The following is a 72,089-nucleotide window of genomic DNA, read 5'->3' as shown; positions in this document are numbered from 1 at the left end:
ACACTCCACCAGCACCTTATTCGCATGCCAATGCATGAACACCCACCTACACCCCCCTTCTAGCGAAACCCTAGCCTCTCCGGAGAGGTTGGGAAGCATGGGGCCCCGGCAGCCATCGAAGGCGTCGTTGGCCCACAAGAAGGGAGCGCCGCCGGAGAGAAGGTGGGGCTGGGGGTGCGGAGGCCGCAACCACACATGGCATCGAGGACGCGGATGCCGCGGCCGACGGCCCCCCGGTGGAAGACGGCGCCGAGGACGCCGAGGTTGCGGCTGTACGGCACTTTCGCGGCGAAAGAAGTCGCCTGTCCCCGCTCCACCTCCTTGGAGCCAGATAGGGTCAGGGGCTCTCGCCGGGGGCGGTCCTGGTTGTAGGGTTAGGGTTTCGGACATGGGGGAAGAGAGGGAGAAGGGGCAGCGTTTGGGGAGGAAAGAGGGCGGCCATGGCGTACCTGAAACAATTTCCTTTTTTTCTTTGGGCGAATCTTTTGGTGGGGCGGGGGGGGCGCGTTGGGGTGGAGAACGCAACGCAGGGGGAGGAGGTGAGATGCGATGCAGGCGGTGCAAATGGCCAAGAGGCAGCGCGGGGGGCCGCGGGAGACCGAGGGGGTGGGTAAGGGCGGCGGCGTGGGCGGATGGAGGCGACTGCAGAGGGTGCGAGATGCGGATTCGTCGGGGGACTAGGGGCCGATGCAGGGAGTGGCACGGACGATCAAGGGGTCGGGGACGGTGCTGAAGACACGACGGCCGGCAGGCCAGGGGCGAACGGCCGGGGGTTGGGGGTTGTGGCGTGCGGGGGAAGGAGAAGAAAGGAAAAAAAAATAAAAAATTATTTTTTAAAAAAAATTAATAATTTATTAATAAAAATATTAAAAATATTAAAATATTAAAAATAATAATAAGTATAAAAAATAATAATGATAAATAAAATAAATTATTTAAAAATAAATTATTTTTTAATGAAAATAATAAGATTTTTAAAATAATGATAAAATATTATTTTTAAAAAAATAATTTTGAAAAATACGACGGGGGATTGAGGAATCCTTCTTTGTCTCAACCTTATTAATATTTTTAATAATAAAATATTATTATTTAAAATCGATCTATTATTATTTTACGTCCAATTCTCATTTCTTCTTTCCGTCATTTAGAAAAAAAAAATTTTATCCTAGGTAGAGCAGTTCCATCATAGGACGACTTATATAGTCATCTTATTATAGGATGATTTTTTTTCTCATTCGATAAATATTTTAAAAATTACTATCAAGATTCAATATTAACATTACTAGAGTTTGCTGGATGCTGCTTTCATTTTCAAGCTCCTTCATGGCAATCTTGAGTTTTTTTTTTTTGTCCTCATCCTCATTAAGCACTGCGCAGCTTGTTGCGCCTTAGTGATGTCAGAATGACAGACCACTTGTTGAATAAATTATTTATAGTAAATTACCTTTTGAAAGTAAGATTTTTTGAATAAATAATTATTTCTAAAAATAATTTTAAAAATAATTTTAAAAAATAGTTCTTTCTAAAAATAATTTTAGAAAATAATTTTTAAAAAAATAATTCTTTCAAAAATAATTTTTAAAATATTTTCAAAATTATTTTTTAAAATAATATTTTATATTAAAAATAGTATTTATTTTCAAAATAATATTTTAAAAAATTTCTAAGTGATGGGCGGGGTGTTTGGGTTTTTTTTCTAAGTGATGGAAAGAGGGATCCTAAGTCATCTTACGATTATAATGATTATAATAAAATATTTTGATTATAATGATTATTATTTTAATTTATATGATAATGATTATAATAAAATATAAAAATATAAATTAAAGATATAAACTAATTAGCTAAATAAAAAATCATTCTATTATAGGACGACTTATAGAGTCACGATATGATAGGACGACTTATGGTATTTTTTTTCAATATTATTTTTTAAAAATAATATTTTATCATTATTTTAAAATTTTATTTTTATTATAAAAAATATTTTAATTTTAAATATTTTTTAAATTTATTATTATTATTATTATTTTTAAATACTTATTATTATTATTATTTATTTTTTTAAATAATAATATATTATTAATTTTTAAAAATATTTTTTTAAAAATAATTCTTATTTGAAAATAATTTTTAAAATATTTTTCAAATTATTTTTTAGAAATAATATTTAAACAATAGAAATAATATATATTTTCAAAATAATATATTATTATTATTATTTAATATTTATTATTATATTTTTTTTCTTTCTTTCTTTCTCCATCCCTGCACGCCATAACCCTCCCAACCCTTGGCTGTCCGCCCCCGGCCCGTTGACTGTCCTGTCTCCGACACCATCTCCGATGTTCGCACCGCCCTCTAATCCTCCGACGAACCCACACCCCGCGCCCTCGCACACCCCACCCCCTCCCGCCCCCCCCACAATGCTCCCCCCTGCCCCTGCCAATTCGCCCAAAAAAAAAAAAATTTTGAAATTGCCACTTCAAGTGGTGTTTCCATGAAATCGTCGCTCGAAGATTTCAATTTTGTCCACCTCATCTGACTAAAAATGAATGATAATTTCGAGATAAATTAAAAAAAAATACTTTTAAAAATAAATAATAATAAAATAATAATAATAATAAACCATCTCATTTGGGACCGTTTTATATTTTAATTCAAAAAAATTCAATCTCAGAGTATCGCAACTATACTTATTTGGAAAGGAGACCTATATGCAGGACGAAATGCATCAACTAAGGGCTGATGGTTCCAACTGTAAGAGAACGTTCTTTGACATAACACAGCTTTTCCAATAATTACATGAAATCCATCACCGTTCACCTACTTTCTGGTTTTCTAGTGGACCATCTGAACCGTCCATTCTGTAATCAAACAGCAACAGCTAACGTACATCAAAACATAGTAAAAATGTACCACATAATTTACCATATTTTTTAATCATAGTTGAGAGATTTAAGAAGGCCTGAAGTTAACAATGTTTACAAATTTTAAAATGAAGTGTCCATGCAAATCACCTGATAGAAGGCTTGATTTCAAATCAGAAGCAATACAAATCTAAGTGAAGCACAACTCTTATTAGATCACAACCTCAAATTACAATTTTATCTACTCTGAATACCTTTTAAGCAGGACCTTGACAGGACTTCCTCTGAATATTAGTTTACTTTTTAATCCTCAGCTAAAATATTAGTTTACCTTGGCCGGATAAGCAATATCTTCTCTTCGATACATTTTACCTAATTGTTCTTCCCTTGATTGCATTTCTTTACAGAGAACATGATTGATGAAATGAAAATCAATAGAAGTCTTTGACCTTCCAATCTGCATGCTTGAAACTTTGTTAGCAACTCAACATGGGCATCAACTTATGGTAAAAAAATGTTGTTCAAAATATCTTGTCTGATACACGGTCAACCTATGACGAAAATACTTATGCAAAAAAAGAACCTATGACTAAAATAGAGGTGATCATGGCTTTGTTTGACAATGGCTGTATCACTTTTCTGATTGTCCAGTCCTCAAGCTCTGCAATGTGATTCCAGGCATCCGACTACGTTATCAATTTAGCATTTCTACTGACCCAGGGTACAAATCACATTGTTCTTCAGAAAAAATCTTCTGTTTATACATGGTTGATCTTCCAAAATTACTACAACAATAAAGGCGATCATGGCATTTTTTGACCATGGCTGTATTACAATCCTAATGGTCCAGTCCTCTAAGTTCTGCAACGTTATTCCAGGCATTCGACAATCAGAAGGATTCAAAAAGAAACGATTGTTCAACCTCTTTTGCTAAAAAAAACAGAAGATTATTCAACCTTCGCCACTCCTCCATGGATGCTGCTTTCTGCAACAGTCTCTCTCACAAACCTGGAAAAACGTTTACCATTTTAGAACATGTATACTTTTTCTGGAAATAGAAGAATTCTAGTTAATATCAGCAAGGCCTGGACAATCTACAGTTAAGTGCAGTATCAATGAAATTCAACCATAGCTCTTCAAAGATGTACAAGGAGAACATGTCTAACTCATTGGCTCGAAGATGAACTTAACTGAAAAAAAACAATACCTTGCAAGCTTGTCTTGAGATGATTGCAAGACATAAATTGCAAGAATAAAGGAAAGAGCGAGACCTGCTTTCAAAATGCACAAAGAAATCAAACAAAAACGGTTAGAACACAAATAGCCACATTTCATATGATATAATGAAATGCATCCAAATTTTTTCTATGAATTTAACAATACCGATGAATAGTTCATGAATCATGATTAATCCTGCCATGTTTTCCCACTCCCTCTCTATTATCGGTACTGATGAATATTTTGGTCAACCCTTACAAGAATGTAGATGTTATAGGAAATGCAAAATATTTATATACATTGAGAATTTCTTACAGAAACAAAATTTTTTGCTGAAGAAGACCAAAGCATTTGGTCAACTTCTCCAAAAAATAACAGCCATATCTTTGAATAAACCTAATATCACCCGAGCCACCCAAATATTTGAACACATAATTTGGACTGTAGTTTGAACGAACAATGAAACTAATGTGCTTTATACTTTGAGAATTGCTTCCCATCTATGAATTGTCATCTGGAGCATGCATTCAGTTTTATAATTAATTTTTATAAACTGATAAGGCAAGTCTAAACTATGCAGGTCTAGTTAAATCTTAGATGAAAGCTGGACTTTGCAAAATCTGCACCAACATAGCATGCCTCAAATATGATGGATCTAGTCAAGTAGATCTTCACTCAGACTCAGGTTACGATTAGAGAATCGAGGTCCAAAATCGATGGTTTGAGCTATTAGATATGATCTACCATCTATAAACTGCTACCTGGAAACTGCTCACGCACCAAAAATTATATGATCTGGAGTCCCCTAGCCTATGCATCAAATGGTCAAAAAATATTTATGCATGCATGTTTGTGTATGAATGATGTATGTACTCGATACAGAATCAATGATTGGTATTCTAGGTTAAGGTCCACATGACTGCAAAAATTATATGTTCTGGGAGTCTTTTACCCATATTTCAGGTTGGAAAAACAAAAGGAGGGTACCGATGAAATTAGTGCTAAGGTATATATATATCATGCCATATAACTTTTGAATCCACAACATTGATCACAATCACGCATCTTAAAAACATATGCAAACCAGATCACCTGAAATTTGGATGTTTCTAAAGCATAAACTACACAAAATGATGTAGCATGCCATTGAACTTGCTTATTTTGGAGGACATCTGATGCATAGAAAACAATAAAACATTTCTTTTTGGTCTCTAAGCATTTTAGATGATGAAAATCATGTTTAAACAGTGCGAATTTTCAACTTTGGTCTTTCCTCATTGATTTTGCACCGATGGGATAAGGCTTCAATCCTATTGGTAAGAAACCTCCACACACCCACCGCCCCGCACCCCCCCAACCCCCGCCACCACCCCACCCCAAAGTGGGGAAGAAAAAACCTTCTCCCCCATATATAAGTATACAGATGTGTATGCATACACATTATATAGATACAAAATACATATGTGCACATACTATGGTTGCAACATAGAAAATCACTCACTAGGAGGTAAAAATGAGAAAACATTAGAATACATATTACCTGATCCAAACATTACATAAAATCCCCCTGGGACATCTATCTCTGACCGCTCCTCCCTGTCATCAAATGTGTACCTTGATGTCAATCCATATCCAGATATATTCTACCTGTAGATACATTTCCAGAGATTGCATACACACCATATTTTGAATTTTGAATATAACCTACTGGATTTCACACATACATAGATCAGTGCAACAAAACAGCTGTGCAATAACAATTTTATAGAATGATATCTAAATGCAGAGTCATGAGCATTATTTTAAAAAATGGCCCCTACAGATGCGATAGCAGTTCGGCCCCGAACCATGGTGCTAAACTTCACTGCAGCACCATGTGGTGCCTGTATATATCGCATCAATGCCACAGGCTCAAGGCGAGCACTTTATTCCATAGAAGGCTCGACCCATTTCCAAATGGATCAGTCCAGCAATTATACATTAAATCAGCCAATCCAGTGGTTTGTTTAAAACAAGGTCAGTCTACTTCTTTTGCGCTCTAGTTAAATGGAAAGAATAAGGGCATGAGCGAGGACGAGGAGGAAGGTGTCCTCCTCCCCATAGAAAAAAAAGAGCCAACATTCCACCGCCAGTGTGCCACCATGGACAACTTCATGGTTGATGTTATGCTGTTGTTGACTTTTTAATCTGTTTAAGTGATGTAATTATGTTTGGTGATTGATGATATTATATCACTAGAATATGGACATTTGAATTATGTGAATATTGGCATGATGCAGGGGCAATAGTGTTAGGTGGATGATCATTTAAAGCTTTGTCCTCGATTTTTTTTTAAACTAATATTCTTTTGCATTAAGTTGATGTAAAATATTGATTTTTGATACTTCAGTAACGAAAAAATATGGAAATATTTTAACAACTTGCCTTGAGTTCACAGAATCCACTATAACGCCCACTATTTGCTATCTAGCATGAAACCACCTAGAAGCTACATGCCTGTTACCCACTTTTCAATATATTGGTCATAAGAATTTAGAGGCTCAATAAAAGCAAGATTTTTTCAAAAAATAGTCCTCAAGAGTGTTAGGACAGGAGTAACAGGGGAAAACTTTTTTAACCACAAAAACTTCAGAGCAGTAATAAAGGAATTGGCACAGTAGTCATGAAATTATGCCAACGGTACTATTGTACTAGTGCTGACTGCTGACGACCAAGTGAAACATTGATGTCTGTCATAGGAAGCATTGGAGTACTACAGAGATAGCAAGACAGCCAGCAACAGGCCAAGATTGAGCAGTAAAACAAATGAGAACATGGATATGCAACTGTGAAATAAAAATAGGAGGCAGGCCACCTACATAAAGCCATAAACAATGAAAATAGTAAATATGATTAGCTGCAATGATCACGCGATGATAGGTCCGTTGTGGAGATAAAACAATAGAGAAAATTTTCTCAGAAACAAAACTGCCTGGTGTTAAAGTTATGCAATTCTCAAAGCAATAGAGAAAGAACCTAAAATTATAGGATATTGAAGATAGAGTGAAGGTATGATGATTAAATAAATTGCAAAGCTCTAGTACTTACATAACTCTTGAGTGAGGTAAGAGGAATCCATTGCCGTTAAGTCCCTTAAATATTAAAATTACAACAATGACCAATCATGAAGAAAATACATTCAACAAAAAGACCCATATATGCACCCTAAGAGGCAGATTAAATGGAACAGAAAAAAGATTCACCAATCCACCAAGGCAGAAATAGAACCAGAAAATTAAGGGCAAGAAATATAATACAAAGCGATCCTAGAACAGATAAAAGTTCTAGCATCCACCAACTGGATCAGCAAATGATCCTTGTTAAGATGTGTCTCAAGAGAATAATATAAGAAACATGAGAGGGAAGTGAATGACGAACTATTGGTATCAAGAAACAAGAATATGAAATCCCTAAATAGAGAAAAAGAATGAGAAGCATAAGCATGCAAAAACCTGTTTGAGAAATAAAACAGGAAATATACATAAAGGTTCGCCGTCTCAATACTGGACCCTATACCAATACCATGCTATTACAGTATTGGTATGCAGTATGGTATGGTAAGATTCGGTGCACCGAGTGTTGATATGGATATCCTATACCAATTCGATATTCGTATGGTACGGTACCAACCAATTCAGCAAACCTTAATGCACAAACGATGAGCAAATTGAAATGATCCCAATATCCTATCAAAACCTGGTCAAGGCAAGGAACCAGTGAGAACAACATAAGGCAGGGACTTGAAAGAGAAACTATGTGTCAGGAAGTTGGATTTGAGTTTCTTTATGGAAGATAAAAGCCAACTAAAGATGGGTAAAAATGATAGAAAAATCGAATAAAAAATAATTTGAGCTTACAAAAAACCAAAAATTTCCACCATCACCCAAAAAAAATGTAGGTTTTGAAATATGAGGCAGAAACTATTGAGCAAATAAACACCTAAAAGCAGCCCCACATGCATGAGAAGGAAGACAACCAGCAAAAAGGCCTAAAACTAATTAACAAGCGTTGCTCAATATTATGGGCTAAAAATATTATTCATAGAAAAAAAACACTGGTTGAATATTAAAGCAAACTCTAGTGAAAAAATTTAAGACTTTTCAATATCTAAAGAACAAACAAGAGGGAGAAAAAGTGCATGAATAGAGTGCAAAAATATCCTTTTTAAACTAAAAGATCGACTTGAATCTAAATGCGTCATAATTGTGAGGATTAGATAGTATAAACAACCAAAACAAAATTTAAAGCTAAACTTAACCAACCTAATATCATTAAAGCAACTGCTAAACCATATCAAATTTTGGGGATGTAGGTTGATGCTAAAACAAAACAACCTCCAACTATGGGGAAGCAGGGAAAGAGCAAAGATGATGATCGATCTTCACAAACAGTTTGAGGCAATGGATCTTTTCAAATGAAGGCATATAATCTTGCCAAGGTAATGGCAGAATCATTAAAATGTAACTTTTAGTCACCATTGAAAGCAGATAGAATACCAATTCAAATGAATCAAATTGGCAGATTCCAATTGTGATCAATAACTTCATCGATGGATTGCCCTCAACTGAAGCTTCAAAAGGAATACTAATAACCCGGTCAAAATTCAACAAGATTATTCTGATTGGACAATTGTTTGTCAGATTTGAGACAGTTGATAATGACACTGGAACAAGCTTGAGGGCACACCAGAGTTCTGCATGTAATGATATCTCTGAAATCTGTCATACAACTGAGGTTACAAATGCGCTGCTTATTTTGAGGTCAAAGTCAGAAAAAATCTTCCAGCTCTGAAATTAATACATTTTTTGGTGAAAAGATGAAATGAGTAACTAGTATTTGGAAATTTGAGGCAGATATATAACAATTATGACAGAGTCACACCTTAAGTGCAACTGAACAATGACGGACGGAACTTGTATAAGCTCCACATAATATAATTCATATACAAACTGATTAATGAAAGAAAAGAGATGAAACACAGTGAATCACATATATAAACAGTTTATGACATTAGATCGACTCGCTAACACCTACTAACATCAAACTAACTCTGCAATAACCTCAATTAAAAATATTTTGCGATTTTATATCAATAGTTATATTGACCTCCGCAAACAGCATAATTATGATAAATCTCCATTGACAAGCTCATCATACTAACCATGTATATCTCACAAGTACATGCTTTGGCCAATGATTTGGATCCCAAAAGTTCTTGCCTATGTCTTGGTGAACTTCAACATCTGATAAGAGCAACAAGGAATGCTTTTAAATACTAAAGGCAACCTTAGCCATATAAACATAAATTATAAACACCTTTTTAGGAAACATATTTTAGTCTTCAAAAGGTTCAGCTGAAATAATTAGATTATCAAAGAAAAAAATTATTCATCTTGTGGTTAAAAAAATTCACAATACTAAACAGAATTAACCTTTGTTTCTCAAGCTGACATGTGTAAAAAACAATCGAAAGAACAACTAATTGAATGAGCTCAATGATCAACACCTTTAAAATGAGGAAGAAGATCTTAACTAAAAGAATGAGTCCCTTATATGAGTTGTCAACTGTGTCTATATGCATTTGACAAAAGACTTGTAAAAGAATGGATGCGATGTTACACAAATCTTCTTGTATCAATTATCTTGCTTAATTTTTTCTCATACAGAAGCCTTGAGAATGGATAATCCTTCAATGTCCAATACCAAAATCTTCTCCCAAACACCTACCTAATAAAAAATCCATCAGCATAACACCCAAAAACAATACTTGAAGATCCAAAATCCTTCACAAAAACCATCAAGAAGTACAATAGTCACTTCAAGGCACTTACTCCAAGATCCAAAATCCTTAATGAGAAGCCACAAGAACTACAACAATCTCATAACAGAATCAACTACCTACCCAATCAGGTCGGTGAGCAGAGACATGACATGCAAAACTTCAGCCAGAAATTAACCCAAACAAATCACTTTTTGCAACTCTCATGTTTCTTAATCTTCATTATTGGTACTCTAACATGACTTCCTGATATGCAGCGACATCTGCATCATGAAGTTAGAGACATACATTTTCTGATGGTTCATGTGCCAGTTTGATACTAAACAGTATTACAAATCCGTCTTCTCTCTGGCAATCACATCCTTTTCTTTTGATGCACTAACATGTGTCTTCTAGAAATAGACCATACTAGATACCCAAATAGAGGTGGAGCTAGAGGCAGCTGTGGGAAGCTATGCACCTCTCTTCCCCCAGAACCCTACAAGCTTATGGTCCCTCCATCCCTCTCAATCTGGTTTACACCCATAATATATATATATATATATATGATCTATCAGCCTGTGAATTCTATTTATACAAGAGAAAATGGATGGTGAATCATTCATGTAATTCTGTATAGATTTAGATCAATATGGGGTGCTCCCATACGAAGTAACTTTGTACCACTAGTTGGCCATCTAAAATCTAAGTAGATTGGGAAACAAGTATTCTTATTAAATCTTTGGCTATGTTTCTCTAATCAAAATTCTCTTTCATAGTTGCTTGGGTTTCCTGACGTCTACTACCGTCTATCCTTCTCTCTTCTTCTTCTTCCTCTTCTTCTTCTTCTTCTTCTTCTTCTAACATGAGTCACCTGTCCACTTTTTAGATTAATGATATGACCAATGTCTCTCTCTCTCTCCATCTTAAACAGCAATGTGCCAAATGTCATATGCAGTGCTACGTTTTTCCATCTTTGTTCCTCTTTTTTCCTCTAAAGATATATACAACATTATGTGGTTGCAATAAGCTCTTGCATTTTTCTTGTGACTACCACTACTGATTGTTATAACACATCGACAATCTAATATAAAGAATCTTAAATTTCTTTCCTTTTATCCCCATGATAATTTATATTAAAAACAAATGGCTTTTAATGGTTGTAGATTATTCACATTATTAAAAGACATTAATACCAGGGTTTACCATACTGGTCGATATCGTACTATACCGGTACTGAACAGATCCGCAATCTCATGAGTACTGACACTCAATATGCCTTGCTGCCTATTGTATTGTACCATGTATCAACATTATAATAGGATGGTACCAATACAGGATCTGGTATTAAGTCGGTGAACCTTGGATAGATCTTTTTTTTTTCTTTCTTCACAATTTCTATTTAAATAACCCTGACTCTGCCTCCATATCCAGAGGTGCATCAGCATGTCTTCTTGTTAGTAACCTTATATGTTACTATGCTGTGTTTCCATAATCAACTGTTGTTTGCTTCAATTAAACTGCTTTTCTATTCCTTGTCTATCACATAAAACCCAGCATGTATACTTTTCCAATGGTCCAGTTAACCTACTGGAGCTTAACTATGTATGCCCCTCAGAAAGCATGCGAAGTGAATGTTACATATTAACTTGCATATTCATAGTTTGGCCTTAAGCCCTAACTAACCAACTCAACCAACAAAATCTTGGCATTTGCATCAATTATGAGTTTGACATGAGGAGGCAGCATTACGATGATGAAAGCAACAAAAGTATGATATTCAATTCATGAAATGTTAGCATTTACAAAGATTAAGATCATATATAGTCATACTCTATGTATCAGCATTATATATAAAATGTATCCTAATATTAAAATCAACAATACAGACAGGAAGATCAATATCCTATTCAACTATTCTTCACCATCTCTAGATTCTCAAAGAATAAGCAATAGTTGTAAATAAACTACAAGTATGGATCACAATGACACATGAAGAGGTTCAGGACAAACACTATGCAGTATGTACTAACACAATAAATAGCAATATTGATTTCCCCCTTTCTCAAAATCATTACAAGGAAGCACCTAAGAAGCTTATGTTACATGATCCAGATCTACACATTTGAGTATTATACTTTTTCCAAATGCATGGCATAATGATTTTGAGAAAAGGGGAATCAATAAGATTGTTGATGCTCAAAAAACCGAAGGTTTATTTTGATAAAATATTTGAAGCAAGGAGTACATATCAAGGCCTGTTGAATCGATCACACTGCCATACACTGGTCGCATCATACCATACTGGCAAGATTCCAGTGCAGTATTAAGGTTTGGTTCAGTATATGAGCCGAACCAGTCCACATTGATCAAAGCCTATGTTAATACAGGATGCATACTGTACCATACCATACCAATAACATACTAATATGGTTCTCGGTAGCGAACATTGGTATGAACTGTGCATAAGTTATATAGAAGTGTTGTTGTGGAATTGAACACAAGATTTAAAATTGAACACCTTAGGTTGAATATTCTAGCAACTAACATTTGGCAAGGGATTCACAACACCAATTCCAAATTGTTAGGTAAAGATATGAAGATGTATCCATACAACTTTGCATATGAAAAATTTCTTGTAAAAGAATCTTTTTTGGTTAGCTGTAAAGGAACTACTTAATCATCTCTCTCCCTCATGTGAAAAGCAGGGAACTCTTTAACCATCTTGTTTATAAACCTTGATAATAATACATGCTTATCCTTTAAGCCAACAATTATGCAAAATTAAAAAGATGTACAATAAGTAGTCAGTATTTTTTGGAACCACACTACTCTTTCAAACTTATTAAAGAAAATAAGCATCAGAAGGTCCACAATCCCAAATGTTGCAAGCAGGAAATGACGAGAAAAATAAGAGAAGATGGTATTGCATACAATGATGAGGCATGTCTACAACTTTAGCCGTGACGCCATGCAAATCATTCCCAGAGTACTTCTGTAGCACATCAAAGTGCAAAAGTTACTCCTTTCACCCTATATAAAATAATTCAAAATCCAATGTCTATATTGACTTGGTAACAAAAATGGAAATATTTAAGTAGGAAAAATGAAAAAAAATATGAAGGATAGTCAACAATTATAGCTAGAAAAAACAAATGCTTAATACAAGCCGTACTCTTACCAAATGGAAATTAATCATTGGAACTTCGGAGCTTTTGCGGTTTATAACAAAAAGCCATGGCACATGAAATTTCTCATGACCAACTTGAAACGATCTGCAGATTGATCATCACATGTGAAAAACTTCGATCTAAATGGATCCTAGGAATAGCAGGTGCATCAAAAAGGGATGAAGCAAATATCCAACATTAATATACGTATGCTAGTTTCTTCCCTTGGAGGAGGAGGAGGAGAAGGAGGAGGAGGAGGATGAGGAGGGTACCACACCAATAATTCATGGAAGGCAATGTGTGTTACTCATCAAAAGTACAAAACAACATGATCGGAAAAAAGTAGTGCATTGTGAAACATACTAATACAAAAGAAAGCAAATAAAAGGATATATATATATATATATATATATATATATATATATATATAGAGAGAGAGAGAGAGAGAGAGAGAGATAGAGAGATGGCCACACTTCAATGGATCTCCACTTAGATTCAGCTAGACCTCAATCGAATGATGAAGGTCTTCTATCGATGATCTAAGCTATTGGATATGATCTATTACCTCTAAACTGCTTATACACCAAAATTCATGTAATTTTTGTGTGCATTGCGCATGTATGTGTGCGTATGCGCGCATGCATGTGTGCATGCATGCACGTAAGTATGTGTACCTATTGCACACAAGAGATGTTGAAAAATGAAAGAATAAATAAAGAGTATTGCAACACATCACCCACTAATAATTACCACTCAGATCACCCAGGATGTGGTGGTCAGGGTTTGGTGCCAACCATGGTGGGCTTGTTGGTGTCAATCAGGCCCCACATGCACTCAGCTAATCACTGGCTTCCACATCCCTTGGTGTTTTGAGCAGTAATCACTAGCAGGTCATCTATAGCTTTTTCTATAAATAAACTATAATACTGGCAAATATGGATTAGAGGTCGGTCTTAATTTTGACCTATGGCCAACCAATAGTTATAGATCAGTCTATCAGTCTAAGTCTCACATAGTACTGGTTGGATTTAAGTATGCCGACCTTCTTGCAACAACATATACAGAGGCATCATTTAATCCTTCCACTATTGGTCCAATTAGATTTCTTGTTCCTTAAAATTCAAAGTACTATATCCTATTTCACAAAACTTCATTTATTTTGTGTCACTAACATAACTTAATAACTCTATCAATTAGTCATTACTTTTCTCTTATAATCTAGTCAAAGACTTGATTCAGCAAGTAATGTCAATTACTTATGTTATACTGTGATCTAGTAACATAGAAATCTCACATGATGTTAGCTCCAGTGGGTCAAAGATTCGATTCAGCAAGTAATGTCAGTTCATTTCTGTTACAGTGTGTTTCAATAACATAGAGATCTCACATGATGTAAGCTTCAGTGGAGCACAATATGACCCTCTAGCTCACCACCCACCACTAGGGCCCCACCTTTGACCATTTTAGCATCATATTTCACCAATAACTCAGTGCTTATGGAAGGGAAAACCAGGAAGAAGACATTGCAAAGCATGTGTTCATGGTGGGCATGGTGGAGACAACAATCATGGGCAGAAGGGATGTGGCAAGCTGATAATTGACTGTGAAGGCAAAGTTCACTTGGTGCCAAGGCACCCAGCAAATGAGCAAGCCATTATAGAAAGCACAGCTGCAATAGATTGCTTTGGTTCCCAATTAAGTGGTATTATTGTAGCATGGCTGCAAATCTTGTCGCATGGAGGGAGATAGATCACTAGAGCTTGTTGCATGGATAACAAGGGTAGTAATTGCTGTATACTCTTTTCTGTTATAAGCTCGAACTGGATGGGATAATAATGAAATATAAGATAAATAATGGAACTAACAGATATTAGCAATCCTAAAAAAATGCCACAAGAATTTAATGGGATAATCTTGTCCAATCAAATCCATTAATTACTGTCATCAACAAACCTTGCACCATCCATGGATCAAAGGAAGTTGCTAAATGCATGTGCAGAATGCAATTGATGACACATAATTCCATGTCTTTAAAAGTGAATCATCCTAAGCTTATGGATCCAAAATTATGCAACATATGAGACTGAGTATTTCCAAGACAACCCAATTCTAAACCAAGTAAACCAGATTACTAGTTATAAACAAACGAAAGCATAGGCAAAGAAGCTACTTGGAACTATTTCTCAACTGGAAATATGTATTCATGTTGCTCCATGCACTAAGGTAAATAGGCAACAACTGGTTGAATTGAAGTAAGAAAAACAATTCTAGGAAAGCTAGAGATTCATTTGAGGTTGAAGATAAGAAGTTATATGGCGTTGGTGGTATTATAATATTCTATAAATAATCATATGATAAAAAAATTAGTGAGAATACCAGTATTAAAATCATGATTTTAAAGGAGCTAGAGTAAAAATCTGCATATTTCATCACCTAGAGTTGCTAGTCCAATTCACTCTCATTGGAGATCCAATCAGAAGCATCTATGGCTAATGATAATTAATCAAATCATGGGTGATTTTTCAGAAACACTAAACGAATTTGCCAATTATTATCATCCTTGTTGTTATTGTACTGGGATACTGAAAAAAGAACAATGAGGAATTTAGGACATACTCTTGAAAATGTTCAAGGGCATTAGGCAAGGGGTTGAGCAGCAATCTACTCTAAGAGGTTCATTCATTCACACAAAACAGCATGCTTTGCAGCCTTTAAACTGTGAAATCTATGCACTTCTATTTATTCATGAAATGGCAATAATATTGCATTGCTGTATAATTTTAATGCAATAATCTATTGCCACATCTCATTTTAGGATGTGACTAGGCAAAATGTGGATCTATCTATATCAAAGATACCATGTTGTCCTATAATATACCTTCTTTCATACCAACAGGAAGATTCCTAGTGGCTTGGGAGTAACATTACAATCACAAAACTGAACGCACCGGAACATGAATGGTCCAAGCATAGCAGGAAGAGGGTTTATATGCAACTGATAACGCATTCACATGCTTGTTTCCAATTCAATCCTACTCGGAAGCTTTTATCTCTTTCATGTTTAATATGTGCTGCATTAAGTTCAACAAATCATACAAAATAAATTTACACAGCCATCAATTCTTGCACAGATACCCTAAATTGACCGGCAAAGAGAAACAGATTCAAATGGCATGCTGATAAATTAAGAAAAACGCGAAAATTCAATCAGACTTGCATCTTGTAAGGATCAGCACCAGTGAAACCAGTAGGTTTTGGTATCGGAATCAACGCCTGTGCACAAAATTAAAAGAAAAACAAATAAATAAAGAACAAATCATAAGGGAGGAAAACCTTAAAACAGAGCCAAAGAAATTACCTCCCGATTAACGGCAAAAATAGGGCAGTGGCGGCCAATAACATCTTGCCAGACGGTTCTTGACTGAGATTTCCCAAAGTACATCAGATCGAAGCAGATCGAGAACAAATCCAGATAAAACGAGGGTTTCAGTTCGAGTTTTTACCCCATGGTACTGGCCCACCTTGCTCATCGGCACGATGTCTCCCGGCCTGTAAGCGAGCGAGATCGAAAGTAGAGACGAGATCCAGAAGACGAGGCAAAGAAGTGGAAATGCTCTGCGATCTCCTGCCATGGCCGAGTCTCGGACCCGAGCTTTGAGGCAAGGAAAAGAAAGAACCAGTGAGGGAGAAAAAGAGCCCCAAATTCCGTCATATGGTCCGAGTTACGATCACCGCCGGTGAGAATACGAGAGCATTGTACCCGCTCACAAGATCATTTAGAACGCATCCTAAAGCACAGGAGTCTGCGACTGTTGCTAATACACGTGTCTTGATTTGACTGGTGCCAAGCTCCGCGACAACCACAAGCTGACTACGTTGAAGTCAAAAACCACGTCAAAACGACACGAGCCGTTGTCACGTGACCTCATGACGGTTAGGAAAGTTGCGGTCCCTTCCTCGGGCCGACAAAAGGAATGCTGGAGCATCCGGTACGGCTCAACATGTCCTGCGCCGCAGCCTTCGCCTTCCAAAATGCCCCCCTACCGAGGGCCTGAACCATGCCGCGGTGGACCAGTCAAATACCACGGTGAATAACACGCCACATTAACCTTGTATTTCACGAATTTCTGATTGCGCGTTATCTATCATACACATGCTTCGAGATTTGTGCTGATCTATCTGGACGGTCCAGATAGACAAAGGATTCCAATTGGACTCAACGGGAGATCCGAGAGCTTTCAGAGCTGTGCTGTGGATTATCCAACGGTGGATTGGTACGGAGAAAGGTGAATTCCTTCTTTGGTGCTAAAGATGCAAACCCTATCAAATGTATACCGCCAAACCAAAGGATAGCTCTAAGCCATGTCAGGGGTTGGCACGATAAGACAACATTGACGCCTCTGCTTGCAAACTTATAGACTCTATTCTTCAATTTTTTTTTATTTTAAATTTAAAAATCCAAATAGAGATGGTAAGGTATCCGGTCATGTCAATTTGAAAAATGGATATTTAAAAACAGTTACAAACCGGAATTTGATCAATGTATTGAACAAACAAACAATCTAAACCCAATTTCCAAGCCAACCTGACTTTATCTTCCCTTTTACATTCCTTGTTTAATTGGAAACCGGAATCCTTGATATGGGTGGTAATAGGTTGCACGTGAATCTATGCAAGAGAAATAGTATTGAGCCCAATTGTCAAAGAAAGCCATATCATATGGTATAAAGGAAATGATGCATTTTATAGGACAAGTGTGACAAAATAATGGGATTTATGTGAAACGCCGGTCCCATAGGATACATGGTAATATGCCCTTTTTTTTTCTTTTTTTTTTTTTTTTAGCAAATAGAGAGGCTGGCATGGTAGTTGCATTAAGCATATTGCTTGACAACTTGAAAATAAAATGCATAATTAAATTTTACTTAAATATCATACGTTATATATTAGAATCGGTGCATAACTTATATAATTGAAAGATGAGTACAAAAGTCATTCTTTTATAATTAAAAAAATTATTTTATTACACAATCAATTTTAACATCATTTGAGATAAATTGGTTGGAGCATGTTTGGCATTATTATTATTTTTTAATTATTTTTTATTTTATAAATTAGTAAAGTACCACATAAGAAGTAAAGTATTTGCTACAACTTCTGCCATGCATTATTACTTCTATTTAAAAAAAAATAAATTTTTGTACTAAAACTCTAAAAAATTTTAGAAACAATTCTAAAAAATAATATATTTTTATTATTCATACCATCCAGCTAGCTTCACTTTTCATCTCATATTTTGAAAATAAAAATTAAAAAAAATAATATCAAATAGTTAAAATTCATTTTATTGATTAGAAGTCCGCATAACAAATATGAATTTCTCTTATCAGGTATCAAATATACGTAGTTGTACATGACACATGACACCAAACACCATTCACAGAAGTTAGACACATCAGGCAGGATCACAAAAGTCTATGAGGCCCACCTCACTTCCAACAACCCAATGGCTCCAAAATCATCATCTTTAATTGATAAAATTATCAGTTGGATCAAATCTATCATGAATCTAGGATGAAATCATCTTAGGTCTTATTCTCATTAAATATTAAAAAATAAAAAATGATTTTTTCCCGCATCTGCGTGGTGAATCTGGTCCACCTGAACCTGATAATCCTAAACTATTAGCATTGGGTTTTACCCAAAAAAAAAAACTGTTAGCGTTGGGAAACCTGGACAACGTGCACGTGCCACGTGGCATTCACAGGTGATAAGATGGAGCGTAACGGCGAGGTGGGCGCTGGAGCTTGGTGTATCTCCAGCGAGAATCTTCCTCGCTGCAGCGGGTCCCGCGAGGATTTGGTGCTGATTTATTTACTTCGTGTCTATCACTTAGGGGTAATTTGGTCATTGCACTGGATTCTGGCCGTTAGTATTCGGCGGTAAAAAGACAAAGGACTAATTGGATGGTTGGATAAAACTTAGGCGCATGTTTGTAGGGATGGCAAAATTAACCCGACCCGATGGGTATACATCCTACTCGAACCCGATCAAACCCGAAAAATATGGTTTGACTGGGTTTGGGTTCGGGTTTGGGTAAAACCCGAAAACTATAGTACGGGTATGGATAGGATATGGGTAGTGCTATTTTCTACCCGAACCCGACCCGAACCTATGGATATGGATAATATCCAAACCCATATCCGAATATATATATACATATATATATATATATATATATATATATATATATATATATATGTATGTATATGTGTATATATATATATGTATATGTATACATCTACATATATATATATATATATGTATATATATATGTATATATATATATATATATGTATATATATATGTAGATGTATACATATACATATATATATATACACATATACATACATATATATATATATATATATATATATATATATATATATATATATATATATATATATATATATATATATATATATATATATATACATATATATATATATATATATACACATATACATATACATATATATATATATATACATATACATATATATATATATACACATATACATATATATATATATATATACATATACATATATATATATATATACATATATATATATATATACATATACATATATATATATGTATATATATATATATATGTACATATATGTATATGTATATATATATGTATATGTACATATATATATACATATACATATACATATATATATATATATATATATATATATATATATATATATATATATATATATATATGTATATGTATATGTATATATATATATATATATATATATATATATATATATATATATATATATATATATATATATATATGTATATGTATATGTATATATATATGTACATATACATATATATATACATATACATATATGTACATATATATATATATACATATATATATATATATATACATATATATATATATATATATATACACACACACATACATATATATGATCTCTCTCTCTCTCTCTATATATATATAATTATATATATGTATGTATGTATATGTATGCATACATATATGTATGCATGTATGTATGTGTGTGTGTGTTAGAAGTGTGTATGTGCGTATGTATGTATGTATGTATATATAATTGGTAATTCTATTTTTGATTGATAATATGTATAAAATTATTTTACTTTTTTTTTTTGTATAGAATGGATGGGTATGGGTTGGGTATGGGGCGGGTATGGATTGGGTATAGGGAAATCGGTTACCCACGGGTATCCCCGAACCCGTTGGGTATGGGGATGGGTATCTCTTTTCTTACCCGATTGGGTATCGGGTAGGGTTTGGGTATAGGGTATTAAGTTCGGGTTTGGGGATGGGTAGTATACTAACCGACCCAAACCCTACCCATTGCCATCCCTACCTGTTTGGGTGTCGTTTGGCACGCCTTTATGGTCTACAAGGCGGAGGTAATAAATGCTCATTACAGCCTCTTCCGCGATGGGTGGGGTTTGTTGCATGAGAAAATTACTACGCGCTTCCAAGATTGTTACAATGAAATATAATTGTACTAGTAAATGAATGTGAATATTGAGATTGCGGTGGCTAAAAATAGAATGGTTTTATTGAATAAAAAACAAGCATGCTTTTACTCTCCAGAAGAATATGATTATTGTTTCTAACATGAAAAATAGAATGTTTTTATGTGCTGTTGGCAGGTAATTATGCCACCAGAAACTATTTCTCAAAGTGAAGTCCTTCATTATAAAGAGGGAAAATTTTGAGGACTTCCACTTACTTCAAGAGGTTGAAGGATCTATATGCAAAATTAATAAAAAGATTAAAAATAATTCTTAGCATTTTCAGGTTCAATTGCTTTGGACTATGAAGTGTACATGCCACGATCAAAACTAAGTGAAACACTTGTAAAAAAAAGTATGCCATTTTAAGTAAATTTAAATCATTATGCAACTCTAGTTAGGAATAGTTTATCTGTAGAGCCAGGTATAAACCCTAATATGTTTTGAACAATTGATTTGCTAAATAGCTTATGCTTTCTCGATCACAATATCATTCATCTCACCAGAGAAACCTTTTAAGCTACCTTGAACATAAGGTCCTACAAATTATCCTCAATAAGACTAATATTTAGTTTTTAGTACAATCAAAAACTGGCCTCCATCATTTTGACTAATCGCACCAGCACCTTGGTCTCACCACATTACAAGCTTCTAAGCATTATTATCATTCTAAATTATGCACCAACGTTGCTTGGGATAAAACACATCTTTGTACATAAATGACTACTTTATACCTGCAAAAATAATATAGCAGATGATAACAAGCACGTTATATTAAGTGATGCCAATTTTACAGTGACCTAAAAGGTAAGATTTTAGGCAACCATGTTATAAAAAATCCCAATGATAACAAAGTCTAAAAACAGCTCATTCATGATTATACCTATTGAGGCCAATCTCTAAGTGCGTCTGACTCCGACAAAGAGTGATCTGCAAAATAATTTCACTGATCGGAGTTGTATCCGATGAGGATTCTCCGATGTCTAAGTCAGCGGGGAGTGATGAACAATATATTTGAAAGTAGATTTTGACAGGATATTAGCCCAGTAAAAGCCTCTCATCCTTGCTGTCTCCTTACCTCCCTTTTATAGGTATTTTGGATGTAACTGTCGAATATGTGAAGTCTTATTTTTTATGACACTAAAGGGCAGTTAACCCCTATTATCGGGCCATGACCATGTGGTTAGTGGGTGGTTTACGCCGACTGATAGTCATAATACGGAGTCATTGCCCACGATTCTGATATGCCGATTGTGTGTCGGTGATATTATCATGCTAACTATATGTCGATGCCACTGACATATCGGTCATTAATTATGCAGTCGAAAATTATTAAGAATCCATCGGCTTGCTGATTGACAGTCGGCTATGTTCTATGATGCTGATTGTATGTTGGGATAATAAATCCCGTAGATGCCGTAATCAAATCGGTAACTCCTTTGGTGATCCAATGTCTATTGCTGATGCAGAGTCAAGGGTAACCAGCATTGAATTGGTATGTCGACATATATTAAGATGTCCGACCGTGAATTGGGAGAAGCAGATCCGATTGTCCCAACAATGTTCTAATTCAGATTAAAAAGCGACATATGCTGCAAATGGCCTTCAAAAACTTTGTTGAAGCATATAGTTAGGAAGAGAAAATGAGGAGTCAAAAGTCTTTTTTTTTTTTTTAATGACACTTCATAATGTATTTGTTGTGGCCAAAATCCAAGCTGGTGAGATTGGATTTTGTCTGAGGTTGGATTTTGTCTCTCTCAAAAAAAATATGCGGAAGGGATCTTCGACTAGAGATGAGGTGAAAGTGTCCTCGACTGGAGATGAGGTGGAAGTATCTTCAGCTGGAAATAAGATGGAAATGTCTTCGACTGAAGATGAGATGGAAGTATTTTCGATTGGAGATGAGGTAGAGGAGTCCTCAGCTGGAGATGAAGTGGAAGCATCCTCGATTGGTGATGAGGTGCCGATAAAGAGGCCCCTTGGATGCTAGAGCTGGATCTGTAAAATAAGTTTTTGATCAGAAAATTTTTTGATGGAGACCCTCCGATACTCAAGTTAGCTAAAAATTGAGAGCTTATCTTGAGGATCTCTGTGCTTCTTCATTTATAGAAGAGAAATTAGAGTCATGCACGCCCAGGAGACTAATCGATTGTTGATTATTGCATGTGGATCATGCTGACAACGATTATTCTCATTTAGGGCATGATTCAAATGTGGCGATCTCCTTCCTTATTTGGACTTTTTAGAGTCACAGAAAAGATTATCTTCCCAAAATGATTATCTTGCTGAATTGGGAAGACCTACCACATATGGGACCATGCTTTCTTAACTCCTTCGGATCGGCTATGGCCGACCTTTATTTACCTCGGCCAAAACTTAGGATATGGTCGGCTGAGGTGAAGATAGTGGTCCACAACAATAGCCCCCCCCACTCTCGAGTCCAAGCTCGAGTTGAAATAGGATGAAGAGAGTAAAAATTTAGGGCCGGGGCCGACTTGATGTTAAGATCTCCTATCTTATTGCTTTTATCATTTATCCTTCATTACCATCCATAGAGTTTCACAAATTGTAGAGGTCAGTACTCCTTTGGTTCATCCATTGTGTAGGACATATATAGCTAGTGCTCCAAGATAAAAATCTGATCTCTATCCAGTTTGTCTTTAGGTGAGGTGTTCTAGTCAACTCAGTTGAGAGGTCTCCAGAGGGTTAGCCCCTTCATCATATTCTTGGTCTTTGCTTGACTCATTCAACGATAAGGAGCATCGGTTGGCTATATCGAGGGGTCTTCGAAGGGTTAGCTCCTTTTTTATTGTTCTTGATCTCTACTTGACTCGTGTGAGGACGAGGAGTGTCATCTGACTGTTGTTGTCATGGCCTCCACTCAACTCATCCGTAGATGAGGAGCACCATTAGGCCAGCATCATGGGTTCTACTCAACTCATTCATGGACAAGGAGTGTCATTTAGCGAACACCATCATCGATCCTCCTCTTGACTCATCTGAGGATGAGGAGCGCTAGTTCAGTTGGTCGTTAGAATCACGAGTTCTACTCAACTCATTCATGGATGAGGAGTACCAATTGGCGGAGCGAGGAGCGGCGGTTGGCCGTTAGAGTCATAGGTTCTATTCAACTCATGTGGACGAGGAGTGCCGTTTGGTGAACATCGTTGTCAGGCCTCCGCTCGACTTACTCGAGGATTGATGATGAGCGCCAGTTGGCCATTGGAGTCATAGGTTTTGCTTAACTCGTCTATGAACAAGGAGCACCGTTTGGCGAACATCATTATCTGGCCTCCGCTCGACTCACATAAGGACGAACAGCGTTAGTTGTCCGTTAGAATCATAAGTTCTACTCAACTCATCTATGGATGAGGAGTGTTGTTAGGTGAACATCATCGTTAGGCCTCTGCTTGACTCGCTCAAGGACGAGAAGTGCCAGTTGACCGTTGGAGTTATGGATTCTTTTTAACTCATTCATGGATGAGGAGTGCCGTTTGACGAACATCATCATCGGACCTCCGCTCGACTCGCACGAGGATGTTGGAGTCACGGGTTATGCTCAACTCATCTATGGACAAGGAGTCTGTTTGATGAACATTATCATCGGGCCTCCGCTTGATTTGCATGAGGATGAAAAGCACCGGTTGGCCTTTAGAGTCATGGGTTCTGCTCAACTCATCCGTGGATAAGGAGCGTTGTTTGGCAAACATTGGAGTCACGGATTCTACTCAACTCATCCATGGACGAGAAGCACTATTTGGCCTTTGGAGTTGCAAATCTGCATACAAAGAATGAAAGATTTTATTGGATTGGCTTTGATCGAACCTTTCGATTCTTAAGTTAGATAGGGCTTTGGAATAATTATAAAAAAAATAATAGATGACCAGAGTCATGTTACCTTATTCTAGTTATTTGCCTCTAGTCAGCCTTCTCAGGCTGGCTTTCTCAAGTCAATCTTTTTGTCTTAGCCTCAGGAGCTTGAATTCGAGATGTTGACCTTTGAGAACTCGACTTTCAGGAACTCGACTTTAGGGGCTTGGTCCTTATGATCAGCTTTTGGGAGATCGACTTCGAGAACTCGACCTTCAAGTGCTCGACTTTGAAAGGTCCTTCTCAGGAGCTTGGCTTTGGGAGCTCAGCTTTTGGTTGCTCAGCTTTGAGAGCTTGACTTTTGGAAGCTCAACCTTTGAGAGCTCAATTTTTTGGAGATCGATCTTTTGGAGCTTGGCTTCGGTCTTGATCTTCATCTCAGCTTGGTGGAGTGCATTGATCTTGATAGCTTAACCTCGATTTTCATCTCAGCTCAGTCTTGATTTTTACCTCAATTTTGACTTCGTAGTTTAGCCTTGGTCTTGATCTTCTCTTCAGCTTGGTGAAGTGATTTGGACTTAATAGCTCAGCCTCGGTGTTCATCTTGGTATAGACTAAGCTACAGTGACCTGTTGCATTCCTTATACCGCAGCGGTGATGGCTTGCACTTGGATTGATTCCAGTGCCACTGCTTCCTACTAAACAATATTGGATTGTGCAATGTTTGAGCGATGGGAGGCGTCTGATGCTCTCTTCATGGCCTCATGATGAAACACATACTCTCTCAAAATTAGCCCCAATAAAGATTGGGGCCCTTTCTTTAGCACTAATTTGTTGTGGCTAAAATCTAAGTCAGTGAGGTCGGATTTTGTCTTCTCGAAAAAAGAGGTGATGAAGAGATCTTTGACAGAAGATGAGGTGGAGGAATCCTCAGCTAAAGATCAGGTGGAAATATCCTTGACTGGAGATGAAGTAGAGGAGTCCTTTACTAGAGATGACGTGAAAGTATCCTCAGCTAGAGATGAGATAGAGGAGTCCTTGACTGGAGGTAAGGTGGAAGTGTCCTCGATTCGAGATGAGATAGAGGTATCCTCGGCTGGAGATGAGCTGGAAGTGTCTTCAACTGGAAATGAGGTGGATGAGTCCTCGACTAGAGATGAGGTAGAAGTATTCTCGACTGAAGATGAAGTACCAATAGAGAAGTTTTTTAGATGCTAGAGCTGGACCTGTAAAATAAGTCTTTGACCGAAAGGTTTTTAATGACACTTCACGATATATTCAATTAAACTATGTTGATATTTATAAATCATCCTAGCCAGGCAAAGAAAGTAAAGACTCCATGTCCTTTGTACATTTCTATAATAATTTTGGATTCAAATATCTTGCTCTAATTAGTGGAAAAATATATGATTCTACATCAATTAAATTTTCCCAAATATGCCGACACCCTGAATGATTTCAACTCATTTGATGTGGGTCTCCAATAATTGAGTAAATCATGCCAAATTAGTCGTACTAAAACAACTGGCACTAAAAGCATGAAAGCAAGTTATCTTTGCCACGTGTTGAATGCTTTCAATTCATTTTAGGATTTACGTGACATGTATGTCAAAGAAGTTACCAGATATAGATTTGAAGTCTGTACTTATTAAGATACCTATCGGACATATGTACTTCAATCAATGGCATCGGGACTATCGGAAGCTATCGCCTTGCTGTATTAAGTAAAACTCTAAGATCCCAATAAGATTTGATCGTGAAAAACTTGGAAAGTAAAGTGAAGTATCGGAAGCATCGACCGATCTATATTAAATTAAGCCCTAAGATTTGGAAATAAGATTCTAAATATGCCGACACACCAAATAATTTGAACTTATTTGATGAGAGTCTCTAGTCATTGAGTAAATCATACCAAATTAGTTCTACTAAAATAGTTGGCACTTAAAAAGTATGAAAGCAAGTTATCTCTTTCACATATTGGATGCTTTCGATTCATTTTAGGATTTACTCGACATTGTACATAAAAAATATATAATATATATAGATTCGAAGTCTATGCTTATTAACATAACCATCGGATATGTGTAATTTAATTAGTGGCATCGAGACCATTGGAAGGTATCACTTTGTTATATTAAGTCAAACTCTAAGGTCCCAATGAGATTTGATTGCAAAAAACTTGGAGAGTAAAGCTGAGATATTGGAAGCATCGATCACCGAGTTATATTAAATTGTGCCCTAAGATTCAGATAAAAGATTCAATCACAAAGGTCACGGAGGTGTGAGCATCCCACTCTCCAGTTTCTTTCTAATTTTGGCCAAATATCATATTGCCTTCTTGCAATGCATATGACCATGGCCTTTCTCGTCTTCTTGTTTTTTTTTTTTTTTTTTCAATTTTGCAATATTCGGCCTTTTCTGACCTTTTAAAACTCCATTGTAGTCCTTGGAGAATTGGTGCAGAATGGATTTGTGTCGCGTGAATGCGGGGGTTGCTGAGGTGGGGTACCCAGGGGATGTAACCAAGGGGTGAGGACCACGGCCGTGGCAACCTACTCCCCTTGCTCTCCATCTCCGTTCTATATAAACCCGGGGTCAGGAAAGTCGACTGCTTTATCTAATTAATTTAAAAAAAAATTAATTTATAAAAATAATTTAATTTTTAATTTATTTATCGAATTGATGCAAAAAAGATAAAACATCATATTATTTGATGATTTTAATTTTTTTCCAAAAAAAACTAAAAAAAATGAAAAAAATAAAAATTATAATTTTTATAAAAATAAAAATTATCATTTTAAATTATTTTTTTAAAAAAAATATCTGAAAAAAATATTGTAAAAAAAAATAAAAATACCATAAAAAAATTAAAAAGAAATAGAAATTATAATTTTAAATTTTAAAAAAATAAAAAATTTTAATTTTAATTCAAATAAAAATTATCATTTCAAATTACAATCTCCTTTTCAAATTAATTTTTAAAAAAATATCATAAAAGAAAAAAAATAAAAATTATAATTCTGAATGAATTTTAAAAAATAAAAATTCTAATTTTAATTTAAATAAAAAAGATAATTTTAAATTATTTTCCCCATTTAAAATTAAATTTTTTAAAAAATATGTAAAAAAATCTTAAAAAATTTAAAAAATAAAAAATACCATAAAAAATAAGAAAAAAATGAGAAAAAAATAAAAATTATAATTTTAAATTAAAAAAAATAAAAATTTTAATTTTAATTCAAATAAAAAATATTATTTCAAAATAATTTCTCCATTTCAAATTAATTTTTTTAAAAAATATGTCCAAAAAAACAAAAAAATAAAAAAATAAAAAGTATAATAAAAAAATCAAAAATTTTAAAAATAAAAAAAATAAAAATTATAATTTTAAATTTAAAAAAAATAAAATTTTTAATTTTAATTAAAATAAAAAATATAATTTCAAATTACTTTCTTCATTTCAAATTAATTTAATTAAAAAATATTTTAAACAAATGAAAAAAATACCTAAAAAAATTTTATAAAAATAAAAAAAATGAAAAAAATAGAAAAAATAAAATTATAATTTTAAATTATAAAAAAATTAAAATTTTAATTAGAATTCAAAAAAAATAAAAGAAAAAAATGCCATAAAAAAGTGGAAAAAAGGAAAAAAATGTGAAAAAAAATAAAAATTGTATATTGAAATTATATAAAAATAAAAATTTTAAATTTAATTCAAATAAAAAATATCATTTTAAATTATTTTTTCCATTTTAAATTATTTTTAAAAAAAATATCTGAAAAAAGAAAAAAATTGGTGTAAAAAAAATAAAAAACACCATAAAAAAGAAAAAAAAGAAAAGAATTGAATTAAAAAAAATAGAAATTGTAATTCTAATTCAAAAATAAAAATTATAATTTTGAATTTTAAAAAATAAAAATTTTAATTATAATTCAAATAAAAAATATCATTTCAAATTACTAAATTAATTTAAATTTAATTTTTTAAAAAATATTCTAAATAAAGAAAAAAAATACCTAAAAAAATGCCAAAAAGGGTAAAAATGGGAGAAAATTAAAATTAAAATTTTAAATTATAAAAATTTTAAATTGAATTCCAAAAAATAAAAGAAAATATCATAAAAGAAGTGAATAAAAGGGGAAAAATGGTAAAAAAATAAAAATTATAATTATAAATTTAAAAAAAAAATTAACTTTAATTCAAATAAAAAATTATCATTTCAAATTACTATTCTCATTTTAAATTAATTTTATTTATTAAAAAATTACATAAAAATAACTAAAAAAAATTTAAAAAAATTAAAATACCATAAAAAAAGAGAAAAAAAATTGAAAGAAAATATCAAAGAAAATGATATTTTTGAAAATGCCATTCCCTTTTGGCGTTTTTGAAGCATAAAATCCAAAAAAAGAAAAAAAAACCCTCTCTTCCTCTTCCCCCTCTTCTCCGACGTTTCTCCGGCATTTTCTCCTCTCTGACGGCACGACGGTGAGCTCCCTCCTCTCTCTCCCTCTTCCTCTCTCTCTCTCTTTTTTCTTGGCCAGCCAGCGATAGACTGCCGGTGACGGGCCCGCTCGCCCCCATCGGTTGGTCCGTCGGTGGGCCGCTGACGGCCGCCCCGCCCCTTCCCTTTCCTTCCCTTCCCTTGGCCGGCCCCCTCTTCTCTCCCTCTTCCTCTCTCTCTCTCCCTCTTCCTCTCTCTCTCCCTCTTTTTTCTTGGCTCGTCAGTGATAGACGACCGATGGCGGGCCCGCGCACCCCCACCGATTGGTCCGTTGGTGGGCCGCCGATAGCCGCCCCACCCCTCCCCTTCCCTTGGCCGACCCACTCTTCTCTCCCTCTTCCTCTCTCTCTCTCACTCTTTTTCCTTGGCCCGCCGGCGACAGACAGCCGGCGGCGGGCCCGCGCGCCCCGACGGCAGCACCAGCGGCAGCCCCCCACGGCGGGCCCCAGCGGCGGCCCCGCGATGGCCCTCCGGTGGTGGGCCCGTGCGGCCCTGCGGCACCCTTCTATTTCGATCTTTTTATTTTTTATTTTTTATTTTTATCTCATTCGATTCAGATTAGATTCAGATTTATTTTAAAATTTGATTCGATCCTAATTTAAAAATTTTAAAATATATTGCATTTCATGAAAACATAGTCATGTCAGTTGACCAATATAGGATATTCTACGATATCCATATAAAATATATATTTGATTTTATTTTTTGTATGGATATCGTAAAATATATGCATTGGTCAATTGATTATCCAGTTTGGATAGTTTGAGAATTGTATTTAATTCTATAGGTAATTACGTTATTCGAATGATATGCGGAGGATTCGAGAGAAATTTCAGATAGTATTTTTCTTTAGTTCTCCTCACACATTTTCAGTCGTGTGGAGAGAACTAAGGAGAAATGCTGTCGAAATTTCTTTCGGTCCCTTTTGCGTATCGTTTGATTAATGTAATTAATCTATACAATTAATACAATTCTCGAATGGGATAGGATCTATCTGTACTTATGATATGATGCATTTATCATGTAAATCTTTTGAAACGATAAAATAATTAGTAATACTAAATATTTTGATTTTGATTTTGTCATAGATTTCTCTGAGAAAATGGCCAGTACTCGAGTTTGTGTACTATTGTATTATGATGGCCTGATATAGAATGATGAAACTGGTGTGCAGTACAGTCACCCTGCAAATTGGATGATTAGAGTATCTTCATCATATCACGCTAAGAATTATTGAACCATTTATACAACAGTATTCCTATAGACAAAGAAAAATATGAAATAAAATTGAAATGAAAATCTCTTAATCTGTCGGGACAGTTAATGCAGAGCAATTATATCTTAGTTTCAATTAATGACGATGAAGATGTCAAAAAAATGCTGACTTTTTTTTGAAATATTCAGAATGCGATTTTTAGAATTATATATTGAAAAGGAAGATGTACCGAGCTTTGGATACTATAGTCGGTTTTTAACTCAAGCAGACAATAATGTTGGGCCTTTCTCACCTTTCGTAACTCCTATGGTGCAAATCGATAGTATTTAGGCCGTATTTGCAGAACAATATTTCACTACTGCCGGTCCTAGTTGTCCAATTATTCAATCCTATGGTGACTTCTCTTGTGTCTTCTGCTATGGTGACTTCTTCTTTGTTAGAAGTAGTGGTAAGTACGGGAGACGACACTCATATAGGGAACGATGACTGAGTAGTCGGTGGAATAAATTTTGATAATCTAGGCTTTGAGTCAGATGAAAGCAGAGATGAAAACTATTGGATGGATGAGGACAGTAGCAGTAATGATAATGATGGTGAAGATGAGAATGATGATAAAGATGTTCAGGCTAATATTAATGTGGGAGAACCTCAACCTCATTTGCACGGATCCCTATAATTTTTTAATGGTATAAATTTAGATGATGTTGGTTGTGTTAGTGCTGGTCGAAGATTGAACTCTGACTATCAGTTTTGAGACTCCTCGATGACTGAATTTTTTAAAAGTTTAATGTTTGAGAGTAAAGATTATGTAAGGAGAGCTGTTGATCTTTATCACATTATGAAGCATCGGACATACACTGTAGTTCAGTCGCATTCGAAATTATGGTCCGTACGATGCGCATCATCAGATAATGTTCAAAATTATAAATGGAGGCTTCGTGCTGCATTGTTGAAAAACATGAATATTTTCAAATCACAAAATATGAGGGTCCTCACACTTATTTATTTACGGGGATGAGTCGAGACCACAAACATGTCAGTGGAAGGATGATTGGTACACTAGTCCGACATATTGTTGAGAAAGATCTCGGTGTTAAAGTTGAAGCTATTGTGGCAACTGTTAATGATCAATTTTAATATACAATGTCATACAAAAAAGTATGGTGTGGAAAGCAGAAGGCATTGGTTGATATTTATGGAGAATGTGAGCCGTCTTATGCTAAATTATCCTATTATATGGCTGTACTTCAACATGTAAATCTCGGTATAGTTGTTTCATGAAATTTTTTTCAAACTGTGAATTCCAATGTCTGAGTTTTAAATTATATTTTTTGGGCTTTCAAACCATCTATCCAGGATTTTACATACTGTCGTCCTGTAATCAGCATTGATGGCACACACTTGTATGAAAAGTTTAAAGGTAAGATGTTAATTGCAATAGGAATTGATGTAGAGAATGGGATATTTTCATTAGCATATGCAATTGTGGATGAGGAGACGATTGCAAGTTGGAGTTGGTTTCTTTTTCAGCTCAGAACACATATCGTCAAAGATAGAAATGGAATATGTTTAATTTCTGACAGACATCTAGGTATATTAAATGCCATCGCAGATGAGTCTATTGGATGGAGTCTACCACGTGCCTATCACCGATACTGTTTAAGATATATCTGCAGTAATTTCAACACTCATTTTAAAAATGTGCAGCTGAAAAGAGTAGTATGGCAAGCAGAAAGCACTCATCAAGTTCGCAAGTTCAATTTTATCATGGGTAGGATCAGAATAGTAAATGAAGAGGCTTGAAGCTAGTTGTCCGAGATAGAAAAGGAGAAGTGGACGTTGGCACATGATGATGGCCTGCGCTATGGTGTCCTAACTACAAATTTGTCAGAGATTTTTAACAATATTTTATGAGGAGCTAGAAATATATCAATTACAGCTTGTGTTCAAATGATATTTTATCGTCTTGTGAAATACTTCAATATGAGGCATGCCTAAGCCTTGAGATATGTAGAGAAGAATCCAAATAATCTTTTACTCCTCATGTTGTAATTAAGATTGCTGAAGATCAAGTTAAAGCTAACCAGCATCGAGTAACAGCATTCAACCTTCAAAGAGGCATATATGAAGTGCTTACGAGGAGAGCAAGCGCAGGGTTATGAGGTGGAGAAAATTTTCATACTGTTACTTTAGCTGAAAAAAAATGTTCTGATGGAAAGTGGAGCATGTACAAATATCTATGTTCACACATTTTAGTTGTGTGTCAAGAAATTACTGTACATTTTAGTGATTTTGTGGATGATGTATATACAATTACAACATATATGAATGCTTGGAGCAGTGACTTTAATCCATTACCACATGAAGATTATTGGATGCATACACGTATGTTCAAATGTATTTTTGATCATCATCATTTGAGACTCAAGCAAAAAGGTAGACCAAAGTGAATAAGACTACGAAATGAGGTGATGATAGGCAAATAAGAAGTAAGAACCACTGTGGTATTTGTAAGGAACAGAGTCATGACCGCTGCCGCTGTCCTAGGATACTTCAACATACTTCAACTTCAAGCAGTAGAAGAAATTAAAGGCTCCGAAAATATATTTTCATCATTATTTTATGTATTTCTGTGAGATTGTATTTGAATATATGTGTTTAATATCCAGAGATAAACTGAATTTTATGTTTAAGTTGTATTGTGTCACAATATTGTGTTTAAAATATATTTCTCATAAAATGAATGGCTATCATATTTTTTATTTTTTAATATACTTGTGATAATATCATTATTTTAGATTCATTAGCGTATTATGGCTTACGATCCGCGGCATTCCGATCCTCGAGACAACAATATTCTTACATTGCAGGAGCACCATCGATCATAGACTATTTTAGATGGCGACGTAAGCATTCCAATCCTATTTACTATTTAATTTTTTTTTGAAAAGTCATATACATTATCTAATTATTATATTTTATTACAGGAATCCAGACACCTTTATCTACGACGATCTAATGTTGACTTCTGGAGGACAAAGGATATCCCACATAGAGTGTTAGATTATTTACGATATTTTGAATTTTATGGAGTATATCGGATTGGTCGTATACAGATGGACGTTGGTCTTATTACTGTTTTGCTTGAGAGATGATGTCCAGAGACACACACATTTCATCTTCTATTTGATGAGGCGACCATCACTTTACAGGATGTTAGCATCCTTACTGGACTACCAGTTGATGGCGATCCAGTTACCGGAGTTGATCCCACGCTTACCATTCCGGAGTGGTAGGCTTTGTGCTTGCGATTGCTAGGGTTTGAGCTCGACGCACTCTTTTTCGATCATTCACGATTTAGGATTGAGTGTTTGGATGATCGTTATTGACATTTTCATATTACGGATGATGCACCAGAGGAGATGGTGCAGCAGTATGTCAGGAGTCAGGTACTGCGGTTGTTAGGTGGTGTCTTGTTATCTAATACTTCATCGAATAAGATGAAGTTGATATTTTTGTCATTATTAGAGAATTTAGACTTCGCTCGTAGACTCAGTTAGGGCAATGCAGTACTAGCTTATCTGTACAGAGCTATATATCAGGGTTCTTATGCGGATCAGAGCAAGATTGGTGGTTATCTTGTATTATTACAGGTATGTGAATTAAAAATTTTTATTTTTAATATTCAATTATATTTCACATTGGGTATATCATGTATGATTTTTTTGAAATTTGCAGATTTGGATATGGGAGCGTATGCTGACTATCAGTCCATTAAAATGACAGTTGCTCGAGATACCATCAGAGCAGCATGATCCTGATGTTTCATTCAGACTAGATAGATCATTGAGATATAAGTATAAAAATATTATTTTTTTTATTTGAAACTTACTGTTTTAAATCCGATAAAATTTATTTAACATGTGTAGATTGTGAAACAGATGGAACGTTGCATTCAACGTTCATCACGTATCGACGAGAGTGACACGGGTTTATAGGTGCCAGTTAGATACATTAGTTGATACATATAGACGGATAAATTTTGAATATTTTACAAAAATTATTTTACAGTATTCATAATCTATTAAAACTTTAGCTTATTAATTTTTTTTATTTTAACTCTATCAATTTTTGTGGGAGCCATATACAGATGAGATATTGGCTATATTGCCGCAGATGTGTATAGTTGGACATGACATATGGACTGCTAGGGTGCCACTTATTTATTTTGATGCGGTAGAGTGGCATCTTTCGATCGTGTTCTGTGGCAGTTTGGTCAGATTCAGGGCATCCCAGAGCAATTTGATACCAGCCAGGGACTTCGTCGTATTGATCGATGAGGGAGAGCTCGTATTGACTGGCGTATCAGACATGTAGAGTACATCGATATTTGGGATGCATGTCGAGATCACATTGTTCATGGTGATCCCATTTTGAGAGGTCATTCATATACCGAGGACTATATGGCTTGATTTTTTAGCATTATAGTGCGAGTCATTGGACAGCCTCGGTATGCAGTTTCCGAATACGAGGACGAGAGTTCTGCTGTGCATCTTTTGGTAAGACTATGAAAATTAGTTTATGTTATTTATGTTATATTTTTATTTTATATTTTACAGTATATTGACTGTTTTATTTTTATTTTGTAGACTGATTCTATGTCGGATCTTGTGTTGATGCTCGTCGTGCTTTATCTACGACTGATGAGGATGAATGGATTCGGATACTGCGTGAGATAGAGAGAACAAGTTTCGAAACATTGGTGGCGGTTGGTGTTGATCCATATAGCTGTGCGCCTTGGTATGGAGCAGCCGATGCGTCAGATATGAGATATACGCCGTCACCATATGTTCTACATATGCCATCACCGCATATTCCGCAGATGTCATCAATAAATGCTGCACAGATGCCACCACCTTTTGATCCACAGATGGCAGCGCCTTCTTCTTCCTACATCCCCCAGATGACATCATCGGGTACCAGTTGGCCACATGAGTATGATACTTTCTTTTCAGGCCCATCCGTGTATCCAGATGAGAGGGTTGAGCGGGTCGCTCCGTCCATAAATGATCTGACAGCATCAGTTATTCCTGAGCAGCATAACCAACAGACCTTCTCCATCGATATAGGGGAAGAGCCATCACAGCAGGAGCAGGAGCAACCGTTGAGGACCTTCTTGAGAAGGTCCAAGCAACCACGGGCACCACGACGTCCTTGTGGGACTTAGTCTTTTTTAGATTTGTACTTAGTATTTTTTGAAACTTTTATTGTACTATTTTTTGTACGCTTGATATTTTTATTCTATTTAATATTATTAATTATTGATTTTATTTTATATTATTTAATTTTAAGTGATCGGATATTATGCTTTGTGGATATGGATATACATACTCTAATGTGTCTCAGAATATTAGGAGAGAAAAATTATGCTAAAAGGACTATAAAAATTATAACATAAATAATAATAATATATCAGATAATTTAATTATGAGATGAATCAGACCGTACTGGTACATCTCGATCTGATATGAGCACGAACAGCTACGTACGATACGGTATGGAAAAAAAAATTAATTAATTTAAAATAGAAAAAATAATTTGAAATGATGTTTCTTATTTGAATTAAAATTAAAATTTTTATTTTTTTAAATTCAAAATTATAATTTTTTTTCAATTTTTTATGATATTTTTTTATTTTTTTAAATTTTTAAGATTTTTTTGGGATATTTTTTAAAAAAATTAATTTTAAATGAAGAAAATAATTTGAAATTATATTTTTTATTTAAATTAACATTTTAATTTTATTTTTAAAAATTTAAAATTATAATTTTTATTTTTTTCTCATTTTTTTCTTCTTTATTTGGAATATTTTAAAAAAATAATTTGAAATGAAGAAAGTAATTTAAAATAATATTTTTTATTTTAATTAAAATTAAAAATTTTATTTCTTCTAAATTTAAAATTATAATTTTTATTTTTTCTATTTTTTTAAATTTTTTACTTCTTTATGGCACTTTTTAATTTTTTAATTTTTTGACATATTTTTTAAAAAAATTAATTTTAAATGGGAAAAGTAATTTGAAATGATATTTTTTATTTAAATTAAAATTAAAATTTTTATTTTTTTTAAATTTAAAATTATAACTTTTATTTTTTTCTCATTTCTTTCTTTTTTTGTGGTATATTTTATTTTTTAATTTTTTAAGATTTTCTTTGGGATATTTTTTAAAAAATTAATTTTAAATAGAGAAAATAATTTAAAATTATCTTTTTTATTTGAATTAAAATTAAATTTTTTATTTTTTAAAATTTAAAATTATAATTTTTATTTTTTTCTCATTTTTTTCTTCTTTGTTTGGAATATTTTTAAAAAAAATAATTTGAAATGGGGAAAGTAATTTGAAATGGTATTTTTTATTTTAATTAAAATTAAAAATTTATTTTTTTAAATTAAAAATTATAATTTTTATTTTTTTAAAAAAATTTATGATATATTTTTTAATTTTTTATTTTTTTGATATTTTTTTTAAAAAAATTAATTTGAAATGGAGAAAATAATTTGAAATGATGTTTTTTATTTCAATTAAAATTAAAATTTTTATTTTTTTTAAATTCAAAATTATAATTTTTATTTTTTTCTCATTTTTTTATTATATTTTTTAATTTTTTAATTTTTTAAGATTTTTTTTGAGATTTTTTTAAAAAAATTAATTTTAAATGGATAAAATAATTTAAAATTATCTTTTTTATTTTAATTAAAATTAAAATTTTTTTTTTAAATTATTCTTATAATTTTTATTTTTTCTCATTTTTTTCTTTTTTATGATATTTTTTTAAAAAATTAATTGAAAAGGAGATTGTAATTTGAAATGATGATTTTTATTTGAATTAAAATTAAAATTTTTATTTTTTAAAAATTTAGGATTATAATTTTTATTTCTTTTCAATTTTTTTATGGTATTTTTAATTTTTTTTACATCAATTTTTTTCAAATATTTTTTTAAAAAAATAATTTGAAATTGGGATACTAATTTGAAATGATAATTTTTATTTTTATCAAAATTATAATTTTTATTTTTTTATAAATTTAAATTTTTTTTTTTTTTATTGTTTACTATTTTTTTTGGGAGAAAAATTGAAATCGCCAAAACCAATGACGTTGTTTAAAATACCGTTTGGAATGACATTTTTAAAAATACTATTTGAAATGATATTTTAAAAAATACTATTTATTTGGATGATTTTAATATTTTTTTTTTTGGCTCATCTACATGAAAATAGAGATGATGTAGCGATGATAAAACATCATTTAAATAATATTTTATTTTTTTAATCAATTGATAAATAAATTAATAATTATATTATTTTTATAAATATATATTTTTTTAAATTAATTAGGTAAAACACTCCAGGAAATCGGCGGTGCACGAGTGGAGGAAGGGAACAAAATCACTGGGTAAAAGGGCAAAAAAATGCGTGAAGCGGCTCCTTTGTTCTCCCTTCCACTGCCGCTCACCAAAAATCTCAGAGAGCGAGCGAGCCAGTGAGAGCTCAGAGAGAAAGAGAAACCGAGAGAGAGAGAGAGATTGGGGTTCCTTTCGACGGTGTTTTTCCCGAGAAGAACCTCGGATCGGAGCCCAAACCCGGCACCCTTCCTCCGTTGAGCTCCATTCCTCCGGTTTATCCAAGAGAAAATCCCATCTTTCGCCGTCTTCTCGCCTCCCTTCGCCCATTTCCCATCGACCCGAGCCGGAACTCGCTCGGATTTCTTCCATCTAGTTTTCTGTTCCTGTCCTCTCAGGCATGTCTTCGACCGATCCAGATGAACTTTTAACTCCTAAACCCCTTGGATTTTCCTCTCCTCGGCCGGTTCTTTAGCCGTTCGGAGGCTCGGGTCTCCGGAAGGTCTCATATGTTTGACATTTTTTGTCTTTCTGCAGTCGAATTCTGCAGTATGTGCGATCTCGAGGCCTTTCCGCCCCTCCAAAGCGCCGCGGAGAGGCAGCGTGGGAGGTCGTCGACGTCGACGCCGTTCCCATACCGCAGCATGGCGGGAATCAGTCCTGCGAGTTGGAAGCAAGCAGAGGAAAAGGCAGAGGAGATCATAAGGAGCATTCAGCCGACCCAGGAAGCCGAAATGAAAAGGTGGTCTGTGATAGAACATATACAGAAGCTGATAAAGACTAAAACTGATAGCGAGGTGATCCCTCTTATCTCTTATTTGATTCCTATATATATATATATATATATATATGACTTACCGAGTTATATTTGATTCTTTTTCTTTTGATATGCTAGTTTTATGATACTTTGATTTCTTTTTTTATAATGTAGATCGTGGTGTTTGCTCTGTTGATGTTTTACTAATTACTCTATTCTGATTCTATTATCTAGTTTTAAACCATGCATGCAACTCTCTCTCTCTTGCTCTGTGTTTGCACGTGCATTCAATAGGTTACCTGCAATCTTGTTTCATCATTTGATCATTGTAAATTGCTTGCTTAGATGGAACTATTATCCTGACCATCCTGTTTAATGCTTCCTTTCAAAGTTTTAGTTGCATGGCAATATGGCAACCTTTTCTGACCTGCTCGTTAGAGTTATACTTGGTTTAGTCGAATTTCTTTAGCACAATGATAATTCTTGTATCTTGGTTAATGATCTGAGTGAAATATTACAATAAAGAGAGCCGAAGAATGTCTTTTCTCCAATTCCTTTGTAATGGGGTTTTTCTCTTTTTTTTGAGAAAATTGTTATGAGGAGCTTATATTGTTAAACTTATAACCTTTACAAATTACCTTGGTCAATAGGCTAAATTGGCAATGAAGTTCTGATGTTCTCTATTTTACATTGCTTCTGTGAGACTTAAGTCCATGATAGCAGGAAATGCAACCATACATCAATGAAGGACCTTTTTATCCATTACCATCATCTCTTCAATGTGCTCAGGCAAGTAACTTGTATTCCTACTTTATCTTGGCATTAAGGATGAAACTGCTAATTTTAGGAAGGTTGGTGGCATGGATGTGGATTATTTTTAGGTTATTTTCTATTTATGAATATTTGTACTTCTTTTTAATATTTTTAAGAATCTATACTTTCACTTTCTCCATTACCTGGTCTGCAAAGAAGGAATCGTCCTTCCACAAGATCAAAAAGACATGCCTGCAGTTTGCTTTAACCTTCTAGTCGTAGTTTACCTTTTATGCAGATCTTTTTTTCAAAAAAAAATAATTGGAATTTTCCTAGATTTTAGAGAATGTTTTATGAATTTCAAGAATCCTATGTACATATATCCATAAATATTCTATAAAGTATTGATCATGCAATATAATCTATATGTATGTATGTGTCTAAGCATATGCAGACAAGCATCTTAATTTTGTATATGTAGACTGGCATCTTAATTTTGCATTTGTCTCTTCTGTTCAATTTTGACTTAGATATTTCATAATCTTGATTTATAACAATTAACAAGAAAGATATTTATTTGTCCATTTCATGCATCAAGATACTCTCTCTCTCTCTCGTTCATATGATATAATCTATATGTATGTATGTGTCTAAGCATATTTAGACTAGCATCTTAATTTTGCATATGTCTCTTTGGTTCAATTTTCAGTTACATATTTATTTCGTACTCTTGATTTATAACAATCAACAAGCAAGACATTATTTATTGGTCTATTTCGTGCATCAAGACAGTCTCTCTCTCTCTCTCTCTTCTCGTGCTCATGCAAACACTCGGTTGTGCCTTCCTTTTTAGAGCAGGATACCGCCAACAGTACATTGAATGCATATAATTGGTTTGATTCCAGTTTCAGAAATTCAGTTTATTGGTTGAGGACAGAAGGTGGCATACAGCTGTATACAAGCTTGAATCACATGTATGGCAGAAAATAATATTTTGACATATATATTTACCTGAATGAGCATAGAATGTAGCATCGATTTATTCTGCAATCCTAAGGCCTGTTTTCTCAACTTTATTCATCTAATCAATTTATGTCCTATAATTTTGACAATCTTCTCCCTTAATTTACATCCATTCTTTTATGATTATTAATCTCTTAAGTAAATTTAAGAACACTTTGTTCACTAGTTAACTCTCTTCTAGTGAGATTTATGTATTCACATTTTATAGATCTGATCTTTTTTTTTTTTTTTGGGAAATGCAAATAACATTATTGTTCTTGATCGCCAATAATGAATCACATTTTGAAATTTTTGTACAGCTGTCTTTAAAGGAGTTTCACATGTTCTTCTGTTCTTATTTTTAACCAAGAAGAAGGGTGCTGTGTTTTATATTGTTAACCTGGGAACCAAATGGATCTCTGGTCTGCTAGCCACCTTGCTAGTCAGCATTAGCACTGGGTACATGTTCCAAGTGTTCAAACTGAGCATGATGGTATTCCCACCATTATTCTCAAGAAAAAAGAAAGGAAAAAAAATACACAGGAATAGTAAGTTTGTATCCATTTTCTTATTAAAAAGGAATCTGCTTCATTATTCTTTCTGCTTCTCGTATCTTCAACATTGTCAATTGTATGATTTTCTCACAAGATGGGCTTTGAATATGTATGTTGAGTCTGGTGCTGATCATGGTCATGGCATTGTCAAACAATTCATATATGTTTAATGCAAATTATTTTTAGGTTAACCATGAGAGTACAGTGGATTTTCAATATAAAGGGTGATTTATTCATCATACAACCTTTCCAGAGGATGATAAAGAGTTTGTGTCGCATAATATTTGGTGTAGAGAACTCTGATATCCAGATGTCCACTTTAAAGTAAGAAATGCTGATATGATCAGTATTAAGTTTCATTTATATTTTCTGACGATCATCCAGGTTTAGAGATTTTTTCATCTTTTTAAGATCTTTGAGTTGTCTAGTCCAAGCAGTGGAAGGTGTGGAAGTTCTCTGTTTTGGATAAACTAATTTGCTAGGAAATAGAGGAAGCCCTGCATCTTTCAATTTGCTTACCTCTATGTACAAGAGAAGAATAAGGAAAATTCCATAATTCAGAGATTAAAACTAGAGGAGTTTTTTTCTATTTAATGCTTGTTTATCAAATTGTAGAATTCTTGGTGCTTGTAAAAGAATGTTTGAAATCCTTTAGTTCCTTGTGAGGCATGGACTTTTGTTTGAATCATGATGGAGGAGAATCTCCAAGAGCAGAAGTGAAATGACTCCAGTTTTTTGCCTTAGATATTGTGATGTTGAATTTTGTTAAGAAAATATTGCAAAATGAACTTTGTGAATAAAGCAATCCTAACCAAGGTTTCCTGTACCAGTACCGGATGGCGTACCAGTGCCGGACCGGTATGGTACGGTGCCGGACCGATATGGTACCGTATCGTACCGACACACAATACGTATCGGCGTACCAGTTCGGTATCGGTATCCTTTTTTTTTTTGTTTTTATTTTTTTTTTGTGGATGTTGAAGTTAATAATTGATAAATATAACCTCAAAATGGCATTAAATTGCATATTATTGACATATTTGGTTCAATTTTGAGTTAGGTAGCGGTACAAAGACTCTTGATCCAAAATTTCAAACATATATTTATTTATATTATATTTCAATTATGTCATCTTAAAATTAAAGAAAAAATATATAAAATATGCATTAAAATGTATCTAAATATTTAAGTACAAAGCGTAATAACTAATATACGAACCTCAAGATGTACTCTGCATTTAATTTTTTGTCAAGTATCTGTGACGCTCGTAGATGTCTGGATCATCAACATAGTCGTTTGGAGGGACATCAGTCCAATCTTCTAGCTAAGCTGCACCGTACTCTCGAATATTCATCCCATAAGGCATCCTCTCTGGATTGTAAGATATCTTAGACCTCTCACTAAAATTTTGGCTCTGAGAAGTATTCTCGAGATGATGGTACGACTGTGGAGGAGCCCATCCAAATATGCTAGTAGCAAAATCTGATCCATAAGATGCTCCAGGCTGCATAGGATAGTAACCACTAGAAGACGATGCTTCGGATGTACCATATCTATATGGATCATAAGGTAGCTGCGGATAATAGGATCCATAATGCGAGGATGATCTAGATACATCCACGGATCCTACTCCACGTGCAAGATCGTCTGCAGTTGCATCGTGTGCTGGACGACCTCTAGGAGCCTGTCGTCTATATGAAATCGGCTCTCCACGGTCTCTACCGACTCGTCCACCATGATTTCTATCCCGTGTGGCATGTGTAAACTGAGACTCATCGGTGAATCGAATATCACCCTATGACTGTGTCTCATAAACGGTGGTCTTCTGTCCTCTAGTTCCTTCATGATCATCAGATCCATGGCTATTACTACCAGTATTATCATCACTCTTCCTGGTATCCGTATCTGAGCCAGATAGTTTCTGTACTCTCAAGAGTGGTGCATGTGCAACTGTCTTTTTTTTCCTCCCTTGTGTCCTCTGTGATTGAGTTTCCTGTGATTGGGAGGATGGATGCCTTCTTGTTGGCTGTCGGGAGGATCGTCTATACATTTGTCCTCGAATCTCTAGGAAGATGTATCGATAGCGAGTCATGTGATGAATGTGTCCTTTGTATCCCCTCAGACTGTGGCTGATCAGCTGAAATCCTATGTGGAATATTTCTTTCTGCCCAATGTCCTGGATCCACCCTGATCTCCTTCGCCACCACACTAACTGGTCGTGGAGGTGACTCCGACTCATCAAGCTTTGACTCTTGCTGCTGATCTGCAAGCCATCCGATGATCGGATTGTCGTCCTCGTCGGCATAATTATCCAACGTTGGATCAGTGTATTTCAACTGAATTTCTTTCTGAATGCATTTTAGCCTCAACCTCAAATTGTAGTGAACATATACAAGATCATTGAGGCATTTTTATGTCAGATGATTTTTGTGTTTGCTGTGGATAAGGGTGAAAGTGGACCAATTGCGCTCACAGCCACTAGCAGAGACCGTCTGAGAAAGAATACGGACAGTCATATGTCTCAAATTTTCTGCTGATGTTCCAAAATGAATCCACCATTCAGCTGCAAAAGCAAAATTACATATCAAACTTGATGATATTATTAAGCAAAATTATATATCAATTTATACTGCTCATTATTGATATGTAATTTACTTGAATTCATCTGCTTTTTGCTTACGACAGCTAATGAGACTTCAAAGCTGTCTGATCCCTTTCTAAACTGTTTCGTCTGAAATAAAATATATTTATTAAATTTATAAATATATCAGATCGAATTCAGTTGAATAATTACATCGGTTTTAAACTAGTATACCTCTTGCAAACACAACGACGCGATTTCTAGATCGGGCACAATCTTATATATGACATTGCGAAGAGCAGCAAGAAGCTCGTTGTCCATATCTATTCCGAGAATGGTATACTGAAATTTTGGATTCAAGTAATAAGCTGCAGATAAATTTCAAGACTGATTAAGTACACTTTTATTTTCATACTTCGAAAAAATATTTTAAAATATTCTTGAATCTATACTTACCAGCTAGATGCAAATCTCTATCCATCTGATAGTCCCAACGGTGCTCAATGATGTTAATGAATTTTTGAGCATGCTTGGGATCATTCTCACTGATCTGTTTTTTTGCCATCTCCATCATGTAATATAGGAAGCCCATCTGAGGGTATCTCTCATTGTCCACGGTGCGAAGCACCTCATATAAAGGTTTGATAGCCTTCACTACCTTCTCAACCCACTGCCAAAATGACTGACTCATCACCAAGTTCTCCACATGACTTCCATCAGTGCCGGCCCTCGTATATCTACTCTCCTGTCACTCGGCACTGACAAACATCTGACGTAGGGCTACTTTCTTCTAAAGAAGACTATCAAGTACTATGTAGTTGGTAGCAAACTGTGTGATATCCGGTCTTAAGATCTCTCCTCCAATATATATCCACATCAATGAAAGAACCCATGTGTGGTTGTAGATGAATCTAGTAATGATCTGGACAATCTCCACTACCTGCTGCACCCTACGAATCTTCTCAATATCCATCAATATAAGATCAATACAATGTGCAGCACATGGAGTCCAGTATATCTGCTGTCGCTGCTCCATCAGCAACTCTTGATAGCCTTATATTGTGGTCCATTATCTGTGATGACCAGCACGACATGCGGTTCATCCACTGAATCAATCATCTCCTCTATCAGACCAAGGATATATGTGGCATCGTCATCTTGTCTGAAGCATCAATTGATTTGTGAAAAAATATTTTTTCATCACAGTATGTCAAAAAATTAATGATGCTCCGTCTAGTAGGACCTGTCCAACCATCACACATCACCGTCAGCCTGTATGTAGGCCATTTATTTTTGTAAGAAGCAGTCCATCTCTGCAGATCTTTCTTGTTGCTGTCAAGAAGCTGACCATAGATGTCCTTAGGTCCTGAAGGATTTACACTCGACCGGCAGCCTCTATGACTGAAATAGCAGATCGGTAGCAAGGATTGACTGCTATATTTGCTGGAATATGGCTGAAATGAAATCATGATCTAATAGCTCGCCACATATCCTTCTTCTTATCTTTTTTCAGTATACTGTTTATCCTCTGCTGCTTTGAATCCTTGCTGGGTAAAGCATGTGGATCCAAATCATGAATGCTGGCTCCTGCTAGAATATCTCTGGAGGATCTCTTTCTACTGCCAAAAGCTCCCAATAAAGAAGACATACTGCGTTTACTCCCTCTACCACCAGGCTCTCTGACTGAGATAGTTCTCCTTAACTCGAATTCTCCTCCATCAGTCGCTGATCCAGACCCTGATTCATAGCATGATGGTCCGAATCGCTCTCTGTACCGGGCCATCTGATCCGTCAAGCTCGTCTGAATAGCAGTCTCAATCTGTATCTCCTCATCATCTGGAGCAGAAGCCTCCTCTGACTCTTTATAGTAATAATAAGGTGGTTCTGCAGCTCGACGGTCTACTTCGGTCTTTTTTTGCTTTGCCCTTTCCTTCGCGCTTTCGAATCAGCAAAGTACTTTTTCATCAATTGTTGGATCTTTTACGGATATTTCCAACACATGAACACGTCAGGATAACCACTAGTCAGGTGCTGCTTCAATTTAGTCACCCCTCCTCTCTTGAACTCTGTGTTGCACCATTTGCATCTCTAATGATGCCGAGCCGAGAGCATCTCGCCATGATCCCAACCGATATCACGCTCTGGATCTTTCTTCTTACTCATTTCTGCAGGTATAACAAAATATGACAGTTTAATAATTATTACAAACATATTATATATAAAATAAGAATCCATGAATTCAAAAAAAATATTATGTACTTTAAATAATTATTTCAATTAACTGTAATATAACACTAATTTTATATATTTTTTATTTGATAATATTTTTTATTATTTAAATATTTACAAAAAAAAATTCAAAAAAATCTCAAGTTACATTCAAATATTTCAATTATTTTGAATCATTCTAAACATTATTTTCAATTTCAAAACTAACTCTGATTTTTATTTTTTTTATTTTTTAATAAATTTTATATAAATAAATATATACTAAAAAATAGCTGATTAATTAAAGTCAACGAATGTCATGCTCTAAATTTTTTTTATAAATATATGCAAGTATAACAAAACACGATAGTTTAATGATAATTAAAATAATTATATATAATTTTAAAATAATTTTAATAATTATTTTAAAATTTATAAATTCAAAATAAATATGTCATATGCTTCAAATAATATTTTTAAATTAACTAAAATATAACACTATTTTTATATATTTTTATTTTATAATTAATTTTTTATTTAAACAATAAAAAAATATTTTTAATTTTAAATATTTCAAAAAAAATTTGAGGTTAGATTTAAGTAGCTTGAATCATTCTAAAAATGATTCCAAAATTTTGAATATTTTTCTCTTAAATTAATTTTTTATTAATTTTTAAATGAATAAATATATAAAAATATTAAAAAAATATAATTAACAAAATTAATAATTTTGGTGTTATCGTGTAGATCTTTCAAAGATCTATTACATATAATTAAATCATATCAAAATCATAAGATTTTGGCATAATTTCCTTATATTTTCATTTTACCTCATTCTTATCCTATTTTAACAACAAAAATAAAAAAAATAAAATATTTACCAACAAAATAATAGATTATCTTACCTCCGGTCAAAGATCAGCCTCTCCTCGAACCACTCCAATTTCACAAATTTTGTCATCTTTTTCTAATTTTTTGGAGGTCTCAATGATTCGTTGAGACCTTCGTAGCCCACGGGTGTTCTCTGAGAAGTCTCAGAGAACACTCTTTGGTGTGGGTGCTAATTAAAGCACCAGCCCCCCCTCCCCCACCCCCCCACGTGAAAAGGCCCACTCCCCCCTTCCCTTCCCTCCTACCGGTACGGTTTGGTTCAGGCCAAACCGACGTCGAACCAAACCATACCGCCCGTTTCTAGCGATATGGGCCCAAACCGTACCGAACCGGGCGGTTTGGTATGGTTCGGAGGTCGTTTTCTGAAAAAAGGCTCGAATCGAACCGGTAAGGCGCCGATCTGGCTCGGTACGCACCATACCGGGCGATTCGGCCCATATGGCGAATGCTGATCCTAACTATTCTTTGTCAGCTTTACATATTCTTATTGGCTAAACATTTCTGTTAGGCTATCTCTGATGTTCTTTCAATCTCTTCCATATCCTTCTCTCAGCTTCTATAAATGTGACATTAAGTCTTCACATCCTCTTCCCATGTCCTCAACAAAGATTAGAGCAGCTCCCTCAAATTTTGGGGCTGCACTATAGCACATCCTTGGTGCAAGCCCAATGTGATTAGAGATACACTTGTTGTGCCACAACTACTCATAATGCTTGTCACAATGCTAGCATATGTGTCTATTTAAATGATTGTTTCTACATGCATTTTCTTATCAAAAGCCACCAGTGTACCTTTCTCATCAAGGATGTCCATGATGATTTCCAGCAACATCACAATAAATTTGCAAATATCCTTCTTATATGGTTATAAAATTCCAGTTGTAATGATAATACATGGATGTTACTCAAATATCTTCAGACTTGAGTCAGTACTCCTTCAAAGGTTCTTTCACAATCTATATAATACTTTTTTTTCTAAAAAGAATTATCTTTAGATAAAATGTATAAGCCTTGATTAGCATTTTTCCAATGTATGCTTTGATAAGTTTTTGTTTTCCCCAACACAAGTTTCTGCTGTGTATGTGTTTATGCATTTTTTGAGCTGTTAATCTCCAAGCTTATATGTTTAATGTCTCTTCTGATTCTTTAACCAATGCAAGAATTTTCTTATGCATATCCAAGTCAAAAGATATGAAGGAGTGAACAAGTTTAATGCCCCAATGCACTGCTGGCTTTTTTCTGATTATATGCATGTATCCTCTTCATTTTGAGAAGCCACTGGGCTAACCTGAAGCTTTTTTCAATATGATTCTTCAGAGAGCTTCTAAGACATATTCTAACTATATACCTGAACTGATCATTGCAAGCTAACAATTGTTCTATATTTCCATATTTTTGAAGCTCCTTGCAGATGCCACTCTTCAAGGGCATCATCAACTGCAGTCCTGGACCATATAATTATATTTCACTTCATTGACAATTTCTATGAGAAAAAATAACAATGTGCTGCTTTTGTGAAGGAATTTCTTGGGCCTTTTTGATTGATCAAATATCTTTCTTATGGAATTAATGTTTCATTATCCAACTCTTTCCTAATTTGAACATCTGGGAGTAGATCTGCTTATTGTAGGTAGACAATATTAACATATGTTTAGTCTATGCAAAATCCACAGGTATTTCCATTTGGATCAGTTCCATTAAAGACATACCTTCCTGATGGGGATATTGATCTGACTTTATTTTATGGTCCAAATTCTGATGGGAATTTAGTCCATGATGTTTTGTCTATCATACAAGCTCAAGAGAATAGTGAGGATGCCAGGTTTGAAATAAAGGATGTGCAGTACATCAATGCTGAGGTTTTTCATTCAACTATCTTTATTTTTTATGAGTTGTTTGATAGGATGCCATGATTTATCTTTTAATGAATTCTACCTTTTGGCTTGGTTTTATGTCTTTATAGTATCTTTGCCAGCTTTGCTGCACATAGTTACCACATTCTTCATAAAGGTTTCATCATGTGTTGGGAGATAATTCTTTTCCGAACATAGTGCTGTTCATAGTTTCCTAGATTCACTTTCATGCATTTATTGTTGAGCTATCATGCAGTATGTGGACTAGAAATTATGAAATTTTATCAAACAAACCAAGTAATAAGGTGATTTTATTACTGCTTTATTTACTTCTTGATCTACATTTAGTGACATCCTTTTTGTATTGGTTGGGTGAATAATAATTTATACATCCAACCAGTCAGACATTTAGATGGAAAATGTGGTAGTATGAGTTTGTCGCATCTAGGCTTCATGATTTTGGAAACTTTATGTGTAAAAGATCAATATTTTCTTCAAAAATTCCTCATAATCAAGTATAAGTATACATACAAGTACCGTAACTTGACCCACACCATACTTAAACATGAGTTTCTTCCTCTTCTCCACCCAAATTTTAGCCCAAGGGCTACTTGTTTTTATATATGTTTGTGTTTTTGTGCATAAACCTTCATGTTGTTTCTCCTGGTTGGTGCTAGATAATTTTTTACAACATTGATAGAAAGCTTTAATCCTGAAATCAATCAGCCTCTTTGCAGCAACTCAAAACCTCACACAAAATGGCTACCTTGAATGTGTTATTTGGATTCCTTGGTCTTATATTTGTACCCAAGATCTACAAAGTACATAGCCAATGTGGGACTAAATGTACACTTTTATAGGCACTCAGATGAACCCCCCTCCATGCATTTAAGCCCCAGCATCCTCGCCTGGCTAAGGGTTCAAATCTAGTCACAAATACCACAAATCTAATCACAAAGATCATGATCAGCCTGTGTTCAATTTATATGGGCCCATGTTACAGTGTTGCCCAGTCCACATGGGCTATGGACTGGGTTTACTCTGATTCCATTTGTAACAACTTAGAATCTCACTTAAAGAGGCTAGCTAGAGTGTGTTATTTGGGTTCTTTAACCCTATATAAATGTTCAAGAACTACCCATACATAGTTGATATGGAACTAAATATATGCTTGCATGGGCCCTCACACTTTTGATATGCAAAAAGTCTTCTAGATGATAGTTAAATCTTTATCAAATGCCTAGATTTTGTTGCCACAGTTTCTACTTATGCTATAATAGTGCTTCCTAGTCTTTTAGTTTCTATGATCTTGGTTCCATTGGTGTCACAAAGTACATTACTATTGACACTGGCTCCATTCTTTTTTCCATATGTGGGTTTACAATACAGCATTTTTTTTATTATCAAGCATCCTAAAACCTAATTCTTCTTTTTCCCATATCCTCTTGCCATTTTTAGCTTAACAAATTTTCTGACTAGAATAAGAAAGATTGTGGAATGCCAACTAACCAACATAGGGACAATTGGAAAAAAAAAATGTCAGAAAGACACAAGCTATTGTGGTGGACTGGTTTTGGTAGTTAATGGATTGCAATTTTGAGAGGGTGAAAAGCAAAGTGATGTATGAGATGAACATGTGAAGTTTGTTAATGCTGAAGAAAAAAATTATTTATTCTTGATGCAGCTTTAGCTAATGTATGGTACATATGGATTTGGACATTCATATATCCCTGGAAACTCCACAGCTTGATTTGAACACTCCCCTCACCCTTCCCACCTCTCACGCTTACACCCACACCCACACTCCCGACCCATATCACATGGTCAGTTATTCATCATTTCTTTTTGAACTTGAGTATATGTTGATTTGAGACATCTTTGCATATATTTGTCTTCTTATCTTTTGGAATATCTGAATATTATGTAGGTTTTTTAATTATATAAAGAAATTTTTATGCCAGGTCCAACTTGTTAAGTGCCTCGTTCAGAATATTGGAGTAGATATCTCATTTAATCAGATTGGTGGACAGTGTAAACTGTGCTTCCTGGAGCTGGTATGGTGATAATGTTAACTTGTTCCTTCTTTCCTCATATGTGCACTTTCACATTGCTGGATCAGTCATCCATATTAAGTACTCTTCTGTTTCACCTCCCAAGTCTCATTACACTCTTCTTGCTTTCAAGATTTTAGGGAGATTGCTTGAAATCTATTATGGTGTAGATTGACAGGAAGCTTGGGAAGGATCATCTCTTTAAAAAGAGTATCATATTGATTAAAGCTTGGTGTTATTATGAAAGCCGCATCCTTGGTGCTCCCTATGCCCTGATATCTACATATGCATTGGAAACATTGGTCCTCTATATACTCCATCTCTTCCATGAAACTCTAACTGGTCCTTTATCGGTGAGTTTTCAATTGGAAATACATCATTTGGAACATTGGCATTCATGTAATACAGATCAACTGAGGTCTGATGAAGAAAGTGGCCTTGACACAGGTTCTGTACAGGTTTTTGGACTATTTTAGCAAATTTGATTGGGGCAGTTATCGCATTGATTTACACGGTCCTCTCTCTCTCTCTCTCTCTCTCTCTCTCTCTCTCTGTGTGTGTCTATATGAGTGACTGTGTGTGCATGGTTGATGAATGGTTATGTTTCTAATTTCACAGCTGTGGCAGCAGAAACAGATGGTGATTTATTGCTTACCAAGGACTTCCTTAAAAACTGCATGGACTTGTTTTCTGTAAGCCCAAGGGACTGTGGAAGCAGCTCTTTGGACTTCCCTGAGAAGTGTCTAAATGTGGTAGATCCGCTGAAAGAAAACAATAATCTGGGAAGAAGTGTAAGCACAGGTCAGCAATTGCCTCCTTCACTATCATCTCCTCTCTCTCTCTCTCTCTCTCACACACACACGCGCGCGGACGCACACACACACGCACTCAATTACTCAATATTGCTGCAATGTGATTTTCTTTTCATATTCTTCTGGAAGTTCTGTCTGATGTGGTGCTCACTTGCAAATGCAGGAAATCTTAAACGCATTCGCGGTGCATTTTCATATGGTTCTCACAAACTTAGGAAGATACTGTTGTTACCTCGTCATCTTATTGCTGATGAACTTAGTACATTTTTCATAAACACGTTGCGGAGACGTGAGAGGGGAGAAAGGCCTGACCTGCATGATGCCTTTCCCATTGTTTCAGATGCCTCCATACACCTTGAGGATGCATATTGCCTGCCCAACTTTACTAGAGTGGAAGTGGATGCTTCCTTAGAACAAAATATTGTCAGCAATAAAACCTCAGTCTCCATAACCATAAGAGAAAACCTCAAGGCTTCAACATCAACCAGTGCAACAGGTGCACCTCCCAGCAACATAATTTTATAATGCGACCCACCAATTTTTTTTCTTCGAGCAAATGGAAATTGGTTTAAACAAACAAACATAACATATTTCAGAACTAAGAATAAAGTTTCTGGTGATGCACCTTTGGCCCCCAACAAAGAAACCAATATGTTTTTACAGGAGTACCATGAAAAAGAGTCACCAAGCTATCTTGCTGGTTTTCTATTAGTCATGGAACTGCTGGCTCTATTGACAGGCCAATCAAGTTGCTATTCTTACCTTCTAGAAAATTCATACCATGCAGATTGCTCATTGGTGACTAGAATGGCAAGTTGGAATGCAAAAACGTGGCTGGCTGATCTTGCTGGGGATATCGACCTGCACTTGAGAAATCTTCATCAAGCTCAGTATCATCTGGATTTCAAGTTTACAGAGTCTGAACTTCCGGTTCATATTCGCCGGAAAATGTTCATTCATAGGCACTCGGAAGTACCGGTCTTCTGGCAGCCAGCTACTTCCACCCCTGGTAGTCAGCAAATGAGCAAAGAGGATGAGCCAAAGCAGCATAGAACAGGAACCTGCATCCCAAAACGGTATATTTTCATTCAGTTAGGTCTTGTAGTTGTAGTCAGAGTGCTGCAAATAGGGTTGGATCAGTATAACTCTAGTTCATCAGCTTTTCTATGAGTTGGTCCACTGGTTCAGCACTTGGAAGAGATGGACAAACTGATTCATTGCACTCTAGTTATAATGAATTTGAGCATAAGCCCATGCTGTGATATGCTGGCATAAATTGTGCAAAACAGTGATTCGTAAATATCCTTACCATTGGACATATCTTTTGTTTGCTGGGTTTTGCAGACCTACCATACCTACAGGGAGCGGTTTGCAGTGGGGAAACTGAAGGTGCCACTGACAGCTCGTAAAAACGATCATGAGGTAACAACATCCAGTGACGCAAAATTGCCGGAAAGAGGAAGTCAGGAGGCATCTCCATGGATACAAGTTCTTGAGTCTGGTGGTGAAGGACAATGGAGACCAGTTCAGGTGGATCTTCCCGAGTCTTCACGCCCCTCGGTGAGGGATTATTGCCAAGCCAATGGCCTCACATTGCAACAGGAACTGAGGCCTGAGGGTGGTTCCTTGGCACCTGTTCCATTATTAGAATTTTTGCCCGAGGTTTGGAAGAGGTTCAGTATCGACAGACCCCAAGGTCAGGGTTCTGTGACAAGTTCGACGAGATCTGAAATGGCTCCAACAACGCCAGAGAGGTAATACTTTCCAGTTTCCACCAACTTTAGCTTTTATGATTACACTAAGCGTGGAATTTTGGGAAAAGTTGCACTAGGAGATGGATAAATAGCAGGATAACATGGTAAACACAATCAAGAACACCTGTTCACATATAAACAATGGGCCTTTGATTTATCTTATCTTTAAAACCATCAGTTCACCTTATAAAATTTTCAAATGAAATATATATTAGCACAAGATGCTTGAATATAATACCATATCACATGGTGCTTCATGGAAGCAATCTGTCATAGCCTATGAAACTATCTTGCAGTTTTACTAGAAGAGATCTGATATAAAAAATTGTCAAATCTTTTTCCTTAATACTGTGAATTAAACATGCAGGCCTACCACAACCTTTCAACTCCAAGATGAGTGTGACTTTCCCCCTCTCTCTGGCTAAGGCTTTTATTTTTTTAAGGGAAATTTCACATATACAGAGATAGAACAAACATAGCAAGAAAGAAAATTTTAACCGATGGGAGCATACTTGGCTTGTGGTGGTGTAACAATCGTCGTTCTCTGATAGCTGTGGTGCATCAACTTTCTCCATCACATTCTAATAATTCTCTTGTTTCATATCCTTCCATTCTTCCCACCCCATTAGGTGGTTACAAACAAGCCTCTTTTTTTTGGGTTTCTACACCCACCCCCCCACCTCCTCCAGCAAAAATGCGTGGTTGATACAGTGAGGTTACCTTTCGATGTATTTAGGTGGAAAACTGGTTGGAAACTATAGTCTGATATCTTCTTGTTACATTTTTCATATACTAGAGAGATCCTTTCCAAAATTGGGCTGGTGAGTAATCAATCCTTTTTCTTGTTTATGGCTCACTAATCATGGGAGATGAGATGATATGCCAATTTTCGCTTCTCATTCTAGTTGTCATCACTAATCAAAGTTTTGTGATGCCTGAAGTACTTGTTCGCTTGGTTCTCGAGAACAGAAACACTTACAGAACCTAATGATTAGAAGTATATCAACATGGAGCCATTTGGTCCATGTATATGATGTTGATCCTCCATCTCCATTTTGGCCTCCGAGCACAAACGGATGAAGACTTTTGGACTTTAACCTTATCTCATCAACAGGATGCATCAACAGAAGGCTTGTACTTAAGTAGTTGCCGAATGGTCATCTGCTGGCTGGTTTGTGTCCACTGGTTGCAACCAAACTCAAACAAACCATAGCACGCTCAAATTGAAAAATTGTTTACGATCCCAGTCCACCAGAAATTGTAGACTGGCTCCGGTGCGTGGCCGATCCATGTATCAGTTTCAGTGTGCACTCGGCCTACCGTGGACCTTTAATGGGAGTTCATGGATTGTGGACCATTCTCAACCTACTTGTTCTTGATGAGTGGAAGAAATTGACCCATCGCATTCTCAACCTAATCGTGGCCGGTCCATGTATCAGTTTCAGTGTGCACTTGGCCTACCGTGGACCTTTAATGGTAGGCAGGAGCGTTAGAGAAGGATAAGTGGAAGAAATTGACCCATCGCATTCTGAGATTTTTATTATCCCAAATATCTTTGTGAGATCTTAGGACTCTAGTAACATCTCCAGCTCCATTTTCTTTCCACCACTCATGTACATGATCCTTGCACAAGAGGTATGATGCGGATATGCTGGTAGCATTGCTAAGCAGGCCAAAATTACAGGCATCATTTTCATGAATTTACTTGGTATAAAAGAACCAAGAAATTGGAGGAACATAACATGCCAACCACAACAATTAGCTGTGAACCAGTACTGAGCTATAAAATGTTGAATTTAGTGTTTGTGCACTAGCCAGAACAACCTCAAGTTGTTCGAGCTTGTGGCAACCTCAAGATTATTTTGAGGACAAGGATTTATTGTTTGTGATTTTCTGGAAAGAGGAACTAAAGGTTCTCTGGAAATAAAGCATTAAACATGAATAAATTTTAACATAAAAGATGTAACTACGATTTCACAGGGAAATGAAAAAACTAGAAGGATAGAAATATTGCAGATGACCGTGTTGCCTTCCGACCAGATCACAGATGGTGAAACTCGTGTCATTAGAAGATTTTTGAGAACAAGACTGAATTTAGTTAAAGTGTAATCTATTGACAAGGTGAAAAGCAGAAAAAATTGCTTGTCGAGAGCAACTTTGTCCGGTGAGACTTCACAAGCATATTTATCTTCATGAACTGACACTTCCAGATCTAAGTGAAGGAGGTTAAGTATTTAATTTAACATATTACTATATTTTGTGGCCTTTTCATCACCCACAGATGATTATTATGGCAGTGGAGACTCCAGACGTTGTAGTCTCGTCTTGTCAGGGATTGTCAAAGAGAAGGTAGAGAATATATATATATAAAATAAAAATTTTTAGATTCAATCAGATCAAAATTCTATAATATGTATTTTATATCAATGATTCAAATCGTTGAATGTGATTATTATCTCAAACTTATTCGTATACAAAAAAATTATATGATTTGGAGGCTTCTAACCTATACATCAAATAATCAAAAATTGAACAATCTAAATAAAATTGAATTAGATGTATCTTTTGATCATTTGATGCATATGCTAAGGTCTTCGAATTATATGATTTTTGATGTGTAAGTAGTTTTGAAGTAGTAGATGATATTTAACAGTTTGGATCATCGATGTAGTTTTTTTATTGTTCAATTTTGATTTAATCAGATTTAAGTTCAAATCTGATCGACCTTTTATATATATATATATATAGTTTTCTTGATAGGATTAACCCTAAGACTCGGCATTTACACACAAGGGTCCATCTTTCTAATGGATGACATGCAAAATTAAGGATATATATATATAGTTTTCTTGATAGGATTAACCCTAAGACTCGGCATTTACACACAAGGGTCCATCTTTCTAATGGATGACATGCAAAATTAAGGATGCTAGTAATTTTAGGCACTCTTTTTATCAGAAAGGCTTCTACATAAGCTTTTATAATGAGGTAACATGGAAGTTGGACTGGCATCCACAAAGGAAAAGCAAAAGCAAATTAAGGTACCACAAACTCAGTCTGCATCTGATTGTTCATAAAAGAATTTGAAACTCGTCAAGCACATTAAGAACATTATACAGAAGACGTGGACTTCAATCGGTAGGAATACACAAGGGCAGTGAAAATACAAACTGTAACGATCAACTTACAGAAGGGGAATTTGTAGGACCAAGGATGTATATTCTACGGTCATGAGCATCAACTTGAGCTCCAAAAGTACTGGCTACATTTTCTTGCAGGGTTCCATGCTGAAATTTGAAGTATGCCAAAATTACAAAATTTTATTTATACATGCCATATGCTGGATATATGGATCTTCCGGATGACAAACAGAGAGAAGAGCTTTATGATGAAAGTGAACCATCTCTTTTAAGCATTTGGCCAGAGGCTTGAGATTATGCCACCAGGGCCTCTGGCTTGTTGCTTAGCCTATGATTGCCTACCGGTCATTTTATTCTCATAAATGTTTTGTTTCTGAACCAAGCAAACAATCAAGATTATTCACTTCAATATTACTTTTTTATACTATGAAATTAAACTTGATCCTACATATTTAACCATATAATATTTTATAACTGCACCAAATGAGCGTTGATACTGAAGAGGGAAATTATATATGAAAGCATGGCTACCCAATTCAGACCATCAGACCTATGTTGGGGTGTTTGGACCATCCAGCATGCTATTTTATAACATAGAAATCACCCCGCTTCTAAGCTAGTGTTTGTTGAAATCAAGCCTGTTAATGGGTCGGACCATAACCAGCGCGATCCGAAGCTTTATCCGGCCCGAGCGGGGCATCCGTGTATACCGGACCCAAATGTAGAGAATATTCTCAGAGGGTTGCAGCGCCCGCCCTCTGATCTCTCTGAGTTTCCCGACTACTCCTCTACGCGGCCCAATTGTTCACCTCCGCTCCTGATAGAGGATGCGAGGCCACCCTACCACGGCCTCCTCGCTGCGTAGAAATTGGTACGAGCTCCTTCGAGCTGGTCATTGCCCGTGCCTTCGCATCTGGCCACCTCCTCGCCCTTGACTGCCTGAAGGAATTGCTCCGGGGCTGTAGCCACCTCTCCGAGGAATCCCTCCACCCTCGCCGACATATGTGCCATGCCATCCTTCGCTCACTTTCCGTGGCCCTCCGTGCTCTCTCTCTCTCTCTCTCTCTCTCTGCTTCATCGTCGCCGCCGCCGTCTGCAATGCGCCCAATAGCACCTAGTTTGCGCTCCAATATCGATCTCGTGTTGAAGCCTGCGATGCCTCCGGTCACGTCATGGAGACGAAGATCCGTCAAACATTCGGTTCTCTTCTCGGGTCGGGTCAGGTCAAACGTGTCCGATTAGGGTTTCACGTCTCTTCAGTCTCTCCTGCGAAAGCCATTTATACAAGGTAAATCGCATTCTCCTTTTGAAAAGAACCTAAATAAAACTCTCTAGACCACTTCCCTCGTCGAGTTACCAATGAACACAAAATCGTCGATTTACCAATAACTTGTAGGAGATTAAAATTTGCAAATTTTGGAGAACACAGGGAAAAGATCAAAGCTATTAATGGTAAGTGTTGGGGTATATCGACCGATCCCTTTTATGTCGACTCACCTTCGGACCTATCCGATGATGCTCGACTCTACCGACCGCACCGACCGACGGTTGCCAACAGTAGCTGCCGACATTATCCGACTGAAGGTGTATCGGCCGGACAGGCCCCTTTTGTTTCCGATCAGCCGAGCGGTGGAGCCCAAATCACCGACTCACTGTCGGGGGTGGCAGCTGACGTCCGACTCCAGCAATGCACCAGACTAGCCGACGGTGTTTCCGGGTCTTCACCCGACGCCCCGCAGTCGAATACCGACGTATGGTCGATTAGCTCCCCAGACGCCGTATGACTGTTATGGACTGTTGTCCTGACAAGGACATGCGACGTAGCCACCCTGGGGACATCGTTCTGCCTAGGACATAGGTCAACCCCAGTGATTTGACAGCCTACGCGACTTGTCAGGTCGCGGCGACTCTGACAGCCTCCGGCGATTTGAGAACTCCCCCGCTTGTCTGCGCCATTAATGGCGGGCCACACCGCGCTCTACCATAAAGACGGGGAGGGCAACAGTGTTAGGAGGTTCTTTCGAAGCTCCTGACTCTCTTCTCTCCTGCTGAGCCCTGATTCTTTTCTACTGTTGCCTAGTCTCTTTTCTGACTTGACCGTCGGAGGGTCCCCGCGGAGGTATCTCCGGTCAGTGTGGACTTCTCTTACAGATGCTCGTTCTCGCGACCAGGCGACGAAGGGATTGACCGCAACAGTAAGCTTCTTCTTCTTTCTTTTTTTTTTTTTTTTAAATGGTCTTCTCTATTTTATTTTTTTAAATAGTAAGTACTGCCCAAGATGTTCGATTGATTTGTTTATTTGTTATCTTTTGTCGATCGGTCTCCCCGCTAAACTTCTAGTCCAATCGTAATGAGGTGAAATAATTAGAAAAAGAAAGAATAAGAAGATGCGGAAAATGTGTTTGGAGAATTCCATCCTCCAGGGTTACCATTCTAATCAGGGAGCAGAACTTCTCTGTTCTTATTTTTATAAGGATATCTTTTTATCGGTTCTATTCTTGGTTGTAGGAATTTTTACCTCTTAAAGTTTTGGTTCTTTAATTAGAAGGGTGTAATCTGCAAAGTTCTGTAGTTGTCTGGAAGGAAGATCATTCTGTTTCAGCCAAAGCCAACTTAAAAGAAGCAAAAAAAGATCGAGATCATGGAAATGGACAAGAATATCAAGAAAAGGCTCGCATTTGTGCTAATTGATGGGGTAGGTGATGTATCTCTGCCAAGGTTTCAATACCAGACACCTCTTCAAGTTGCAAATACCCCCAACTTGGATACAATTGCCTCTGCTGGAGTTAATGGGCTCATGGATCCTGTGGAAGCGGGCCTGGCTTGTGGGAGTGACACTGCACACCTTTCTATACTTGGTTATGATCCGAGAATCTATTATCGAGGTCGTGGGGCATTTGAGTCAATGGGTGCTGGATTGGCCATGTCACCAGGAGACATTGCTTTCAAGGTGAGACATTTGTTCCTTGTATGTAAGCATCCCTAAGATATATCATGGCCCATGAAGTTCATGAGAATGAAATATTTGCTATGCTGTCGATTCAGATGGTAAATGACATCTAGCTAGTTTGATTGTGAAATTTCTGAAGCCATCAAACTAACCAATTGGCCATGTTCTGCAGACCCATATAACATGCAGCATATATATAAGCTTCAATATTCATTTAGTGATTCACAAGGATATGGAAGGAAATTATTGTAGTGAGTCGCTGAAAATGAGGAACCAAATGTTAATTTCAGGAGTTGAATTGATGTTTCTCTAACTGTTTGGTTCAGGTGGTAGTGGTTCAATTGGATTAAAAGCTGTGTCCATAGGATTAAACCTGGTGCCCCAAAAGAAGAATGTGGAATGACTACATGTCAACAACTATAGCTGTAAGATGCAACATACTTAGGAAGGAAGCTGTAAAATGATTAGGTAATTATTCTATTTCTGTGCATGTATGCATGGGTGTATACTTGAACATTTGTAGGAATGGATTTTATATCTGTGTATTTTCACCTTGCAGTATAAATCTACATTTTTCTTCAGTCAAATTTTGCTACCATGGATGAGAACACTGGAATTGTGACCAGCAGGAGAGCTGATCGGCATTTTGAGGAAGAGGGTCCAATTCTTTGTGCAGCTTTGGATGGAATGAAGCTCCCATCTTTTCCCGAATATGAAGTGAGAGTCAAGTAAGTGGTACATGAAAATAGATGTTCCATGAGATCACATATTAGCCAATTTGGTAACTGTTCCACACCTTTTTCTTCAAAATCAAATCTTAATCATTCTGAGAAATCATTGCAATTTTTCCTGTCTCTCGTCTTGAAGAATGCACCTTCTAGAAGAAATTATATGCTCTGATGTTGGTGGTACCCTGAATAAAAGAGTTGTACAGGAAGATGGTGGCCATTCTTCATATTTTGTAATCACTGCTGCTATCTATTTGAAGAATGATGGTTCCACTAGCAAACATTTTTAGCTTCTGCTCATATGATTGGTTAAGTTCCTTCAATCCTATGGTGAGAGAGTAAGGCAATTTTCATCCAGTCAAATGCTCCAAATTTAATCCAAAAGGGTCTGTTAAATTATGTTTAGTTAATTAGTTCATAAATCGAGCTAATTATTAAGCATTTAACAGGGCATGTTCTATTCTTGCTTTGAGTTTTTTTGTCTGTTTATGATTTGCCCACGAAACTTAAATGTTCCTTGGAATGACGGTAGACAGGTACTTTTTTTGTGAGATTAGAAGGCTACTAATAAGTGCATAACTGTCTGCAGATGTGCCACTGAGCACAGATGTGGGGTAGTTGTTAAGGGTCCAAAATTGAGTGGAAATATTTCTGGGACTGACCCATTAAAAGACAATCGGTTACTTCTGAAACCAGAAGCTTTGGATGATACAGAGGAAGCAAAGAACACAGCAGCAGTGGTTAATGAACTTTCTAAAGAATTTTCACGAATTCTGGTATCTCATCCTTTGAATGCAAAACGGGCGGCAGAAGGGAAAATATTGCAAATGTTGTTCTCTTGCGAGGTTGTGGAATTCGAATTGAGGTCAGTTCAGTTAATATGATCGATATGATATATTCTCAGTTTTTGTTTAGAGTTTTGTGCATAGAAATCTTGGAAGACTTTTTTTTAAAAAAAAATTTTGTGGCACAATCCTTGAATTTAGTTGTTGCATGCACTTTGAAACCTTGCACCTTCTGTAACCCTATATGCATGTCGAGGTTCTATTATACCCCATGTACTTCCTATTCTACCATGACACGGATTATTGATCCAGTAATCATGATGCCAAAATCCAGTGGTTTACATCGCTTCCATACTGCCCCTGCATTTTTTTTTTTTTCTGAGCAATTTGGGTGCAGTACATATCAAGGATTTAGATGCTGACGCATACCTGGCCATACATATCAGCACTGGAACATGGATGTACCAGTACCATATCAACACATGATTTCCCTTTTTTTTTTTTTTCCTGTCCTGACAAAGGCATAATGTGTTTTTAGTATAATACTGTATTGTACCCATCCATACTGTATTGCTGAGGTACTGGTATGGGTACCGGTACCGATACTTTAATACTTGTTCCATATTATACAATCATTTGAAAAATGGTATCCGCTTTGAAGTATCAAATATTATGTCCATATCGTCCAATTTGAAAGCAGGTTCTCATACTATGTTGTGTCATGCTGAGGGCTAACATATATTGACGTCAAAAGCTATTTGCTTTGTATCTCAACCTGACTTTATTTAGTGTCTTTATTAGCAGAAGGCTAACATTTTTTGAACGTTGAAACATATATGACTCTTGATTCCTCATGTGCATTATGCTTATCTGCTCTTTCTATAGATGCATCAGAAGAGGTACTTTGGTACATGATCTCTTTTGTCACATTATTAGGCAAATAGAGAAGTAAAAAGGGAAAATAGAGAGTTAGGAAAGAAGAAAGAAAAGGAAGAAAGAGGATGTGAAAGAGTAAGAAAAAGAAAAGGAGAAGCCACAATACCATTAGGTGGTTTTATTTTTTTTATTGTTTTAAAATCTTCCATATTTTTAATTGAAATTTCAAATTAAGCAAAACTGCCAAAACTGCCAACACTGTCAACTTTGAATGTTCACAGGCTTGACCGGGATTGGAACAGAACGTTTGCAATCTTGACATGAACACTATGAAGGTATGGCATTTAGGTAGATGGAAGTAGGTCTGAGCTCCTACATTGGGCAGCTATTTCTTATTCAAATACTTAAACATTGTTTGGATGTTGTGAAAATGATATAAAAATAAATGGAGGTTTAAGTCTAGACATATTGATTTGTCAATTTTGGGATAATTAAACTGCTAGTCTCATTTTCTTTTCACAACCTTTAGTCAGCATTTAAGTAGCACTTCACAATATAATCTCTCAAGAAGAACCATTCCTTTTGTTTTCAGGTTTTTTTCAAAGTTAGATTTTGAAAATGGGACAGCTGTTGACTACTTGGCTTATCAGAGAGTGTATTCAACAGCTAAATGTTTGATTTTGTTATTAGGCAATTTTGTGCCTCAACACATTTGTGAAAGATCCTTTCGTGACATGGCCCTCAGGTTCCTGCTTTTGAGAAGCAGCATGGATTATCACCATGCATGGTAGCTCCCACCAAGATTATAGCAGGGTTGGGTCTATCATTGGGTATCGATATCCTTGAAGCTCCTGGAGCAACTGGAGATTATCGAACACTGCTAACCTCCAAAGCTACAGCTATAGCAAAGGCACTTTCTGCACCAGTAAAGCCATCTCCATTTGTTTTTGTACCTGGGGAGGATGAACAGAAACCTGGTCGAACAGATGGATATGACTTTGGTTTCCTTCACATCAAGGTGAGAACTGCCATGCCTTCTTTTTCCCGGTTTGTCCCACCCAGTTGATGTATTAATATTTCTCTAACAGATGTTGCAAAATTTCCCCCATTTTACCTTTAAAAAAAAAAAATTTGAAAAATTGTATACTCTCCTCCATTGAACTATCAATGTTTATGTCAATGGGGGTCTTCCCCATACAGCAATGAACTAATTCTTAAAATTTAGTGGACAAAATTTCAACAAGAGGCAGCTGGACTTGAGATCTCAAGCTTCTTTTTTTTTTTTTTTTTGGTTGGGGAGTGGGGGGGCTTAAGGAATTTTTAGGATCCCTTTCACTAAAACCTTTTCTGCTTGTATGGATAGCATTTGGTGTTTCTGTTTGTTTCCATCCATTATCGTGTGCAGAGGACAATCCAGCTTCGACGGAGAAAAGATGTTAGGCAAAGCCATATTCTGCCAGAAAAATGTGCAAGAAAAGTTTAAGAATGCTTCAGTATATAGAGTCCTAGGTTTATGTTGAAGGAATGCAGGAAGGTATGAGGCATTGATTAGAGTGCGAAGAAGGATAGAATGCCTTGACAAAGGATGTAGCCCCTATTTTGGATAAATGCTGAAGAAGTGTACCTAAAACCGAAATGCAATAAATAGGAAAAAAGATGGGTCATGGTTATGGTTGAAGATGTATTATAATAGTCGATGGAGCTTTTGGAGGGTACAGAAGTTAATTGGTGATGGGAAACTAAGAAATCTGTATAGGAACTATGCTTTGACATGTCAGTCATTTTTGTCAGGGATTTTTGTAATATTTTCTTGCTTATTTGTATGATTTTTTTTCATGTTATCCCCAAAGTTTAGCAGTTTTCAGTACTCCACTTTAGAGACCTGTTTCTTATTTTAGCCATTTTGGATTGTTTTACATTCTTAAAATTTTCAACTCTTAGAGAACGTCTTTCCTGTGAGCTTTACAGCCCATTTGCTGAGGAATCTTACAGTTTTCATGTAATGTTGTTCTGTAGGCAATAGACGATGCTGGTCATGACAAGGCAAGTATATTGAAAGTCCGAGCATTGGAAGTCATAGACCTGGCCATTGGTCAGCTGGCAAGACTCCTCTGGGAGACAGAAAAATCTGGGAACTTTCAGTATTACCTCTGTGTCACTGGCGATCATTCCACTCCAGTGGAGTATGGTGATCATAGCTTCGAACCTGTCCCGTTTGCATTATGCCAGTCGAACGACTTTGTTAGCATTGTAGAGGAGGCAAATGTGCTGCGAACTCCTCTTGAAATTTTTCCACTTCCTTCGGTCAAGGCTGGTGAAGATTTCATGGAAATGGAAGAAATAGAAATGTTGGATAACAGAAGTGAGGGGCGCCAAGACTTTAGTGGTTATTTGGTCTCTGAGTTCAGTGAGATTGCTGCTGCAAGGGGTTGCCTTGGAAGGTTTCCTGGGAGTGAAATGATGGGCGTGATAAAGGAATTCCTCAAGCTAAAGAATGGCTAGGTATGTGACAGATGCGCGGATTTGGAAATCCAGCTGGTTTCAGTTGTCTCAATATTCGCAGGCTATCTTACTACAAATAGTTAGATGAATTTTGTTATTTTTTGTACACATTAATACTTGAATAATGCAATAATTTATGACATGGCTATGGAACCACTTTCCAATGTGTAAAAGGAATGTGGATGAATTATTTTTCTATTTAAAAATTGTATGGGAAATACCTGCTCAAGAAATATAAATTATCAGATAATTGTTTACCCCGCAAAGAACGGGTCCCAAGTATTGTTTTGGCTCCAAAGTATGGACATATGGCCATCACTAAATCACACCCTTGTTTTTGTAATACCCTTCTATATGTCTATGAGATGCTTTTTTTTTTTTTTTTTTTTTTGTGAGATGCTTTCAGTTTGTTGTTGCTAACTAGGGCATTTCTTTGTATATGGTGATTGCATGGAATGGACAAACTGTTACCCCAGGATCCACAAAGCTTGCACTAATGTTCACTTATAGTAATGGATGGGCCTTGGCCTGACCCTAGTTCGATTACCCCAGGCTCTTAATTACTATTCCTCGTATAAAATTGGCTGATATCGCTGACTTGATGATCGGGACTTCAAAATAATTAAACATCTATTAGTGACCTCTAAACAATTTCTTTTATCATGTTAAAAATCAGCAAAAATTGTCTGACTTTATTATATAATAGATGTTAGTGACCAAAGAGGAGTCATTAAACATATATATAAGAACCTCCAAATATATAATAAACCAAGCCAATCCACGAGACCACTAGGGTCCAATTGTTCCAACCTCCTTCCCCCAATTTCCTCTCCTAATTAAATCTGTGCTAGCTAGCATTGTCCTCAAGCTGCTATCCAAGTTGGCGCGCAAACTTTTTTCTGTTTTTTTTTTTCCTTTCGTGGTAGATTGAATATACATATATATATATATGATGTATAAATACATCCACAAGAGTCGGTGAACAAAATTTTCAAGAGAGAAGGAAAAAGAGATACAGGATTCCATAAGGTAACTCCTAGCACCAAAGTGCTTTAAACCCCAAATCACCTCTTAAATGAGAGTTTCTTTGGTTCTTGGTGAAGGTACCTTTTTTTGGGTATTTGTATGCCTACATCTTCTTTCACTGTTCAGGCTGCCATTACTTTAGATCTTCCAGTCGTTGGAAACCTGTATCCCAGATGAATCATACCCACATTTTTCATACGGACCCAATCCACTCAACTTTGTGACTAGTTTATAAATTGAATTTGTCCAACCACATCCAAAAGGCCGAACCGGAAGCTCATCTTTTTATAATTGATTTGGTCTCGTATAACTCAGATAATTAATACCGGCAAAGGATCGAGCACCTGATGGCCCAAGCCCAGCCCCTAGCCGCAGTCTGTTACACTAGGGCCTTTTCTTTTGGGTGGGAGGGGTTGGAGATAGAAAGAGAGATTGAGACATGAATCACATTGCAAATAAAGATTTTTCCGGCGAAGCATCTCCATCAAGAGGCATTAATTGCAAGAAAGTACTTTGGGATAGGGAATCGGAGACTGCTCTGGTCCAAAAAGACCCACATCACCAAACATTCTGCTTTAGGTTCGTAAAATAAAAGTTTTGATCAACCAACCATTATACCTATGGATGAGTTCCTCGGTCACTCATTTACACACACACAATGCACAATTCCAGAACGAAATTTCCAACTCAAGCACCTGCAATCACTAGGTGGCGAGTCAACAAGCAAGGGGAACAATCAAAGGACCTGCCATTGAAACTATATTTTGCCTTCTAAATTGTTTGAGACCTAACCCATTCAAACCTTAGATATGCTTAAACCCAGGGCCAGTTCATGGACAGGCCACCTATCTTGTCTTCTCCTCAACTGGTGCCAACTTGAGATGCGTACTTAACATTCTCCCTCCACCCTCCTTTGTCATGGTCCATGGCTGCTGTAACTCTCATTGTAGCCAAGAAGGTACCTATCAAATCAGTTAGGCTATCCGGTGCTTAACAAGTGAAGCAGACCACTTTGGACACACTCGGTTCCAATATATATATATATATATGCAAAAGATTCAATGCCACTCCAATTGAAAGCATTGGCCATTGAGGGGTCACTCCATCATCTAACACAAGCACTAATGAAGGAAACATGTGGCAAACAAGACGTGGAATTGCCTGGGCAACAAGAACCGCATTGCATTAGCTGGTTCTCGGAGAACTCCGGTGCCGCAAGATACGGGAATTCCACGTGAAATAGCTAGCCACGAATCACCTATCAAACATGGGTCCACTGATCAGATGGCCACATGCCATGATGGAGACAGAGCTCATATATGTGTATCTGAATGCTACTAACTACGTATGCTGGAGCTAAATGACAAAATGTTTAGGCTTTTTGGCGTTAGTAGTCGGCATCCAGATACATGTAATCGAGATGATGCCCCAAGACCATCACAACGTTCTAATTTATTACCATGGGATGTCATCATCTTCATGCTACTCAAATCTAGTGCTAAGTATGCCAACTCTAATTTGAGAGTTTCTTTTTGTATGTGCTTCCAAAAATATACAGTGCTAGCCAAACATAGAGGCCATATATGGGGCTAAATTATCTTTTAAGGGCATCCAAGGCAAAGGATAAGGATGAAGAGGATCTGTAGATTCCAGGGTCTCAAGTTTTTTGCAACTGTGGGGGGATCCATGTTTGATTCCTACACTTATAGTTTCCTCTTCTTTCCATTTTGTTCTGACTTCCACCTCAATATGAGATATCAAATGTCCTAGAGTTTTCCCAACGAATATCCCCGGGCCCGGATAGACATTGGAGTGCTATAAATGCCGGGCAAATTATTCAAGCCCTGGCTTCCAAAGTAGGTGTCTCATCATTGCAATATATCACTGTTTGTCACTACAATGGCAGATGATAAATACCATAACATCGTACTATTTTGTTTTGAAAAATATATCGCCAAATCATTTTTATTCTCAGTCACTACCAATGAGTTCTTTATGCACGATATTGATGCTTTGCATTAAAAGATTGCGTTGTCGTTTAGCATAACAAATGCTGCAATGTGACTCTTAGCTAACCTATACAAAAATCATACTTATGCTTGATAGCATCCATAAACTGTTGCCTGTTAATTAAAATAGAAGCACGGAGGCCTTGACTTTGAGGACTGTCAAATTAACAAGTGACGCATAATCAAACTCATCACTTAGTTATATGACATTTGAAAAGTTCAAAAAAAAAAAAAAAAAAAAACAATCGAGGGAAAATTTGAAGCTGAAAAATAATAAATTGTTAGAAGCTCAACAATTGTCCAAAAGTTTAGAAAACAAGAAACATGAGACAAAACAAAAGGTCAAATCATAGACCATGGCATGCAAAAAGAAATAACAGACAAGCAACATCAAGTCATCAACAAATAGTGGCAAGATCACCAGCACTATTTACAATCTACCAATAAAGTGGGGGTATAGATTGATACCTCCTTATCCACTCAAAAAAAAACACAAGCACTATTTACAAACAAACTATAGTTATTTTAAGTATTATTTAAAGAATTAAGAATCATGGCATAAGTTTTGATTTGACTATTTAGGAAGCTTTCGAAAATTTGGAAACAATGTGCATGCGCAAATGAGGTAGCACCTAAGGGTAACTATCCCACTGCATGCTAGTCCTTCTCCAAGACATCGCGTACATATTGGATGCTACTTTATTCGAAAGGTTGTCTGCTTCCTTCTTTTGGATTAGCTGAACTTAGCCCCTTCCATCATTAACTAGTGTCCAGTGCTCCATGCTCTAAGGAGCCAACCACCCAATGGCGAGCGGACCAATATACTGTAACAGTGTTATTTCTTTGCTACTTTTAGTCCAAACTAAGTTCTTCGGTGCATATTTATGTTCACTAATCACAGGCCCTGGCTTACCGTCTTGTGATTTGTCAGCTTGTTATTTGTTAGTTGTTGGTTGTAATATTTGCAGATCTTCCGACGGTGAACTTATAATGCTGGAAATGCAAATCCACTTGCAATAGATGGATGTTGTTGAGTGGGATTTTGTTTTCTTTAACTCTTAAAGAGTCCTGATTTTTCTATAATATCCTAGTTCTATACTTCAAATTCTACAAGTACTATGATTTGATGACTCAAGATAATATAATCCATATCTAATTATATACTGTTAGAGTCAAGATTTTAAATTAAGAATCCAAAATATATTTTGTTTTAATGGATGAAAAGCGAGGCCTCAGCAAACTGAATCAAGCTCCGAACAGAGATCAGACCTTCTTACAAACAATGCTACCCGATCGGTAGCTCTCATTAAGCACAAACATTTTTCTTTTTCCATGATCATAAGAGATTTAGATTGTTGAGATTCATTATCAAGTCCAAATTTTGTTAGGATTCTATTTAGTTAATCATTAGTCTCGATGATTTTGAGGATTCTATTACTAGTGTTATCCTCGTTAGTTATTTCTTGTAGAAGACTTTAGAGTTTGTCTTCAGTTTTTTAATTAACCTAGGAGTCAAATATCCGATCCATGTGATGTTCTGTTTAAAGGGACTTTTGACGTCTCTTTTGTGGTGTAGAAATAGTGAGAGAGCATATTATGTGGGATTTTTTTTTTTTGGTAAAGTAAAAGGAGTTGGAGGGGGGGCGTCCAGCATGGCTACCTTCCCTGGACATAACCATAGGGCCCTAACCCCGCTAGAGAATGTTCGATTCAAGGAGCGAGTTTGAAGAAGGGCATCCCCTCCCCACAATATGGATGAATCCAACGGGTGAGTACATTACTCCAGCACCACCGAGGTCTGACGGACCAGATACCACTTCTAATACCCATACTCAGGCCATCAGGATCAACTCCCTCCCGATTATTCGTGTTCTGTCATTTAAGCGAAGCCCCGACATTCACCGGGACTCGAACTTGGGTTACTTGCATGAAAACAAAGGCCCATTCTGCTAGGCCACTCCCTCGATGGTAAGAGATAGGTTCTCTTTGATGAGATGTAAGCGACAGCCTTCTTCTAGCTCAATTTTTTAATTAAATATTTTCTCTTATTTTTTCTTCTAGCGTCTCTTCTCTATTATTTCTTTCTTTGATGTTTGTTCTGAATCTTAGGTCGGTATAGTTAATCTACTTCGAATAGTGTGTCATTCTACATGACATCAAAGCTATAGTTTTTAGATTTGTGGTATATATATTTATGGTTCTATATGGTATTAGAGCTATAGACTTATTTCGAGTATAATTTTTGAAGCAGCGACTTGATTGTTGATAAATCATATGTTTATAATTCGGCATAGTTAAAAAGCTTCCAGTAATTCATTATGCAGTGATACAAAAGTGTAGACTCTTATTTTGATGATTCAAGAGATAAACCATATATGGCCGATGCTACTATCATATATCTCAATGGATCCAAGATGCTTGACTTCACCAACATCAACTAAGGCTGGACGTGGGCTCGGGCTGGTTTAACTGCAGATCAGGCTTCAGGCTAGGTCCGAACAAAATCAAGCCAAGTTTAGGCTCAAACATAGAGCCCATTTCATTTTCAAGCTGAGCTCGGGCCTATCATTGCTCTGGCCCGAGTCCAGCCGAGCCCGACTGCAAGCCCGAGCCCATTTCATTTCCTTCTTCCTATGAAGCCTTCTCTTACTCCTCGCTTCCAAGTTCCATCACCACATCCAAGAACAAGTCTTGATTGGAGCCCTTTCAAGAAAAGGAGAGTGGTGGAAGGTGCACCACCTGTTCGATGATGAGACCGATCCGGATGGAGTCATCTTATGAGGTATCGAGTGTGTCCCCATCCGCAACCCTTGGTGAGATCAAAAGAGGGGCTTATTGAAAGCTTGCCCTCCAATACCACACTGATATCAACAAAGAGGTAATGTGTTCCTTTCTGGCTGCTTCCTCCCTCCCCAAGCTTCCTCAGGTGCCACCAACCTCACCATCTTCCTTGCTAGGGACTAGGAGCAGGTAGTCGAAGGAAACGTTGTCAATCTCCTTTTGACTATCGGCTTGATAATCGTCATCGCCGTCTCATTCACCAACGTTGCGTACGAGCAGCTAAACTAGAGGAGGAATCGTCAGATCATCAGTTTGAGCACCATGGAACCACCGTCTTCACCAAGCGAGAGGAAGGAGTGAGAAATAGAGGGAGAGGGAAGGGGTTCGGGATGGGTCTTGGGCTCGAGCTTGAGCTAGCTTGATTGGGTTCGAGCTGGGCTGGGGCCACAATTTTAAATTATTTTCAGGCCTAAATCTGACTCAAAGTTCGAAAAAATATTTTGAGCTAGGCTTGGATAGGAATGTGGCCCGGGTCAACCTAGCCCATTTCCAATCCTAATGGTTACTTTTCCTACCATTGTTTCTCTTCATAAATTGAACAACACTTGTTATTCACTATGCAAAACTATTGTGAAGTCTTATTTGAAAGGATAAAATTCAATTTTATGTATGGAAGGTAACTATATGCAAATAATTGAACATGCTCACATGGAGGTATGTGAATATATACAAAGATCGACCGCTAATTTCACAAGTGTGCGGATAAAGGCCAATATCGTATGGAGTAATGATTACGACGACAACTTTATATTCATTGAGGAAAATTGGATGCTCAATAAAATTTGAGCATAGAGACCATGAAGCTAATGGTGAGAAGAAGTGTTGGAAGACATCGCCAACTTCAATATATATATCGTAAAGGATGAGCCAGCGAATGAGTTATTGTTCAAGCCAATAGAAGAATCTCACAATTTAATTATTAGTTTGATAAGTGGTTACATATCAGTGTTACTGTAACAATAATGACAAAGGCTATTATGATGTTTATGATATTAGAAAATTCAACATTAAAGATATGAATTTTGCAACGAGGGAAAATGTTGAGATTTATTTCCAAGTCCTAATCCTATTAAGATTCCTATTTAGTTGATCATTGGTATTAATAACTTTAGGATTCTATTTCTAGTGTTATCCTAATTAGTTATTTCTTCTTGAAGTTTTGAAGTATGCAATCCAGTGAGCTTTGATTTTTTAGTTAGGTAGGAGTCAAACATTCTATTCATGTGATGCTCTATTTAAGAAGACCTTTGGGAAAAGAGAGAGAGCTTAATGTGTGGAAAGAAAGGGAGAAAGTGAGATGAGTCCTCTTTGGTGAAGCATGAAAGGAGCCCAATTTTTTAATAAAATATTTTTTCTCTCTCCTAATTTTCTTTCAGCATCCTTTTTTTCTTTTCTTTTTTTTTTTTTTCTTTGGTGTTTGTTGTGAATCTTAGATCGATACAGTCGTTGTACTTCAAATAGCATGCCGTTCCACATAGACTTCTTGAAATTATTGTTTAGGGTCTAAAACTTGCGTGTCTCTGCTGCTCAAAATTCATGGAAGGACTAGCTTTTGTGCATGGTTTCCTCAGCTGGGGAGGTTCCGTAAAAGCTTTCTTTGATGGTTTATGGCCGTCGGAGTTTGACAAGGAAAGAAGAAAAATCACGTGGTCTTTGGACTGTAGCTTTTAATCCTTCTGAAAGCGTCCTAGTTTCCATCTTATTGTTCGGTTCCCCTTGTAAATTCTGATGGGCATATGTACCTGAAGCTGTTCCCTCTATTCTGCATGCCAGGGTGTTAGATAGTTTGTGAACGCTTTTTCTTCGATTTGTATTCTATAGGAAGATGAAAAGAATGTGAAGGAATAGATTGAAGATGGGGTGTCTCATTTGGAGTCCTTGGGGGACTATAGACAGTGGGGGATCTAAAGGGCTTTTGTCCTGTATATGGTATCCCATATTCTCGAGGAAATCTCCTCAAGAAAAAAAAAAAAGAAAATCTCTCGAGATAAGGTGAAATGTCTGTTCATGATATTTTTGGACCTTAGGTGGCCCAGGTCGGAATAGGTTGGAGTGGAATAGGTTGGAGCGATGACAATCTCAATTCACAAGAGATCCATGCTTTTTTTAAGAAAAAACAATGGAAGATTGTCTGACGGGAAATTTAGATACACCTCTGTTAGTCATAAATATAGAAATTAAAAAATTCTTTTTATTTAACAACCAGAGAACTTTATTTGTCTATGAACTCTAGAACAAGAATTTATGAAGACTTCGATATTTATTCGAATTTTTATAGGGATTCTTGGTTGTCTATATAAACTCATTATAATATTAATAGGGAATACAATTTGATCATTAAGATTTGAATATATGGAATATTAAGTTGCCTTCTCCTCCTTCTCCTTCCTCTCTTGATCTCTTTCCTCCTTTTTCTTCCCCCTCTCTCT

At 36.1% G+C, this 72,089-nt stretch overlaps 3 protein-coding genes and 2 pseudogenes across 5 annotated transcripts; 2 read left to right on the top strand and 3 right to left on the bottom strand.

Annotated features, from left to right (window-relative positions):
* The window catches only part of LOC105044808 (uncharacterized), a 1,092-nt pseudogene extending 386 nt beyond the window's left edge, over positions 1-706 (bottom strand).
* Positions 707-3,374: 2,668 nt separating this feature from the next.
* On the bottom strand, positions 3,375-16,722 carry LOC140857947 (uncharacterized). 3 transcript variants are annotated; one of them, XR_012141359.1, is made up of 10 exons: positions 16,562-16,722; positions 16,417-16,479; positions 16,276-16,331; positions 13,070-13,163; positions 12,823-12,883; positions 9,292-9,373; positions 7,179-7,222; positions 5,632-5,687; positions 4,081-4,144; positions 3,375-3,881 (listed from the first exon to the last, which is right to left on the bottom strand). XR_012141359.1 is itself a non-coding variant. In XM_073257360.1 (9 exons), the coding sequence occupies exons 1-9, from the start codon at positions 16,688-16,690 to the stop codon at positions 3,821-3,823; spliced, it is 666 nt and encodes a 221-aa protein (XP_073113461.1). In that variant the 5' UTR covers positions 16,691-16,722; the 3' UTR covers positions 3,375-3,820. The 3 variants fall into 3 exon arrangements, 2 of the variants coding, with proteins under 2 accessions (XP_073113461.1, XP_073113462.1); XM_073257360.1 differs by lacking the exon at positions 7,179-7,222; XM_073257361.1 differs by lacking the exon at positions 7,179-7,222 and having other exon boundaries at positions 16,580-16,722.
* A 20,932-nt stretch (positions 16,723-37,654) lies between these two features.
* LOC105044805 (uncharacterized) lies at positions 37,655-53,652 on the top strand. Its single transcript, XM_073257329.1, has 11 exons — positions 37,655-37,986; positions 38,126-38,385; positions 48,007-48,192; positions 50,148-50,240; positions 50,408-50,590; positions 50,685-50,751; positions 50,856-51,038; positions 51,213-51,545; positions 51,837-52,125; positions 52,348-52,803; positions 53,171-53,652. Exons 2-11 carry the CDS (start codon positions 38,140-38,142, stop codon positions 53,226-53,228), a joined length of 2,094 nt encoding a protein of 697 aa, XP_073113430.1. The 5' UTR covers positions 37,655-37,986; positions 38,126-38,139; the 3' UTR covers positions 53,229-53,652.
* On the bottom strand, positions 40,656-43,556 carry LOC140857745 (uncharacterized; annotated as a pseudogene).
* A 1,919-nt stretch (positions 53,653-55,571) lies between the features above and the next one.
* Positions 55,572-63,926, top strand: LOC105045087 (uncharacterized). Its single transcript, XM_073257358.1, is given in 7 exon segments — positions 55,572-57,231; positions 58,489-58,893; positions 59,476-59,621; positions 60,211-60,434; positions 60,437-60,486; positions 62,028-62,300; positions 63,299-63,926. Coding segments are annotated over 6 exon segments (1,488 nt in total). The 5' UTR covers positions 55,572-57,231; positions 58,489-58,584; the 3' UTR covers positions 63,785-63,926.
* Positions 63,927-72,089: the final 8,163 nt, after the last annotated feature.

Source organism: Elaeis guineensis, chromosome 5, assembly GCF_000442705.2.
Source record: "Elaeis guineensis isolate ETL-2024a chromosome 5, EG11, whole genome shotgun sequence".
Classification (NCBI taxonomy): Eukaryota; Viridiplantae; Streptophyta; class Magnoliopsida; order Arecales; family Arecaceae; genus Elaeis; species Elaeis guineensis.
Note: the sequence above shows the minus strand (reverse complement) of the source record. Positions and strands in the feature narration are given on the sequence as shown.

Coding starts and splice junctions, on each gene's coding strand:
- LOC105044805 (XM_073257329.1), top strand. CDS start 38,140: ATGTGCGATCTCGAGGCCTTTCCGCCCCTCCAAAGCGCCGCGGAGAGG. Junction 48,193..50,147: donor TGCAGTACATCAATGCTGAG/GTTTTTCATTCA, acceptor TTTTTATGCCAG/GTCCAACTTGTTAAGTGCCT. Junction 50,591..50,684: donor CTCTAACTGGTCCTTTATCG/GTGAGTTTTCAA, acceptor GCCTTGACACAG/GTTCTGTACAGGTTTTTGGA.
- LOC140857947 (XM_073257360.1), bottom strand. CDS start 16,690: ATGGCAGGAGATCGCAGAGCATTTCCACTTCTTTGCCTCGTCTTCTGG. Junction 13,164..16,275: donor GGTGCTGATCCTTACAAGAT/GCAAGTCTGATT, acceptor ATCAATCTGCAG/ATCGTTTCAAGTTGGTCATG. Junction 9,374..12,822: donor TGTAGACATGCCTCATCATT/GTATGCAATACC, acceptor TGCTCTTATCAG/ATGTTGAAGTTCACCAAGAC.